The sequence below is a fragment of the Salmo trutta genome, chromosome 17, assembly GCF_901001165.1.
Source record: "Salmo trutta chromosome 17, fSalTru1.1, whole genome shotgun sequence".
In the NCBI taxonomy this organism is placed as follows: domain Eukaryota; kingdom Metazoa; phylum Chordata; class Actinopteri; order Salmoniformes; family Salmonidae; genus Salmo; species Salmo trutta.
This window is the reverse complement of record NC_042973.1, coordinates 57,465,324-57,537,412: the sequence shown is the minus strand read 5'-3', so window position 1 is coordinate 57,537,412 and position 72,089 is coordinate 57,465,324. Positions and strand designations below refer to the sequence as shown.

General features: G+C 40.7%; 1 protein-coding gene and 1 non-coding gene across 2 annotated transcripts; one reads left to right on the top strand and one right to left on the bottom strand.

Moving 5' to 3' along the window:
• The first annotated feature begins 18,980 nt into the window (after positions 1-18,980).
• trnaa-ugc (transfer RNA alanine (anticodon UGC)) lies at positions 18,981-19,055 on the top strand. The gene has a single exon. It is a non-coding gene; the product is annotated as a tRNA-Ala (tRNA).
• A 25,458-nt stretch (positions 19,056-44,513) lies between these two features.
• On the bottom strand, positions 44,514-63,477 carry LOC115151391 (zinc finger protein 135-like; the record flags this gene model as incomplete). The annotated part of the gene is made up of 2 exons (XM_029695298.1): positions 44,514-45,155; positions 62,866-63,477. Coding segments are annotated over 2 exons (1,254 nt in total), but the record flags the coding sequence as incomplete, so codon positions are not given.
• Positions 63,478-72,089: the final 8,612 nt, after the last annotated feature.

The window sequence follows — 72,089 nt, the reverse complement described above, 5'->3', positions numbered from 1 at the left end:
AATCAGAATTAGCTAAGTAACATAGATAATTAAGAAGTCTTATCTGCAGAATATGCTGATATGAACTATTGACCTCTTGGTATTAGAATGTCTCCTTTCTGACTCTGGTGTTGGCAGCTGCACTTCCTCCCTCAAACGGGCCTCAGTCACCTTGGGTCCAGAGAGGGGAGAAGTCAGGCTTATCGATCACATGTCCCTGTTGCTAGGCAGAATATCAGACATGTCTGTGTTAAGGACAACTTGGTTTCTGATTGTCTCAAGGGTGGGCAGTCAATAAGATTTGTGTTTTGCGTTTAGTCAGTGCGTTGCCATGGATCACAATTTATTTTGACTGCATGTTTTTCCGTATTGGAGATTAGTTTTGTTTGGACTCGTTCCAAGGAGACGAGAGTTCTAGAAGCTAGTGAGTTTTAGGAAGACGAGAGTTCTAGAAGCTAGTGAGTTTTAGGAAGACGAGAGTTCTAGAAGCTAGTGAGTTTTAGGAAGACGAGTGTTCTAGAAGCTAGTGAGTTTTAGGAAGGATTCTATGGAAAGAAAAAGGACAAAAGATACTATTGTATATTATTATTATTTAGAAGTACGTGTTTTTTCTTGTTTTTAATTGTTGACAGCCAGTAGACACCATGTTTATATTGGTGAAGGTGAATCATTGTAGTTGATTATAATGTGAAATGGAAGTTGTTTTCTGTTGGTGGTGAGCAAACTTGTCCAACTAAAATATAGGATATATTTGTTGTCTTAAAGGGGGAAGGTGTTACAGGCTTTGGTTTTTCCATTTATGTTTTGAGGTTGGACGTTAGCACGTCTAGCTCGTTAGCACGTCTAGCTCGTTAGCACGTCTAGCTCGTTAGCACGTCTTGCTCGTTAGCACGTCTAGCTCGTTAGCACGGCTCGTTAGCACGTCTAGCTCGTTAGCACGTTGGACGCACTGATTGGTGTCACCTCGTTAGTCAATGTGTTACACCTGTGCTGGCTTGTCCATCTCGTTATGGTTGATTATTGCATCCAATTGTTAATATTCTAATCAATGGATTTTCCTCGGAATGTTCCGTAGTCTTTCAGTTGTTAATCTTCTGTTTGTTGTGTAGTTAATATTTCTGTTTATTTTAATTGTTTATTCCTGTGAAGCCATTGTGTTGCATCCATGTCTGAAAAGTGCTGTATAAATAAAGCTTGATTTGAACATATTGCAAAACAAAGGAACCCAATGACTGACAGTCAACAGACTTAATTTTAATTTTATTTAACTAGGAAGTCAGTTAAGAACAAATTTTTATTCACAATGACGGCCTACCAGGGAACAGTGGGTTAACTTCCTTGTTCAGGGGCAGAACAACAGATTTTTACCATGTCAGCTCTAACCACTAGGCTACATGCCGCCCTGATTAGGTTCAGTATGAAAACCTGGGTTAATCCTGATTAGGCTCAGTATGAACACCTGGGTTAATGCTGATTAGGTTCAGTATGAACACCTGGGTTAATCCTGATTAGGTTCAGTATGAACACCTGAGTTAATCCTGATTAGGTTCAGTATGAACACATGCTGTTGGTCTAGTGGTGCTCATTAAAACCCGGAATAGAAAACACCAATACTGGTGGGAATCTGGAGACGAAACAATGGCAAAAATAATTTGTTCAAAAAAACTTTAGTGTGAATGAAAAAACGCTCCAAAACAAATGTTGTTAAACCATCCAGTTATTGAAGGTAAAACCACACTGCTGCTACTGAGCAGTAGAACAAAAGGGTTGGGCTGCAATTTGCAGTGAATTCAATGGAAATGTAACCACAAGAAGAGTACAACAACTAGAGGTGAGATATCTGCATTATTATCAGGATTACAAGAAGAAACAACAACTACAGGTGAGATATCTGCATTATTATCAGTATTTCACATATTCATATTTTTGTGGCATCACTTCTATTATTAAATGATGTTTGCCTTTTATAGACTCTGTGGAAGAACCTTAAACTGGCTTTAAAAAGAGAGAAAGCAGAGATCAGAAGAGAGAGATTTACTACTGGTGGACCACCAAAACAACACAACACTGATGAATTGAGTGACTTCCTGTCAGGAATAATAGAGCAGCAGCAACCTCTGGATGGTATACCAGACGATGACCAACCTCTGGATGGTATACCAGACGATGACCAACCTCTGGATGGTATACCAGACGATGACCAACCTCTGGATGGTATACCAGACGATGACCAACCTCTGGATGGTATACCAGACGATGACCAACCTCTGGATGGTATACCAGACGATGACCAACCTCTGGATGGTATACCAGACGATGACCAACCTCTGGATGGTATACCAGACGATGATCAACCTCTGGATGGTATACCAGACGATGACAAACCTCTGGATGGTATACCAGACGATGACAAACCTCTGGATGGTATACCGGACGATGACCGACCTCTGGATGGTATACCGGACGATGACCGACCTCTGGATGGTATACCGGACGATGACCGACCTCTGGATGGTATACCGGACGATGACCATCCTCTGGATGGTATACTGGACGATGACCATTTGGACAGTTCAGATGAAGAACTGAGCACTAATGGTACATAAACCAAAGACAGTAAATTGGTTACTTCCTTTGGTAAAAATATTCCACTGTCTGAGTCAATCTTTATTCTTCTTCATTCTAAGGACCATATGAGTTTATTTGTGCTTCTAACGTGTTCTTTTTCCAGAGGAAAGGAATGTGAACAGGTTGGATAAGCCAGTACACAGTGAGGGTGGAATGTGAACAGGTTGGAAGAGCCAGTATACAGTGAGGGTGTAATGTGAACAGGTTGGAAGAGCCAGTACACAGTGAGGGTGGAATGTGAACAGGTTGGAAGAGCCAGTACACAGTGAGGGTGGAATGTGAACAGGTTGGAAGAGCCAGTACACAGTGAGGGTGGAATGTGAACAGGTTGGAAGAGCCAGTACACAGTGAGGGTGTATTGTGAACAGGTTGGAAGAGCCAGTATACAGTGAGGGTGTAATGTGAACAGGTTGGAAGAGCCAGTACACAGTGAGGGTGGAATGTGAACAGGTTGGAAGAGCCAGTACACAGTGAGTGTGTTCCCTCCACATCTGCTATAACATCCCTGAGAGAAGATTCTGCCACCACCTTTCAGCAGAGAACAAAGAAGATGACCAGGCATGAAACGTTAACCAGAGAATTTCATGAGCATAAAATGAAATATCTGAAGGAAGAACATGAGATGAGAATTGTCCAGGTTGAATTGGATATGAAGTTGGAAGAGAGAGGTATGATCCTAAAAAGAGACAGTAATGAGACAATAGTGATGACCAGCCATGGTGAACAATATGATATGTAAAACAATACATGTTTTGGCATTTGGATATTCATGAGTGAGAGTGTTTTAATCACCACAAACTACATTTTAAACCAGCCTTGGTTTAGTCACTCATTGTAACAGCCGTCGGGAGAGAGAGTAGACCAAGGTGCAGCGGAGTTAGTGTTCATCATTGAATTTAATAACAGAAAGAACACTATACGAAACAACACAAGAAAACCGACAGCCAAACAGTCCTGTCAGGTGCAAAACACTAACAGAAACAATTACCCACAAAACCCCAACGGAAAAACAGGCACTTATGTGTGACTCCCAATCAGCAACAACACTCTACAGCTGTGCCTGATTGGAAGCCACACGGCCAAAATCAATGAAACAAACCAACATAGAAAAATGCACATAGAACATCCACCCAATGTAACACCCTGGCCTAACCAAAATAAAGAACAAAAACCCCTCTCTATGGCCAGGGCGTTACACTCATTTCATTTTGCTGCACACTATTTGAATTTTGTACAGAACAAACATTATCAAAGCAAAAATAAGCCATAATGAACACATCTGCCTCAGCCACGGACACATCTACCTCAGACACATCTACCTCAGCCACGGACACATCTACCTCAGCCACGGACACCTCTACCTCAGCCACGGACACATCTACCTCAGCCACGGACACATCTGCTTGATGCTAATCTTCCATGGGAGGAGTTGTGCAGCACAGCTGTAGCAATGATCACCTTGCAGCATCTTCTTGGCTTACAACGAAGTGTATTGCGAAAACACGGGTCTATTTTTCCATACTCCAAACATACTCTAGACCATCCCTCTCGTGTGGATATGAGCTCTGTTGTATCTTTGCTGCTCAGCTGTTGTGGGATTTATGTCTGGAGTGAATAAAAAGTTACTCTGACCAGATTACTATGTAGTAACTATTAGTAGACCATATTACTATGTAGTAACTATTAGACCATATTACTATGTAGTAACTATTAGTAGACCATATTACTATGTAGTAACTATTAGTAGACCATATTACTATGTAGTAACTATTAGTAGACCATGTTACTATGTAGTAACTATTAGTAGACCATGTTACTATGTAGTAACTATTAGTAGACCATGTTACTATGTAGTAACTAGTAGTAGACCATGTTACTATGTAGTAACTATTAGTAGACCATATTACTATGTAGTAACTATTAGTAGACCATGTTACTATGTAGTAACTATTAGTATACCATATTACTATGTAGTAACTATTAGTAGACCAGATTACTATGTAGTAACTATTAGTAGACCATGTTACTATGTAGTAACTATTAGTAGACCATGTTACTATGTAGTAACTATTAGTAGACCATATTACTATGTAGTAACTATTAGTAGACCATATTACTATGTAGTAACTATTAGTAGACCATGTTACTATGTAGTAACTATTAGTAGACCATGTTACTATGTAGTAACTATTAGTAGACCATATTACTATGTAGTAACTATTAGTAGACCATATTACTATGTAGTAACTATTAGTAGACCATGTTACTATGTAGTAACTATTAGTAGACCATATTACTATGTAGTAACTATTAGTAGACCATGTTAGTATGTAGTAACTATTAGTAGACCATATTACTATGTAGTAACTATTAGTAGACCATATTACTATGTAGTAACTATTAGTAGACCATGTTACTATGTAGTAACTATTAGTGGACCATGTTACTATGTAGTAACTATTAGTAGACCATGTTACTATGTAGTAACTATTAGTAGACCATGTTACTATGTAGTAACTATTAGTAGACCATGTTACTATGTAGTAACTATTAGTAGACCATATTACTATGTAGTAACTATTAGTAGACCATGTTACTATGTAGTAACTATTAGTAGACCATATTACTATGTAGTAACTATTAGTAGACCATATTACTATGTAGTAACTATTAGTAGACCATGTTACTATGTAGTAACTATTAGTGGACCATGTTACTATGTAGTAACTATTAGTAGACCATGTTACTATGTAGTAACTATTAGTAGACCATGTTACTATGTAGTAACTATTAGTAGACCATGTTACTATGTAGTAACTATTAGTAGACCATATTACTATGTAGTAACTATTAGTAGACCATGTTACTATGTAGTAACTATTAGTAGACCATATTACTATGTAGTAACTATTAGTAGACCATATTACTATGTAGTAACTATTAGACCATATTACTATGTAGTAACTATTAGTAGACCATATTACTATGTAGTAACTATTAGTAGACCATGTTACTATGTAGTAACTATTAGTAGACCATATTACTATGTAGTAACTATTAGTAGACCATATTATTATGTAGTAACTATTAGTAGACCATATTACTATGTAGTAACTATTAGTAGACCATGTTAGTATGTAGTAACTATTAGTAGACCATATTACTATGTAGTAACTATTAGTAGACCATATTACTATGTAGTAACTATTAGTAGACCATATTACTATGTAGGAACTATTAGTAGACCATGTTACTGTGTAGTAACTATTAGTAGACCATATTACTATGTGGTAACTATTAGTAGACCATGTTACTATGTAGTAACTATTAGTAGACCATATTACTATGTAGTAACTATTAGTAGACCATGTTTTTCACCCTAATATCCACTGTCACCAGGTAGTTGTCCACTATGTTGTCCTCTCTGAAACTGAGACCAATGAAGAGTTGAGGGAAATCCTTCCATCCTGAGATGCACCTTTCCAACAGGCAACAATGTTTGAGAACTCTAAATTAGGATTAGCATCCACCCTGAACATTGATGGAGAACCAGTTGTTATGGTTACGGTACTCCTCAGCATCAGGAGTTGATGGTAAACCAGTTGTTATGGTTACGGTACTCCTCAGCATCAGGAGTTGATGGTAAACCAGTTGTTATGGTTACGGTACTCCTCAGCATCAGGAGTTGATGGTAAACCAGTTGTTATGGTTACGGTACTCCTCAGCATCAGGAGTTGATGGTAAACCAGTTGTTATGGTTACGGTACTCCTCAGCATCAGGAGTTGATGTAAAACCAGTTGTTATGGTTACGGTACTCCTCAGCATCAGGAGTTGATGGTAAACCAGTTGTTATGGATACGGTATTCCGCAGCATCAGGAGTTGATGGTAAATCAGTTGTTATGGTTACGGTACTCCTCAGCATCAGGAGTTGATGGTAAACCAGTTGTTATGGTTACGGTACTCCTCAGCATCAGGAGTTGATGTAAAACCAGTTGTTATGGTTACGGTACTCCTCAGCATCAGGAGTTGATGGTAAACCAGTTGTTAAGGTTACGGTACTCCTCAGCATCAGGAGTTGATGGGAACAAGACATCCATCTAACCAGCCAATCACTCCTGGGAACTGCCCATATTCAGATATTCATATTGCACTTTATAGTTGGCTTGGCCAGCAGCATCAGGAAACTAGATGTAAAGACTCCTCCTGCAGACTTTATAGTTGGCTTGACCAGCAGCATCAGGAAACTAGATGTAAAGACTCCTCCTGCAGACTTTATAGTTGGCTTGGCCAGCAGCATCAGGAAACTAGATGTAAAGACTCCTCCTGCAGACTTTATAGTTGGCTTGGCCAGCAGCATCAGGAAACTAGATGTAAAGACTCCTCCTGCAGACTTTATAGTTGGCTTGGCCAGCAGCATCAGGAAACTAGATGTAAAGACTCCTCCTGCAGACTTTATAGTTGGCTTGACCAGCAGCATCAGGAAACTAGATGTAAAGACTCCTCCTGCAGACTTTATAGTTGGCTTGACCAGCAGCATCAGGAAACTAGATGTAAAGACTCCTCCTGCAGACTTTATAGTTGGCTTGACCAGCAGCATCAGGAAACTAGATGTAAAGACTCCTGCAGACTTTGTCAACTATTAAACACACAGTTGCTTCACTGGCACTGACACAAATCACCAGTTTCACAATGAAATATTCCAGATGCCAAAAACCTCAGTGATCAGAACTTGGAGAGAATTGGGTGAAGGCCTTCCTCTTTGAGCCAGAGAGGAAAGTCTAGGCTCAAGCAGAGATATTATCTCCAATGCATTTTCTTTGTACATAAGAAAGCGGTCTCAAGGTAATGTAATGTCATGTAATGGATTCCTCCTATCCACAAGTACTAGTCTGGCCTCTGTAGTGCATGTTGGTCTTCAATTAGACATTCCACATAGTCCAGGCTCCCTCACAAACAGCACTAAGCAGAAGTTAAACCTGCCTCTTTGAAAGATTCATTTAATCTTCCATTTAGTCCTGGAGTAGCTCTAATCCTCCCTCTTGCAATCGGCTTTGATTAGTCCAGAACAGGCTAAATCTACCACTATTTTAACATAACTCAAAGTGACTTGCACAGACTTAAGACAGCTCAAACAAGCATTTTAGTCTGGGACTAAGCTTAAGCCTTGTCTGTGAAACCGGCCCTGAGTGTTTTATATAATATGACTAAATGTGTTTATTTCTGTGTTGCAGTCAAGACATGGAACAGCAAGGCCACAGAACATGACATAAGCAGAGCTGTGGGAGACCACCTCAAGCCCCTGGTAGAGCCGGGGGTGGTGTTTACCACTCCACCACGCCTTCAGCAGGCTGGAAAAGTGGGATTGATACTGTTTTTCATATTAAGAGGGACCAAGAAATGTGTTGCTTTTACACATATTTGTTCATTGGTTTGGAAAAAGTCTTGATTGGTCAGTCATTGGATTCATTTGTTTTACAATATGTTTAAATCAAATCAAGCTTTATTTATACAGCACATTTCAGACATGGATGCAACACAATGGTTTCACAGGGGGAAAAAACTATGAAAACAAACAGAAATATTTAGTACACAACAAACAGAGGATAAAAAACAAGATTAACAACTGAAAGACTAATGAGCACCCTAAAGAAATGCCATTGATTAAAATATTAACAATTGGATGCAACATCCAACCCAAAATATAAACTTGTTTTACTATATTGTTTGTTGTTACGTTCCCCAGCAAGAAAAATCTAAAATGTTGCTCAAACAGAAGAGGAACTAACAAAGAGTCACTGACAACAACCACAACTAAACAGGTGGGGTTTTAGGAGGGGCTCTGAAAGACACTATGGGGGTGTCCACTGAAAGTTGACTAGTAACAACAACTGGGACCTAAAAGACACCCACCATGAGACCCACTAAATCTGCCCAAGAAGAGGCAAACAAAATAAAAACCCACAACAAACTTAAAGACAGGAAGCAAACCAAAAAGGTGGAGCAACTAAAGGTGTTGACTCTCCACATGTATCAAGACAACTGGAGCACTGGGCCAGACACTCTTAAATAGAACCTGGACCAGCTCAGGTGAAACACCTTCCCACTAACGAGATGGACAAGCCAGCACAGGTGTAACACATACTGACTAACGAGGTGACACCAATCAGTGCGTCCTACGTGCTAACGAGCTAGACGTGCTAACGAGCTAGACGTGCTGACGGGCTAGACGTGCTAACGAGCTAGACGTGCTAACGAGCTAGACGGGCTAACGAGCTAGACGGGCTAACGAGCTAGACGTGCTAACGAGCTAACGAGCTAGACGTGCTAGACGTGCTAACGAGCTAGACGGGCTAACGAGCTAGACGTGCTAACGAGCTAGACGTGCTAACGAGCAACTTCAAAACATAAATGGGGAAACCAAAGCCTGTAACACCTTCCCCCTTAAGACAACAAATATATCCTATATTTTTGTTGGACAAGTTTGCTCACCACCAACAGAAAACAACTTGCTGTCAACAATTAAAAACAAGAAAAAACACGTATTTCTAAATAATAATATACAATTATATCATTTTTCTCCTTTTTCTTACTATAGAATCCTAAATCCCACTAGCTTCTAGATCTCTCGTCCCCTTGGAACAAGCCCAAACAAAAATCAAATCAAATTGTATTAGTGATGTCTGATTTCAAGAGCAAACTCCTGCAATATCTCGATAGGCATGTTGTTGGATCGGAAAACACATATTTTTGACTGCCCACATCTGAGACAATCAGAAACCAGGTTGTCCTTGGCAATAATTAACTTAATGGTGAGGCATGAAATAATAAAACACGTATCTTTTGTCAGGCTGAATGTTTGAAATATGAGGTGATTTGAGTCATGCTTCTTCAGTAGTGGAATAAAGACAATTAGCATTTGAATGTTGTAAAGAAATACTGGAGTGATGTAGGATTGTTAATAAAATTGATTATAGACAAATTGATTATTGGCCGTCGGGCATAGTATTCTTTTCAATGACATTTTGCTAGGTGGGATAGCCCCAATGTCAAAACACAGTTTTGAGACGGTTTGTGATGTATTGAAAACCTAAACATAAAATGTGCTATATACACAAACATCTGCCACAATAATCATATTACTTGTATTTTTTAAAACAAGCACCTTATAAACTGCACAAGCACCAGAAACGCTGTTGTTTTGACAAGTAGCAATAAATCACTGATATCGATTAGGGGGGAAATCAGGTTGTACGTGATGTTGAAACTAACACATCTAAAAAAACACATGGAAATGGGAGATATCGTTTACCTCTCTGGTTAGAGGACAACCTGCAGAAGACAGTCAGCTACAATTTGGAGTGATGCATTTAAATGTAGGGGTCGCTAAACAAAGGAACACAACACTTATTTGTCATCACTCATCGATATCATGTTGAAATCAATTGTGCAAGAGGAGGGAGATGAGGTTGCACGTCCTGTTAAAACTAACAGCTCAAAAACCACCCGGAATCTGGGAATAATGTGTACATCACTGGTTAAAGGACAATTTGTAGAAAACAGCTAGCTACATTTTGAAGTGTTGCATTTTGATTCAAGTGGGTCACCAACATGGTAAGTGTAACACAACTCTTTTTTTTGTTAGTCACTTTTTGTTAAATCACAAAAATAGTACTCTTCCATTTCAGAGCCTGGATTTTTCCCTTGAGGCTAATATCCATAAAATGTTGAAATCAGTAGAACAGGGGACAAACGTTTAGGGTTCTACATTGTGACATTATTAAAATACTCCTACTACAATGTTAAAACATTCCACATTGTGACATTAATATCATGAAACAACTCCATGTATTTTCTGATATTTGATCAGAGATCTTTTATCAGATTATCTCTGGTCACAACTAAGAGGTTTCTCTCCTGTGTGTGTTCTCTTGTGTACAGTCAGACTGCTAGATTGACTAAAACTCTTCCCACATTGAACACAGCTATAAGGTTTCTCTCCTGTGTGTGTTCTCCGGTGTAGAGTCAGATTGCTAGATGAAACATGACTCTTCCCACATTGACCACAGCTATAAGGTTTCTTTCCTGTGTGTGTTCTCTGGTGTAGAGTCAGATTGCTCGATGTAGTAAATCTCTTCCCACATTGATCACAGCTATAAGGTTTCTCTCCTGTGTGTGTTCTCTGGTGCACTGTCAGATCTCCAGATTGACCAAAACTCTTCCCACATTGATCACAGCTATAAGGTTTCTCTCCCGTGTGTGTTCTCTGGTGTAATGTCAGATGGGCAGATCGAACAAAACTCTTCCCACAAAAATCACAGATATAAGATTTCTCTCCTGTGTGTGTTCTCTGGTGCACTGTCAGAGCTCCAGATTGACCAAAACTCTTCCCACATTGAACACAGCTATAAGGTTTCTCTCCTGTGTGTGTTCTCTGGTGTTGAGTCAGATGGCCAGATGTGGTAAAACTCTTCCCACATTGATGACAGCTATAAGGTTTCTCTCCTGTGTGGATTCTCTGATGAATTTTAATGCCTGATGGGGAGGTGAATCTCTTCCCACAGTCAGAGCAGCAGTGAGTTCTCTTCCCTGTGCATCTCTGCTGGTGTTTATTGAGGTGTTCTGATCTGGAGAGACTCTTCTCTTCCTCGTCAGCATCATGATGTTGTTGAGGCTTCCCAGAGGATCCACGACTGTCCCGTATCTCTCCTGTGTGAAAAACAAAGTCAGACAGATGGTTAAAGGCCCACAACAGCAGAATCCACTGTAAAAGGATGATGCCAACAGCGTAGCCATGATGTTGTACAACAATTGACGTCTGTAATGAATGTTAAAATTATTTGACAACTGTCTTAAAATGAGCAAGAATAGTCATATTTAGTCTTGTTTTCACATTAGTAGTAACATCGATGATTGTAGGCTATAAATAAATTATTAAAGTTGTTGAAACTCTAAGCAGTGTGCCAGACGACTTTCGCTCTCCAATAAAGGCCCCTTTCTGTGTTTGCTAAAATTGCGGCACGAGGGCAATGCGCACACAATTTGATTGCAGAAACTCCTCCCTGCTAATGAGGAAACGCTAGTTATGGATGTAGTATATCTGGTAATGAGGAAACCACTAGTTATGGATGCAGTATATCTGGTAATGAGGAAACCACTAGTTATGGATGTAGTATATCTGGTAATGAGGAAACCACTAGTTATGGATGTAGTATATCTGGTAATGAGAAAACCACTAGTTATGGATGTAGTATATCTGCATGGAGCAAAAATGGTGAGCAAAGATTTTGGTTTTTCACAAGGTATTCTGAATATTACAAAGCAAGATCAGGAGTGCTACTCAAGGAAACATGAAGCTCTGTTGTCTATTCACTAATTCACCACAGTGGGGAAACTTACAGGCTGCCAGCAAAAACAGCCTCCATTTCCAGGTTGCTTATGAGTATATTTCACACTACTTTGGATTATAATTGTTAGGCTCATTTGAATGTCCTGCTTAATATAATATGTGTTGTCGCAAATCAACTGCTTTATACTTTTAAAAAAACACTTCAACCAGTAAAATGCTCCTTGACTAGCTTTGCTACCAGTCTGTCAATGAGCGTTTGTAAAATAAATGTACCCAAATTGGCCCATAACGTCACCTAACAATAACATAGACCTACTGTAGGACCCATAACTTCACCTAACAACAACATAGACCTACTGTAGGACCCATAACTTCACCTAACAATAACATAGACCTAGGACTATAAATCATTAAATATTTCAGGTGAAACATGGAAACTAAAATGTCTTTGTCATGACATTTCATAACCTGATCACCAGATAATTTTGTGAATAATCCCACTAGGCTACTCTGTAATGGGTTGTCATTCTAAATGTCCTGAATAAAGGAAAATATCTCTGTGTGTTGTACAATAGACTATCCATCAAGGAACAGTTCTCTACACATTATGAGCTAAGTATCTCTGTGTCCAAACAGACTAACGAGACCCTACTGTAAATCAAGCAGACAATAACACATTATAAACATCAATTTGTTAGGGATGTTGGATCCAACGTGGAGCACAGCATAACTGTCTTTACCAGAGTAATGAATGAAGAAGCACTTTGGTTGTTGTTGCATGTCGTGATGTTTGTCATGTGACTGTCATTCAGAAAATGATTTCCTGGATCAGCTGATGATAGTTGAACATGTGACTGTAACTAAACAGCTACAGTATTAAGAATTATGTGTAATTATTGAAGAACTGTGTTAATGATAGTATCCATTTGGGTGTCGTCAATAAAGTTAAGGTGACTCTCGGTTAGAACCATTGGATTTGCAAACTCTGAAATGATTTAGGATTTCTGTGCCCATGAAAACTGTTTTCCCAGTGTAACATAAGGAGACACTAAATGTTACGTAGGTAGAGAGCATTTCAAAGATCTGAATACAGAAAACCGTCCTAACATGACAATAACCCAAACCACAAGGCCAAATCTACACTGGAGGAGCTTACCAAGATGACATTGAATGTTCCTGAGTGACCTAGTTACAGTTTGGACTTAAATCATCTTGAAAGTCTATGGCAAGACTTGAAAATGGTTTGTGTCCCTGTTTTATAAGATAGTATTCACTGTATTTACTGGTGTTAACCAGATCAATGTCCCTGTTTTATAAGATAGTACTCACTGTATTTACTGGTGTTAATCAGATCAATGTCCCTGTTTTATTAGATAGTACTCACTGTATTTACTGGTGTTAATCAGATCAATGTCCCTGTTTTATTAGATAGTACTCACTGTATTTACGGGTGTTAATCAGATCAATGTCCCTGTTTTATTAGATAGTACTCACTGTATTTACTGGTGTTAATCAGATCAATGTCCCTGTTTTATAAGATAGTACTCACTGTATTTACTGGTGTTAATCAGATCTCCAGTCTTCTCTTCTTCGTCCTCCTCCAATGTGACAGTTTCCTCCTCTCCTTCCTCTTTCACTCCAAAAACTGCATCCTCCTCTTTCTCTTCCTCCTCTTCTTTTACTGTAACATCCTCCTCCTCTTTCACTCTGAACGCGTCTTCCTCTTCTTTCACTGAAACGTCTTTCTCTTCTTCTTTCACGGTAACAGCTTCACCCTCTACTTCTTGTTTTACTGAGACATCCTCCTCTTCCTTCTCCTCTTTCACGACAATGTTCAGCCCCAGAGCTTCTTTCTCCGTCCAGCAGACCTCCTCTTCTTTAACAGGAGGGGAGTAGTTTAGGGAGCTCATGTTCGGGGATGTTAGCTAGCTAGCTATCATTAGCGACTAGACTAGTGCTAACTTAACCAGCCAGAGAGTTGACTTACAACGTAAATATGAAATTAAATGGGGTAGCTAGTTGTTTCCACATAAGTATGTTTAAATCACAGTGGCAATTAAATCACGAAATTGTCCAAACAGCTTGAATGTTCCGACTTTGTTGGCTAGCGAGCTACCGAGGTGGCTGCAGTTGTTGAAGAAGCGTTCCGTCCACTAGATTATACGTCACACTAGAAACATCGCCTGAAAGACACATATCGCCATCTGCTGTCTGGATGGAGGAAACGCAGTTGAGGAGGGAAAACTTTTTTTCTTCTTCATTGAATTATAATATTATAAAGCAGTTTAGGGAAACGTTTTTTTTCCTCTCTATTAAATATTAATATTATATCAACACGTATAAAGAGCAACAAGTGTTGTTTGATTAGTTCAGTTTTTTATGAGAATTTAAAACAAACTCTACATCTACTCCACATCTGTATTTCTGATTCAGTCAAATAACTAGATATCAAAATAAGCACCTTAAGTTATTGATACCCTTGATAAAGAGTAGCAAAAATTACTGTATAAAATGAATAATTAAACTTTACCCACTGCCAGGATATTTTAGCCCAAAACCTGGTTACCTCTCTGCTAGGAGGCTGGAACTTGGCCATAAGTGGATCTTCCAGCAAGACACATCAACATCCACGAAGAAATTGGGCACAAACTCAACAATTTTCTATGGCCATCTCAGTCTTAGGACTTGAACTCCATTGAAAACCTGTGGTTTGAATTGAACGGGGCAGTCCACAAGCGCAGACAAAGTCAATCAAGGTTCTGGAGAGATTCTGTTTGGAGGAATGGTCTAAGATCCCACCCAATGTGTTCTCTAATCTCATAAAATATTTCAGTGTCGTTATCCTCCCAAAGGGAGAGTGCCGGAGAATTGAAAACATGGGTGGCAATAATTCAGACGCCTACCATTTGAGATTTACATGTTAAACTAAATCTCTTTCTCTGAGTAATTGTATTAGTATAAAGTAATATAATCTCCCTTTTTTTGTTGGTGTAACAATACATCATGTAGATGTATATAATGAACAGACTAGGTCTATACTGCTGCTACATGGTGTAACAATACATCATGTAGATGTATATAATGAACAGACTAGGTCTATACTGCTCCTACATGGTGTAACAATACATCATGTAGATGTATATAATGAACAGACTAGGTCTATACTGCTCCTACATGGTGTAACAATACATCATGTAGATGTATATAATGAACAGACTAGGTCTATACTGCTGCTACATGGTGTAACAATACATCATGTAGATGTATATAATGAACAGACTAGGTCTATACTGCTCCTACATGGTGTAACAATACATCATGTAGATGTATATAATGAACAGACTAGGTCTATACTGCTCCTACATGGTGTAACAATACATCATGTAGATGTATATAATGAACAGACTAGGTCTATACTGCTCCTACATGGTGTAACAAAAGTTTGGGGTCACTTAGAAATGTCCTTGTTTTTGAAAGCAAATCACATTTTTTGTCCATTAAAATAACATCAAATTGATCAGAAACAGTGTCGACATTGTTAATGTTGTAAATGACTATTGTAGCTGGAAACGGCTGATCTTTAATGGAATATCTACATAGGCGTACAGAGGCCCATTATCAGGAACCATCACTCCTGTGTTCCAATGGCACGTTGTGCTAGCTAATCCAAGTTTATCATTTTAAAAGGCTAATTGATCATTAGAAAAACCCTTTTGCAATTATGTTAGCACAGCTGAAAACTGTTGTGCTGATTTAACAAAAGCTTTTGTAAACACTATGCAGGCCTTCTTGTTCTTTAACAAAGCTTTTGTAAACAGTGTTGTTGCATTACAATCAGGCAGTAGACCAACAATAATCATCACCCTCTTGACCAATCTTCCCTCCCCTTAACATTGGGTTTGATTCAGACCCTGCCAGTGGACATTGGGTTTGATTCAGACCCTGCCAGTGTACCAGGTGGACATTGGGTTTGATTCAGACCCTGCCAGTGGACATTGGGTTTGATTCAGACCCTGCCAGTGTACCAGGTGGACATTGGGTTTGATTCAGACCCTGCCAGTGTACCAGGTGGACATTGGGTTTGATTCAGACCCTGTCAGTGTACCAGGTGGACATTGGGTTTGATTCAGACCCTGCCAGCATGGCCAGAAATGTATTCCAAGGTTAGTAACTTATAACCACAGAACCACCACAGAACCACCCCAGAACTTTCATGCGTGACTAAAAACACCTAAGTATTAGATTTACTGCCATGGTCTAGTATGTCACTGCATCAGACACCATTCACAATGCTGGCTGGGGTACGAGTAAAACATGACATATTATTTCCTAACCATTCACAATGCTGGCTGAGGTACGAGTAAAACATGACATATTATTTCCTAACCGTTCACAATGCTGGCTGAGGTACGAGTAAAACATGACATATTATTTCCTAACCGTTCACAATGCTGGCTGAGGTACGAGTAAAACATGACATATTATTTCCTAACCATTCACAATGCTGGCTGAGGTATGAGTAAAACATGACATATTATTTCCTAACCATTCACAATGCTGGCTAAGGTACGAGTAAAACATGACATATTATTTCCTAACCTTTCACAATGCTGGCTGAGGTACGAGTAAAACATGACATATTATTTCCTAACCATTCACAATGCTGGCTGAGGTACGAGTAAAACATGACATAATATTTCCTAACCATTCACAATGCTGGCTGAGGTACGATTAAAACATGACATATTATTTCCTAACCATTCACAATGCTGGCTGAGGTACGAGTAAAACATGACATATTATTCCCTAACCATTTACAATGCTGGCTGAGGTACGAGTAAAACATGACATATTATTTCCTAACCATTCACAATGCTGGCTGAGGTACGAGTAAAACATAACATGTTATTTCCTAACCATTCACAATGCTGGCTGAGGTACGAGTAAAACATGACATATTATTTCCTAACCATTCACAATGCTGGCTGAGGTACGAGTAAAACATGACATATTATTTCCTAACCATTCACAATGCTGGCTGAGGTACGAGTAAAACATGAAATATTATTTCCTAATTGTAAAAAATTCCCCAATCTTTTAAAAAAGATCTGAAATGTCAAGGCTTTAGTTCAGTGGGCTTTTCCATTGTTGAGGAAAGCAGGGGAAGTGTTGTGAGTAACAGAACTGCCTACAGTGTGGGGGAAGGGACGCTGCTCACTGATTGGCTGTAGTGACAAGGGTCCCTCCAAAAATCTATCACTATTCCAACTAAAATTCTCCCCCAAATCTACCACTAATAGGCCAAGCCTCCACAGACCCTGTCTTGTATTGACAAACAGAACAAATCATTTGACATTCAAATATGTCATTTTAAATAGCTAAATTCAATCCAGCTGGGCCTTTTAACACAGACAGTTATGCCTTTGTACAGATCTAGGATCAGTTCTCCTCCACAATGCATATTCAGTACCGGTCAATTGTTTGGACACACCTACAAATTCAATGTTTTTTCTTTATTTTAACTGTTGTCTAAGTTGGTCTTCCCTGTGGCTCAGTTGGTAGAGCATGGTGTGTGCAACGCCAGGGTTGTGGGTTAGATTCCCACGGGGGGCCAGTACAAAAAAAAAAAAATGCATGAAATGTATGCATTCACTACTGTAAGTCGCTCTGGACAAGAGCTTCTGCTAAATAACTCAAATGTAAATGTAAAAAATTTACAATAATAGTGAAGACAACACAACTATGAAGTAACTCATATGGAATCATGTAGTAACTAAAAAAGTGTTAAACAAATCAAAATATATTTTATATTTGAAATTCTTCAAAGTAGCCACCCTTTGCCTTGATGACAGCTTTGCACACTCTTTGCATTTTCTCAACCAGCTTCACCTGGAATGCTTTTCCAACAGTCTTGAAGGAGTTCCCACATATGCTGAGCAATTGTTGGCTGCATTTCCTTCACTCTGCGGTCCGATTCATCCCAAACCATCTCATAGGCATAGTTGTTGTCTTCACAGTTAACTCTAATGAACGTATCTTCTGCAGCAGAGGTAACTCTGGGTGTTCCTTTCCTGTGGCAATCCTCATGAGAGCCAGCTTCATCATAGCGATGGATGGTTTTTGTGACTGCACTTGAAGATTCATTCAAAGTTCCTGAAAGTTTCCGTATTGACTGACCTTCATGTGTTAAAGTAATGACGGACTGTCATTTCTTTATGCTTGTTTGAGCTGTTCTTGCCATAATATAGACAAATATGGCTATCTTCTGTATACCACCCCTACCTTGTCACAACACAACTGATTGGCTCAAATGCATTAAGAAAGAAAGAAATTCCACAAATGAACATTGAACAAGGCACACCTGTAAATTGAAATGCATTCCAGGTGACTACCTCATGGTAGATGATAGGAGATGGTCAAAAGATAAAAGTTTTTTTAATTTTTTTAAGTCAAAATCAAACATAATAAAAAGTACATTTGAATGACACTAAGTGGCAGTGTTTTTACAACTAATGCCGGTGTGCCTGAGGCTGATGCCGTGCATGTGTTGGAACATGCATATTCCCACACTCTCATTCAAACAAACACATACAAGAACACACACATACATGTAATAGTGCCAGACATGCACAAAAACATATACAGTTGGAATTGCTGTTATGATTTCAGTTGTCCTTGATGTCCTTTGTTTAAATGTACTTTAAAAAAATGTGCATTGTTGTTTGCTGTTTTCTTCTGTCTTTTCCTTTTTTCTCTTTAGTTAATTCTCTTGGTTGTTGGTGTATTGGGAGGTTCTTGGGGGTGGGGAATGGAATCAATTGTATTTTTTATATTTTTTCTTCCGGGGAGGGACTGTGGGAGGGGTCTCGAATGGTTGAGGGACAGCTATTGGGGAGCTGTGGGGGGATCTTGGAAGGTTCGGGTTTCACAAGATTGTGATCATGAAAAAGGAAACTATGACATATATTTTATATCACTATCATGCACACGCACCCTCACACATAAGGATGGCTCTGTTGTGGAAAGCCTCCCTGTGGCTCAGTTGGTAGAGCATGGTGTTTGCAACGCCAGGGTTGTGGGTTCGATTCCCACGGGGGGCCAGTACGAGAAAAAAAAATGTATGAAATGAATTGAAATGTATGCATTCATTACTGTAAGTCGCTCTGGATAAGAGCGTCTGCTAAATGACTAAAATGTAAAAAAATTTAAATGAAAGACTGATACATGTTGGATAGTGTGTTGATGCCGTATTGTTTGTCCTTCATGTTCTAATACTTTAATGTTACCCGTTCGTTGTGTTTTTTTGTAATAAATATATATATATATATATATATTTTAATCAGTCGGGGTCTAAACTTACTGTTGAGAGTTAGAATAGAAGAATAGACAAGGTGTCATTTAGAAATGTGGCTGTTCATCAGCAGTTTTTCTCTTGAAAGAAATAAAGAGGTGGGGAAAAGTACATTCTACACAAATGACCTTCATTATATCAAAGAACAAATGTGTGTCTGAGGGGAAATTAACTTTCATACAGCCACAAGGGGTGAGAAGTTATACCAATATCAGTGGACAATTTGCACTGCTGCTGAAAAACATCCCCACAGCATGATGCTGCCACCACCATGCTTCACCGTAGGGATAGTGCCAATTTTCCTCCAGACGTGACACTTGGCATTCAGGCCAAAGAGTTCAATCTTGGTTTCATCAGACCAGAGAATCTTGTTTCTCATGGTCTGAGAGTCCTTTAGGTGCCTTTTGGCAAACTCCAAGTGGGCTGTCATGTGCCTTTTACTGAGGCGTGGCTTCCGTCTGGCCTATCTACCATAAAGGCCTGATTGGTGGAGTGCTGCAGAGATGATGGTCCTTCTGGAAGGTTCTTCCATCTCCACAGAGGAACTCTGGAGCTCTGTCAGAGTGACTATCGGGTTCTTGGTCACCTCCCTGACCAAGGCCTTTCTCCCCCGATTGCTCAGTTTGGCCGGGTGGCCAGCTCTTGGAAGAGTCTTGGTGGTTCCAAACTTTTTCCATTTGAGAATGATGGAGGCCACTGTGTTCTTGGGGACCTCCAATGCTGCAGACATTTTTGGAACCCCTTCCCAGATCTGTGCCTCAAAACAATCCTGTCTCAGCGCTCTACGGACAATTCCTTTGACCTCATGGCTTGGTTTTTGCTCTGACATGCACGGTGAACTGTGGGACCTTATAAATAGAGAGGTGTGTGCCTTTCTAAATCATGTCCAATCAATTGAATTTACTACAGGTGGACTCCAATCAAGTTGTAGAAACATCTCAAGGATGATTAATGAAATCAGGATGCATCTGAGCTCAATTTCGAGTCTCATAGCAAAGGGTCTGAATACTTAAGTAAATACATTTGTAAAAATGTCTAAAAACCTGTTTTGGGATTGTTATTGTATGTATATTGTTGGCAGAGTTTTCTATCATTTTTTTAACCTTTATTTAACTAGGCAAGTCAGTTAAGAACAACTTCTTATTTTCAATGATGGCCTAGGAACAGTGGGTTAACTGTCTTGTTCTGGGGCAGAACGACAGATTTGTACCTTGTCAGCTCAGGGATTCGAAATTGCAACCTTTCGGTTACTAGTCCAACGCTCTAACCACTAGGCTACCCTGCCGCCTCATTGGCAGTTTTGTACACAGTCATGTGATACGTGACATAGAAAAGTCCAATCTTAGGAGAGTACATGGGAGGCACTATACTGTGTATCTGCAGGTGTCTATCTGGTCAAAACCACTGATACAGGTGCCCCGTCCACCCTCTGGTGGGATGGATCATGTCTACAGAGAAACCTAGATTCAAATACTTAGATTTGTGTGTATTGGGTATATGTTGTGAAATTGTTAGATATTACTTGTCAGATATTACTGCACTGTCGGAGCTAAAAACACAAGCATTTCACTACACCCACATTAATATCTGCTAAACATGTGTATGATAAAATGTGATTTGATTTTGATTTGAAATAAACGTCCTATTTATCAAAGGTGCTTTTGGCTGGGGTCAAAATGACTCCAAAGGATTTGAATTTGTTAAAAGTCCATATTGATACAGAAACACTAAACCATGATTTAGATTTATTAAGAACCAGGTGATTGACAAAGTCATAAAAAATTGGAAGAATTGAAAAAACACATTTTGGCTATGATAAAAGATATGCTTCTGAGGTCAAAATGATCCATGTCAGAAGTATGGTTCAATGCAAATATGTTGTGGGTGTAAAGTTTATTTAAAATTCTCACTCATTAAACACGAATCAATCAACACATGCTTATCTTTGAACGACTTAATGTAATATTAAACATTTATGAAATAAATGAAAAATAAACGTTTGGTTCCTCCACTGCGTTGCCCTCCAGTCAGCAGATGGCGATGTGCGTCTTTTAGGTTCAGGCGATGCTGCCAGTGTGACGTATAATCTAGTGGACGGACGCTCCTTCAACAACAACAGCTAGTCAGACACCTCGGTAGCTTTCTAGCAAACATAGCTACAACATTCACGCTCTTTACACTGGTTTGGTGTATATTAGTCGCTGTGTATTAAACACACTTCTGTCGTATGTACTTGTTGGACCATTTAATTATATATTTACGTTGTTTGTCAGCTAGCTGGTTTGCTAAGTTAGCTTAGAACTAGGCTAGTCGCTAATGCTAGCTAGCTAACATACCGACCATGAGTTCACTAAGCTGCTCTCCTCCTGATAAAGAAGAGGAGGTCTGCTGGACGGAGAAAGAAACTCTTGTGAAAGAGGAGGAGGAAGAGAAGGATGTTACAATACAAAAACAAGTAGAGGGTGAGGCTGTTACCGTGAAAGAAGAAGAGAAAGACGTTTCAGTGAAAGAAGAGGAAGATGCGTTCAGAGTGAAAGAGGAGGAGGATGTTACAGTAAAAGAAGAGGAGGAAGAGAAAGAGGAGGATGCAGTTTTTGGAGTGAAAGAGGAGGAGGGGGAGATGACTGTCACATTGGAGGAAGAAGAGGAGGTTGGAGATCTGTTTAACACCAGTAAGTACCGTCTCTGCAGTCGTTGAACCAATATGCAGTAAAGGGTTCTACACTTTAATGTTGTTCTGTAGGAATGGCTGAAGCTTCACTGTAACGTGTAGAACATCAAGAGTGGACCATCAACAAAACGTTAACAATTGATCAAATGCATCCAATGACAATGCCTGAAATACTGTAGTCCTCAATAACTCCTATTAGATTAGCCCAATATGTTCTCTTAAAGGGGCAATCAGCAGTTGTTACATCCATTTTGGGACTTATACATTAATGATATGTACCCATCTGTTTCTTGAATAAATCACTTATAAATGCCTCATGAGCTTAGTTCAACTGTCGTACCCCATCAGAACCCAAAATATAAGCTTTTTTTACTCCAATGTTTGTCAGTAAATAATAACAAACACTGTATATCCTCAAAACATGGTTAAAACTATAATGTTGATATCATGGATGGTTACATTTCTCCAGCCCCATCCCTCAGCTTTTTACCGAAACGAGAAGGGAGTACGCTTTGTTATTGTTTCTACTGCTGATTGCTGCCCCCGTTACTCCTCAAGGTCCAAGGACTGTATGTTATTTTCAGAGGTAGACTGGCTCTGGCAGCTAAAATAGTCAACTATTCCACCTAAATGTGAATCGATTCTCAATTGCGATACGTTTCTAGAAGCATAAATTGCTGTACTTTCATATCAATTCAGAATAATTTCACACGATATTTAAATATCACATCAAAATAATTTCACATAATACTTTCCGGACTAGTCTCCCAGTCCCTGCTGCTGAAAAACATCCCCACAGCATGATGCTGCCAGCACCATGCTTCACCGTAGGGATAGTGCCAGGTTTCCGCTAGACGTGACTCTTGGCAGTCAGGCCAATGAGTTCAATCTTGGTTTCATCAAGCCAGAGACTCTTGTTTCTCATGGTCTTAGAGTCTTAAGGTGCCTTTTGTCAAACTCCAAGTAGGCTGTCATATGCTTTATACTGAGGAGTGGCTTCTGTCTGGCCACTGTACCATAAAGGTCTGATTGGTGGAGTACTGCAGAGATGGTTGTCCTTCTGGAAGGTTCTCCCATCTCCACAGAGGAACTTTGGAGCTCTGTCAGAGTGACCATCAGGTTCTCCCCCAATTGCTCAGTTTGGCCGGGTGACCAGCTCTAGGAAGAGTATTCCATTTATGAATGATGGAGGCCACTGTGTTCTTGGGGACCTTCAATGCTGCAGAATTATTTTTGGTACCCATCTCCAGATCTGTGCCTCGACACAATCCTGTCTCGGAGCTCTACGGACAATTCCTTCGACCTCATGGCTTGGTTTTTTTGGGACCTTATATAGACAGGTGTGTGCCTTTCCAAATCATATCCAATCAATTGAATTTACCACAGGTGGACTCCGAACAAGTTGTAGATGCATCTCAAGGATGATTAATGGAAACAAGATGCACCTGAAAGCAATTTTGAGTCTCATAGCAAAGGGTCTGAATACTTAAGTTAATAAGGTATTTCTGTTTTTTACCTGTTTTCACTTTGTCATTATGGGCTATTGATGACACCCCTCTGAAACAAGATAGCCTAACCATCAGAAAAAAACCTCTTCCTTAGCCTTCTCCTCCCGCTGCTGCTGGCCTTCGTATATTCTGATGTTATGCTCCTAAAGTGTCTGGTGATGCGTTGTGTAGACCTCACTACCCTCTGGAGAGCCTTTCGGTTATGGGCGGAGCAGCTGCCATACCAGACGGTGATACAGCCCAACAGGATGCTCTCGATTGTGCATCTGTAAAAGTTTGTGAGTGTTTTTGGTGAAAAGCCGACCATTATACTGGATAATCGCAGCTAGCTAGCTGCTACCGAGTGGCCCAGCTCCGAAGCTAGCCTTGAGCCAGGCCCATCTCCCGGCCTGCTCAGTGGACCCTATGATCACTCAGCTACACAGCTGATGCCTCCCAGATTCTTCACTGAGACGACAAGAAGCCACTACATCACCGGATTCCTACCGTAAGCTCTGGACCTTTGCACCAGATTGGCTATAGTCCTGAAGCTAGCACCAGTTAGCCTCGAGCCAGGTGTATCTCCCGGCTACCAAACAAAATTACTCCAGCTACAATACCTCTTGCCAATTGGCCTTGACCCTTTGTCGACATGGAGCACCGCCAATCCATCACGACTGGACTGTTCATTAATCACAGTACTCCATTTTGTTTATCTGTCGGCCCCAGCCTCGAACTCAGGACCTGTGTGTAGTTAACCGACCCTATCTGCCCATTCATCGCCATTTTACCTGTTGTTGTTGTCTTAGCTGATTAACTGTTGTCTTACCCGTTGTTGTCTTAGCTAGCTCTCCTAATCAACACCTGTGATTGCTATATGCCTCGCTTTATGTCTCTCTAATGTCAATATGCCTTGTATACTGTTGTTTAGGGTAGTTATCCTTCTTTTATTTTACTGCGGAGCCCCTAGTCCCACTCAACATGCCTCAGAGAACTCTTTTGTCCCACCTCCCACACATGCGGTGACCTCACCTAGCATAACTGGTGCCTCCAGAGATGCAACCTCTCTTATCGTCACTCAACGCCTAGGTTTACCTCCACTGTACCCACACCCTACCATACCCCTGTCTGTACATTATGCCTTGAATCTTTCCTACCACGCCCAGAAATCTGCTCTTTTTATTCTCTGTTCCCAATGCACTAGACGACCAGTTCTGATAGCCTTTAGCCGTACCCTCATCCTACTCCTATGTTCCTTGGGTGATGTAGAGGTTAACCCAGGCCATGTGTGTCCCCAGGCACTCTCATTTGTTGACTTCTGTAACCGTAAAAGCCTTGGTTTCATGCATGTTAACATCAGAAGCCTCCTCCCTAAGTTTGTTTTACTCACTGCTTTAGCAACCTTGATGTCCTTGCCGTGTCTGAATCCTGGATTTGGAAGGCCACCAAAATATCTGAAATATCCATCCCGAACGACAACATTTTCCGTCAAGATAGAACTGCCAAAGGGGGAGGAGTTGCAATCTACTGCAGAGATGGCCTGCATAGTTCTGTCATACTTTCCAGGTCCATGCCCAAACAGTTCGAGCTTCTAATTTAAAAAAATCATCTCTCCAGAAATGTCTCTCACTGTTGCCGCCTGTTACAGACCCCCCTCAGCGCCCAGCTGTGCCCATGACACCATATCTGAATCGATTGCCCCCCCCATCTATCTTCAGAGTTCGTTCTGTTAGGTGACCTAAACTGGGATATGCTTAACACCCCGGCCATCCTACAATCCAAGCTAGATGCCCTCAATCTCACACAAATGATCAAGGAACCCACCAGGTACAACCCTAAATCTGTAAACATGGGCACCCTCATAGATATTATCCTGACCAACTTGCCCTCCAAATACACCTCTGCTATTTTCAATCAGGATCTCAGCGATCACTGCTTCATTGTCTGCATCCATTACCGGTCCGCGATCAAACGACCACCCCTCATCACTGTCAAACACTCCCTAAAACACTTCTGCAAGCAGGCCTTTCTAATCGATTTGGCCCGGGTATCCTGGAAGGATATTGACCTCATCCCGTCAGTAGAGGATGCCAGGTTGTTCTTTAAAGTGATTTCCTCACCACCTTAAATAAGCATGTCCCTTTCAAAAAATGTAGAACTAAGAACAGATATAGCCCTTGGTTCGCTCCAGACCTGACTGCCCTCGACCAGCACAAAAACATCCTGTGGCGTACTGCACTAGCATCGAATAGTCCCCGCGATATGCAACTTTTCAGAGAAGTCAGGAACCAATACACATAGTCAGTTAGGAAAGCAAAGGCTAGCCTTTTCAAACAGAGATTTGCTTCCTGTAGCTCTAACTCCAAAAGGTTTTGGGACACTGTAAAGTCCATGGAGAATAAGAACACCTCCTCCCAGCTGCCCACTGCACTGAGGCTAGGAAACACTGTCACCACCGATAAATCCACGATAATCGAGAATTTCAATACGCATTTCTCTACGGCTGGCCATGCTTTCCTCCTGGCTACCCCAACCCCGGCCAACAGCACTGCACCCCCCACAGCTACTTGCCCAACCCTACCCCGCTTCTCTTTCACCCAAGTCCAGATAGCTGATGTTCTGAAAGAGCTGCAAAACCTGGACCCGTACAAATCAGTTGGGCTAGACAATCTGGACCCTCTCTTTCTAAAATTATCTGCCGCCTTTTTTGCAACCCCTATTACCAGTCTGTTCAACCTCTCTTTCGTATCGTCCGAGATTCCTAAAGATTGGAAAGCTTCCGCAGTCATCCCCCTCTTCAAAGGGGGTGACACTCTAGAACCAAACTGTTCCAGACCTATATCCATCCTGTCCTTCCTTTCTAAAGATTTCAAAAGCTAAGTTAACAAACAGACCACTGACCATTTCGAATCCCACCGTACCTTCTTCACTGTGCAATCCGGTTTCCGAGCTGGTCACGGGTGCACCTCATCCACGCTCAAGGTACTAAACGATATCATAACCGCCATTGATAAAAGACAGTACTGTGCAGCCGTCTTCATCGACCTGGCCTGTTGTCCGGACCTCTGGCAGTCTCTTTGGGAGTACCACAGGGTTCAATTCTCGGGCCGACTCTTTTCTCTGTATATATCAACGATGTCGCTCTTGCTGCGGGTGATTCCTTGATTCATCTCTACGCAGATGACACCATTATGTATACATCTGGCCCTTCTTTGGACACTGTGTTAACAAACCTCCAAATGAGCTTCAATGCCATACAACACTACTTCTGTAGCCTCCAACTGCTCTTAACTCAGCTCACTGGTCACCATAGCAACACCCACCCATAGCACGCGCTCCAGCAGGTATATCTCACTGGTCATCCCCAAAGCCAACACCTCTTTGGCCACCTTTCCTTCCAGTTCTCTGCTGCCAATGACTGGAACGAATTGCAAAAATCGCTGAAGTTGGAGACTTATATCTCCCTCACTAACTTTAAGCATCAGCTATCTGAGCAGCTTACCGCTCGATGCAGCTGTACACAGCCCATCTGTAAATAGCCCATCCAACTACCTACCTCATCCCCATTTTTTTTATTTTATTTTTTGCTCTTTTGCACACCAGTATTTCTACTTGCACATCATCATCTGCACATCCATCACTCCAGTGTTAATTTCCAAATTTGTAATTACTTCGCTACTATGGCCTATTTATTGCCTTACCTCCGTTCTCCATTTGCACACACTGTATATAGATTTATCTATTGTGTTATTGACTTCGTTTGTTTATCCCACGTGTAACTCTGGTGTTGTTTTTTTGTCGCACTGCTTTGCTTTATCTTGGCCAGGTCGCAGTTGTAAATGAGAACTTGTTCTCAACTGGCCTACCAGGTTAAATAAAGGTGAAAAACAAAATGTAATTAAAAATACATTTAAAAAAATCATAACTTTATTAACAACACCCAAATGGATACTGTCATTAACGCGGTTCTTAACTTCTTGGGGCTATGTGGGACGTTAGCGTGCCACCTGTGGCGCACCCTATCAACAGCAGGTGCATTTCAAGAGCGGCAAATTTGAAACCAAATTAATGTCAAAATTCAAATTTATCAAACATACAACTAACTTACACCCTTTGAAAGATAAACATTTCCTTAATCTAACCACGTTGTCCGATTTCAAAAAGGTTTTACTGGGAAAGCATAAAGTTAGGTTATGTTAGGAGAGTACATTGACAATAGCTGTGTGTAATGTATTGTCGATTCAAAGACAGGCGTCACCAAAACCATAAAATCAGCTAAAATTATGCACTAACCTTTTACAATCTCCATCAGATGACACTCCTAGGACATTATGTTAGACAATGCATGCATTTTTAGTTCTATCAAGTTCAGATTTATATCTAAAAACAGCGTTTTACTATGGCGTTGATGTTCAGGAAATCGTTTCCCTCCAATAACCGGCAGTCAAGTCATGACAACAAAATAATGAATTAATATTAGAAAACATTGGTAAAATATTATATTGTCATTCAAAGAATTATAGATTTACATCTCTTGAACGCAATCGACTTGCCAGATTTAAAATTAACCTTACTGGGAAATCACACTTTGCAATAATCTGAGCACTGCGCCCAGAAAAATACGCATTGCGATACAGACTAACCGCCATGTTGGAGAGATCGAAAATACTATGTAAATAATCCATTACCTTTGATTCTCTTCATCAGATGTCACTTCCAAGGAATCCCAGGTCCATAACGAATGTAGTTTTGTTCAAAAAAGCTCATCATTTATGTCCAAAAAGCTCCGTGTTGTTAGCACATGATCTAAGCCAGCCGGACTTCACGAACGGAAAAAAATATATTTACGTTCGTTCAAACATGTCAAACGTTGTATAGCTTAAATCATTAGTGCCTTTTTTAACCAGAACATGAATAAAATTCAAGGCAGACGATTGGGATCTCTTTTAAAACGTTTCGGAACGAGAGTACCCACCATCAACTCGCACGCCAGGGGTCTAATCGGCCATCACCGTTCCAAGTCTCTTATTCGGTCAGATCTCACAGTATAAGACTCAAAACACTTTGTAAAGGCTGGTGACATCTAGTGGAAGCCATAGGAAGTGCCAAAACATTCCTCAGCCCCTTTGTTTTTCAATGGCATAGGCTTAAAGTCAATTCAACACATCAGGTATCCACTTCCTGTCAGAATCTGTCTCAGGGTTTTGCCTGCCAAATGAGTTCTGTTATACTCACAGACACCATTCAAACAGTTTTAGAAACTTTAGGGTGTTTTCTATCCATATATAATAAATATATGCATATTCTAGTTACTGGGTAGGATTAGTAACCAGATTAAATTGGGTACATTTTTTTATCCAGCCGTGAAAATACTGCCCCCTATACCCTAACAGGTTAATACTGTAGCAAACATTATATTAAGCATGACATTCAAGCGAGCCTGACAATTATAATCCAAAGTAGTGTGAAATGCACTCATAATCTTCCCTGTGGCTCAGTTGGTAGAGCATGGTGTTTTTGTAACGCCAGCATGGTGTGTGCAACGCCAGGGTTGTGGGTTCAATTCCCACGGGGGGGCCAGTACAATTTTTTTTTTTTTAATTAAGAAAATGCATGAAATGAAATGTATACATTCACTACTGTAAGTCGCTCTGGATAAGAGCGTCTGCTAAATGTCTAAAATGTAAATATATTCTTCCTGGAAATGGAGGTTACTTCCCTGAATTTTCCCCCATTCACATCAGAATACATTGTGAAAAACTAAAGTCTTTGCTCACCATTTTTGCTCAAATCAGATGTAGTACATCCATAACTATCGGTTTCCTCATTAGCAGGGAGGAGTTTCTACAACCAAATTGCATGTGCATCGCCCTCGTGCCGCAATTTTAGGAAACACAGAAAGGGCCCTATATTGGAGACCAAAAGTCGTCTGGCACAGTGCTTAGAGTTTCAACAACATGAATAACTTATTTCTAGCCTACAATCATTGATGTTACTACTAAAATATGACTGTTCTTGCTCATTTTAAGACAATTGTCAACTAATTTTTACGTTCATGACAGATGTCAATTGTTGTACAACATCATGGCAACGCTGTTGGCATCACCTTTTACAGTGGATTTCCACTGTTCTGGGCCTTTAACCATGTCTGACTTTGTTGTTCACACAGGAGAGAGACGGGACAATTGTGAATCCTCTGGGGAGCCTCAACAATGTCATGATTCTGACGAGGCAGAGAAGAGTCTCTCCAGATCAGAACACCTCAAGAAACACCTGCAGAGATCCACAGGGAAGAGAACTCACTGCTGCTCTGACTGTGGGAAGAGATTCACCTTTTCATCAGGCATTAAAATTCATCAGAGAATCCACACAGGAGAGAAACCTTATAGCTGTGATCAATGTGGGAAGAGTTTTACAACATCTGGCTCTCTGACTATACACCAGAGAACACACACAGGAGATAAATCTTATAGCTGTGGTCAATGTGGGAAGACTTTTACTCAGTCAACCAACCTGATATCACACGAGAGAACACACACAGGAGAGAAACCTTTTAGCTGCGGTCAATGTGGGAAGAGTTTTGGTCATTCTGGGGATCTGACAGTGCACCAGAGAACACACACAGGAGAGAAATCATATAGCTGTGGTCAATGTGGGAAGAGTTTTGGTCAATCTGGCCATCTGACATTACACCAGAGAACACACACAGGAGAGAAACCTTATAGCTGTAATCAATGTGTGAAGAGTTTTACTCATTCAAACAGCCTGGTACAACACCAGAGAACACACACAGGAGAGAAATCTCTTAGCTGTGACCAGAGATAATCTGATCAAATTTTAGAAAATACACGAAGGAGTTGTTTCATGAATCAATGTCATAATGTAGAATGTTTTAACATTGTAGTAGGAGTATTTTAATGAATGTCAGAATGTAGAACCCTAAACGTTTGTCCCCTGTTCTATTGATTTCAGCATGATATGGATATTAGCCTCAGGGGGAAAATCCAGGCTCTGAAATGAAAGAGTTACTATTTATGTGATTTAACAAAAAGTGACTAACAAAAAAAGAATTGTGTTACACTTACCATGTTGGTGACCCTCTTGAATCACAATGTAACACTTCAAAATGTAGCTAGCTGTTTTCTACAAATTGCCCTCTAACCAGGGATGTACACATTATTCCCAGATTCCGTGTGGTTTTTGAGCTGTTAGTTTTAACAGGATGTGCAACCTCATCTCCCTCCTCTCTCCCTCCTCTCGCACAAATGATTTTATCATGATATTGTTGAGTTATGACAAATAAGTGTTCCTTTGTTCAGCGACCCCTTCATTTAAATGCATCACTCCAAAATGTAGCTGACTGTCTTCTGCAGGTTGTCCTCTAACCAGTGAGGTAAAATATATCTCCCATTTCCATGTGTTTTTTTAGTTGTGTTAGTTTCAACAGCACGTACAACCTGATTTTCCCCCCTAATCGATTTCAGTGATTTATTGCTACTTGTCAAAACAACAGCGTTTCTGGTGCTTGTGCAATTTATAAGGTGCTTGTTTTAAAAAAATAGAAGTAATATGATTATTGTGGCAGATGTTTGTGTATATAGCATATGTTATGTTTAGGTTTTCAATTTTTCCCAAACTGTTTCTGCATATTGGTTATTGATTTGGACACTTTTAAAACTGTGTTTTGACATTGGGGCTATTTCATATTTACATTTCATGTAACATTTAGTAATGATATTTATTTATGCAACCAACTGACAATTTTTTGGTATAATTATATTGACATTGTTGCCCTGCTTTTATAATATCAGGGTTCATTCTCAGATGTGCCAACCCAAATGTACTAGAGCATGACATTGGGGACTGGGCCCTGATCCAACAACATGCCTATCTAGTGAACCCTGAAAAGAGAGAGAAGCTCCGCAGTGAGGTGGAAAGTTACTACGGATATTGCAGGAGTTTCCTCTTGAAATCAGACATGTCCGTGGTAAGGACAACTTAGTTGCTGATTGGCTCAAAAAGATTTGTCAAAAAGATTTGTGTTTTGCGTTTAGCCAGTGCGTTGCCATGGATCACAATTTATTTTGACTGCACGTTTTTCTGTATTGGTGATGAGTTTAGTTTGGGCTCGTTCCAAGGGGACGAGAGTTCTAGAAGCTAGTGAGTTTTAGGAAGACGAGAGTTCTAGAAGCTAGTGAGTTTTAGGATTCTATAGAAAGTGAACCAAGGTGGGGGATTCTATAGAAAGAAAAAGGTGAAAAAATACTATTGTATATTATTATTATTTAAAAGTACGTGTTTTTTCTTGTTTTTAATTGTTGACAGCCAGTAGACATGTTTATATTGGTGAAGGTGAAGCATTGTAGTTGATTTATAATGTGAAATGGAAGTTGTTTTCTGTTGGTGGTGAGCAAACTTGTCCAACGAAAATATAGGATATATTTGTTGTCTTAAAGGGGAAGGTGTTACAGGCTTTGGTTTTTCCATTTATGTTTTGAGGTTGGACTTTAGCACGTCTAGCTTGTTAGCACTGATTGGTGTCACCTCGTTAGTCAGTATGTGTTACACCTGTGCTGGCTTGTCCATCTCGTTATGGTTGAATATTGCATCCAATTGTTAATATTTTAATCAATGGATTTTCCTTGGAATGTTCTGTAGTCTTTCAGTTGTGTAGTAAATATCCGTTTATTTTCATTGTTTTTTCCTGTGAAGCCATTGCGTTGCATCCATGTCTGAAAAGTGCTGTATAAATAAAGCTTGATTTGATTTGAGAATATTGCAAAACAAAGGAACCCAATGATTGACAATCAACAGACTTCATTATTTTTAAATAAATGCGGTACTATGCTAAGAACAATAAGCTAAGCTAAGCTATACAGTTAGCATCATCTAAAATCGATAATAACATTGTAAATATCCCCTTACCTTTGATTATCTCCATCAGAAGGCACTGCCAGGTATCCCAGGTCCAGAACAAATGTGGTTTCTTTTGACAAAGTTCATAATTTATGTCCAAATAACACCAAATAGTTAGCGTTCAGTAGGCTCCCACAAAACGTGGTGGGGGGTGTAAAGTCACGCCGAAAAGCTAAAAAAAACCTAGTAAATAATCTATTTACGTTTGTTCAAACATGTCAAACGTTGTTTAGCATTAATCTTTTGGTCCATTTTTAACGTGAAACATCAGTAAACATAAGTAATATTTTCACACAACCTATCAAGTGTCTAGATAAACGATTATGACAAACACACTCTTCTCAGATTTATGCGCAGGCGCAAAAAATGAAGTGATGACGTGTCAACTTCCCTGCATTCTAATTCGGTCTGTATTCATCACAGATGCTTCAAACAACTTTATAAAGATCGTTGACATCTAGTGGAAGCCGTAGGAGTTGCGAACTGAATCCTTTCTCACTATGGTATCTATAAAACAATGACACTAAATAGTACAGTCACAAAATTCAAAAACATTTTTTATCTATTTTTCACAGGTTTTTGCCTGCAATATGAGTTTTGTTATACTTACAGACACCATTCAAACTGTTTTAGAAAATTCAGAGTGTTTTCTATCCAAACCTGAACAATAATATGCATGTTCTAGCTTCTGAGTTGGTGTAGGAGGCAGTTAAAAATGGGCGCATATTTTTTTCAAAATTCTAAATACTGCCCCCTAGCCCAAACAGAACAAATTCTTATTTACAATGATTGCCTACCAGGGAACAGTGGGTTAACTGCCTTGTTCAGGGGCAGAACAACACATACTGCTTAAAAAAAAAGGGACGTCCTAGATCTGAATGAATGAAATAATCTTATCAAATACTTTTTTCTTTACATAGTTGAATGTGCTGACAACAAAATCACACACAAATAATCAATGGAAATCCAATTTATCAACCCATGGAGGTCTGGATTTGGAGTCACACTCAAAATTAAAGTGGAAAACCACACTACAGGCTGATCCAACTTTGATGTAATGTCCTTAAAACAAGTCAAAATGAGGCTCAGTAGTGTGTGTGGCCTCCACGTGCCTGTATGACCTCCCTACAACGCCTTGGCATACTCCTGATGAGGTGGCGGATGGTCTCCTGAGGGATCTCCTCCCAGACCTGGACTAAAGCATCTGCCAACTCCTGGACAGTCTGTGGTGCAACGTGGCATTGGTGGATGGAGCGAGACATGATGTCCCAGATGTGCTCAATTGGATTCAGGTCTGGGGAACGGGCGGGCCAGTGCATAGCATCAATGCCTTCCTCTTGCAGGAACTGCTGACACACTCCAGCCACATGAGGTCTAGCATTGTCTTGCATTAGGAGGAACCCAGGGCCAACCGAACTAGCATATGGTCTCACAAGGGGTCTGAGGATCTCATCTCGGTACCTAATGGCAGTTAGGCTACCTCTGGCGAGCACATGGAGTGCTGTGCGGCCCCCCAAAGAAATGCCACCCCACACCATGACTGACCCACCGCCAAACCGGTCATGCTGGAGGATGTTGCAGGCAGCAGAACGTTCTCCACGGCGTCTCCAGACTCTGTCACGTCTGTCACGTGCTCAGTTTGAACCTGCTTTCATCTGTGAAGAGCACAGGGTGCCAGTGGCGAATTTGCCAATCATGGTGTTCTCTGGCAAATGCCAAACGTCCTGCACGGTGTTGGGCTGTAAGCACATGGAGTCTGTTTCTGACCGTTTGAGCAGACACATGCACATGTGGCCTGCTGGAGGTCCTTTTGCAGGGCTCTGGCAGTGCTCCTCCTGCTCCTCCTTGCACAAAGGCGGAGGTAGCGGTCTTGCTGCTGGGTTGTTGCCCTCCTACGGCCTCCTCCACGTCTCCTGATGTACTGGCCTGTCTCCTGGTAGCGCCTCCATGCTCTGGACACTACGCTGACAGACACAGCAAACCTTCTTGCCACAGCTCGCATTGATGTGCCATCCTGGATGAGCTGCACTACCTGAGCCACTTGTGTGGGTTGTAGACTCCATCTCATGCTACCACTAGGGTGAAAGCACCGCCAGCATTCAAAAGTGACCAAAACATCAGCCAGGAAGCATAGGAACTGAGAAGTGGTCTGTGGTCCCCACCTGCAGAACCACTCCTTTATTGGGGGTGTCTTGCTAATTGCCTATAATTTCCACCTATTGTCTATTCCATTTGCACAACAGCATGTGAAATGTATTGTCAATCAGTGTTGCTTCCTAAGTGGACTGTTTGATTTCACAGAAGTGTGATTGACTTGGAGTTACATTGTGTTGTTTAAGTGTTCCCTTTATTTATTTTGAGCAGTGTATTTTTACCTTGTCAGCTCTAACCACTAGGCTACCTGCCGCCCTCTTGCATAACCAATGAGCACATATCTTAGTATGAAAAACAGTATCAATTCAGTATATCTTCCACTATGTCAAAACAGTATCACTTTTCAACCAACCCAGTGCATTTGTTGAAACTGAAAAGTTTTGAAGTCAACAATACGTCAAGGATTCAACAACTGAAAACTGAAACAAACAATTGGATCAAACAGATCAATCCCACTGGACATTAGGTTTCATTCAGACCCTGCAGGGCTTAGATTCAGCCAGGACTAGTTAAACTAGGATATTTAAGTAGCTTTCGTGATAGTGTCTTAAATTTGGCTTAGTTAGTCGGAGACTGGAGTCAGGTAAGTAAGCCTAAATGAGAACACCTGGGTTAATCCTGATTAGGTTCAGTATGAACACCTGGGTTAATCCTGATTAGGTTCAGTATGAACACCTGGGTTAATCCTGATTAGGTTCAGTATGAACACCTGGGTTAATCCTGATTAGGTTCAGTATGAACACCTGGGTTAATCCTGATTAGGTTCAGTATGAACACCTGTGTTAATCCTGATTAGGTTCAGTATGAACACCTGGGTTAATCCTGATTAGGTTCAGTATAAACACCTGGGTTAATCCTGATTAGGTTCAGTCTGAGCACCTGGGTTAATCCTGATTAGGTTCAGTATGAACACCTGGGTTAATCCTGATTAGGTTCAGTCTGAGCACCTGGGTTAATCCTGATTAGGTTCAGTATGAACACCTGGGTTAATCCTGATTAGGTTCAGTATGAACACCTGGGTTAATCCTGATTAGGTTCAGTCTGAGCACCTGGGTTAATCCTGATTAGGTTCAGTATGAACACCTGGGTTAATCCTGATTAGGTTCAGTCTGAGCACCTGGGTTAATCCTGATTAGGTTCAGTATGAACACCTGGGTTAATCCTGATTAGGTTCAGTATCAACACCTGGGTTAATCCTGATTAGGTTCAGTATGAACACCTAGGTTAATCCTGATTAGGTTCAGCATGAACACCTGGGTTAAGCCTGATTAGGTTCAGTATGAACACCTGGGTTAATCCTGATTAGGTTCAGTATGAACACCTGGGTTAATCCTGATTAGGTTCAGTATGAACACCTGGGTTAATCCTGATTAGGTTCAGTATGAACACCTGGGTTAATCCTGATTAGGTTCAGTATGAACACCTGGGTTAATCCTGATTAGGTTCAGTATGAACACATGCTGTTGGTCTAGTGGTGCTCATTAAAACCCGGAATAGAAAACACCAATACTGGTGTGAATCTGGAGATGAAACAATGGCAGAGGCTAAAATAATTAGTTCAAAAAAACTTTAGTGTGAATGAAAAAAAGCTCCAAAACAAATGTTTTTAAACCATCCAGTTATTCAAGGTAAAAACCACACTGCTGCTACTGAGCAGTAGAACAAGAGGGTTGGGCTGCAATTTGCAGTGAATTCAATGGAAATGTAACCACAAGAAGAGTACAACAACTAGAGGTGAGATATCTGAATTATTATCAGGATTACAAGAAGAAACAACAACTAGAGGTGAGATATCTGAATTATTATCAGGATTACAAGAAGAAACAACAACTAGAGGTGAGATATCTGCATTATTATCAGGATTACAAGAAGAAACAACAACTAGAGGTGAGATATCTGCATTATTATCAGGATTACAAGAAGAAACAACAACTAGAGGTGAGATATCTGCATTATTATCAGGATTACAAGAAGAAACAACAACTAGAGGTGAGATATCTGCATTATTATCAGGATTACAAGATGAAATAACAACTAGAGGTGAGATATCTGCATTATTATCAGGATTACAAGAAGAAACAACAACTAGAGGTGAGATATCTGCATTATTATCAGTATTTCACATTTCTCATATTCATATTTTTGTGACATGATTTCTATTATAAAATGATATCTGCCTTTTATAGACTCTGTGGAAGAACCTTAAACTGGCTTTAAAAAGAGAGAAAGCAGAGATCAGAAGAGAGAGATTTACTACTGGTGGTGGACCACCAAAACAACACAACACTGATGAATTGAGTGACTTCCTGTCTGGAATAATAGAGCAGCAGCAAACTCTGGATGGTATACCAGATGATGACCAACCTCTGGATGGTATACCAGATGATGACCAACCTCTGGATGGTATACCAGATGACGACCAACCTCTGGATGGTATACCAGACGACGACCAACCTCTGGATGGTATACCAGACGACGACCAACCTCTGAATGGTATACCAGACGATGACCAACCTCTGGATGGTATACCAGATGACGACCAACCTCTAGATGGTATACCAGACGACGACCAACCTCTGGATGGTATACCAGACGATGACCAACCTCTGGATGGTATACCAGACGATGACCATTCTCTGGATGGTATACCAGATGATGACCAACCTCTGGATGGTATACCAGATGATGACCAACCTCTGGATGGTATACCAGACGATGAACAACCTCTGGATGGTATACCAGATGATGACCAACCTCTGGATGGTATACCAGATGATGACCAACCTCTGGATGGTGTACCAGATGATGACCAACCTCTGGATGGTATATCAGACGATGACCTACCTCTGGATGGTATACCAGACGATGATCAACCTCTGGATGGTATACCAGACGATGACCAACCTCTGGATGGTGTACCAGATGATGACCAACCTCTGGATGGTATATCAGACGATGACCTGCCTCTGGATGGTATACCAGACGATGAGCATTTGGACAGTTCAGATGAAGAACTGAGCACAAAAGGTACATATACCAAAGACAGTAAATTGGTTACTTCCTTTGGTAAATATATTCCACTGTCTGAGTCAATCTTTATTCTTCTTCATTATAAGGACCACATGAGTTTATTTGTGCTTCTAACCGTGTTCTTTTTCCAGAGGAAAGGAATGTGAACAGGTTGGAAGAGCCAGTACACAGTGAGGGTGTAATGTGAACAGGTTGGAAGAGCCAGTACACAGCGAGGGTGTAATGTGAACAGGTTGGAAGAGCCAGTACACAGTGAGGGTGGAATGTGAACAGGTTGGAAGAGCCAGTACACAGTGAGGGTGGAATGTGAACAGGTTGGAAGAGCCAGTACACAGTGAGGGTGGAATGTGAACAGGTTGGAAGAGCCAGTACACAGTGAGGGTGGAATGTGAACAGGTTGGAAGAGCCAGTACACAGTGAGGGAGGAATGTGAACAGGTTGGAAGAGCCAGTACACAGTGAGGGTGTAATGTGAACAGGTTGGAAGAGCCAGTACACAGTGAGGGTGGAATGTGAACAGGTTGGAAGAGCCAGTACACAGTGAGGGTGGAATGTGAACAGGTTGGAAGAGCCAGTACACAGTGAGGGTGGAATGTGAACAGGTTGGAAGAGCCAGTACACAGTGAGGGTGTAATGTGAACAGGTTGGAAGAGCCAGTACACAGTGAGGGTGTAATGTGAACAGGTTGGAAGAGCCAGTACACAGTGAGGGTGTAATGTGAACAGGTTGGAAGAGCCAGTACACAGTGAGGGTGGAATGTGAACAGGTTGGAAGAGCCAGTACACAGTGAGGGTGGAATGTGAACAGGTTGGAAGAGCCAGTACACAGTGAGGGTGGAATGTGAACAGGTTGGAAGAGCCAGTACACAGTGAGGGTGGAATGTGAACAGGTTGGAAGAGCCAGTACACAGTGAGGGTGTAATGTGAACAGGTTGGAAGAGCCAGTACACAGTGAGGGTGGAATGTGAACAGGTTGGAAGAGCCAGTACACAGTGAGGGTGGAATGTGAACAGGTTGGAAGAGCCAGTACACAGTGAGGGTGTAATGTGAACAGGTTGGAAGAGCCAGTACACAGTGAGGGTGGAATGTGAACAGGTTGGAAGAGCCAGTACACAGTGAGGGTGTGATGTGAACAGGTTAGAAGAGCCAGTACACAGTGAGGGTGGAATGTGAACATCTCCGACCATGCGGTCACTAAACTACTCTCCTCCTGCTAAAGAAGAGAACATCACAGTAAAACAAGAAGTAGAGGGTGAAGCCGTTACTGTGAAAGAAGAAAAAGACTCGTTCAGAGTGAAAGAGGAGGAGGATGTTACAGTAAAAGAAGAGGAGGATGCAGTTTATGGAGTGAAAGAGGATGAGGAGGAGATGACTGTCACATCGAAAAAGGAGGAAACTGGATATCTGGACCCGGTTTCCCAAACGCATCTTAAGGAATCCAATGGTTCTAACGGTGAACTTAGCCATAAGATGGTTTTGAGAAACCGTTCCCTGATTAACACTAGTAAGTACTGTCTTAAATACAGAGGCACAAACTCTGCAGTTGTTGAACTGATGTGTGGTGTTAAAGGGGAAATATGCAATAGCTACATCCATATTGTGACTTTTATATTAGTTATTTATAGCCATTGATTCTTGAAGAATATAACACATGCCTCATGAGCTTAGGTCAACTGTTGTACCCCATCAGAACCCCAAATAAGCTTTTTTTTTACTCCAATGTTTAGAAATGTAAACCAACACTGTATAGCCTCAACATGGTTAAAACTATATTGTTGATATCATGGATGGTCAGTCCTTGCATCCATAGGTCTGTCTATGAATTTGAAAGTAGTTACATTTCTCCAACCCCATAGTCATCTTATAACCAAAACAGTGGTGGAATGACAGCTTTGTTGTTGTATGAACTGCAGATTGCTGGGTTGCTGATCATGGGAGGATCAGGACAGTCATGGGAACATCTGCTTGATGCTGATCATGGGAGGATCAGGACAGTCATGGGAACATCTGCTTGATGCTGATCATGGGAGGATCAGGACAGTCATGGGAACATCTGCTTGATGCTGATCATGGGAGGATCAGGACAGTCATGGGAACATCTGCTTGATGCTGATCATGGGAGGATCAGGACAGTCATGGGAACATCTGCTTGATGCTGATCATGGGAAGATCAGGAAAGTCATGGGTACATCTGCTTGATGCTGATCATGGGAGGATCAGGACAGCCATGGGAACATCTGCTTGATGCTGATCATGGGAAGATCAGGACAGTCATGGGAACATCTGCTTGATGCTGATCATGGGAGGATCATGACAGTCATGCTGCTTCAGGTAGTTGTGCAGCACAGCTGTAGCAATGATCACCTTGCAGCAACTTCTTGGCTTGAAACCAAGTGTATTGCGAAAACACTGGAATCGATTTTTCCATTCTCCAAACATACGCTGGACCATCCCTCTCGTGTGGATATGAGGTCTGTTGTATCTTTGCTGCTCAGCTGTTGTGGGATTTATGTCTGGAGTGAATAAAAAGTTACTCTAGTAGTCCACTATGTTGTCCTCTCTGAAACTGAGACCAATGAAGAGTTGAGGGAAATCCTTCATTGGTGAGTTGCACCTTTCCAACAGGCAACAATGTTTGAGAACTCTAAATGAGGATTAGCATCCACCCTGAACATTGATGGAGAACCAGTTGTTATGGTTACGATACTCCTCAGCATCAGGAGTTGATGGGAAACCAGTTGTTATGGTTACGGTACCCCTCAGCATCAGGAGTTGATGGTAAACCAGTTGTTATGGTTACGGTACTCCTCAGCATCAGGAGTTGATGGTAAACCAGTTGTTATGGTTACGGTACCCCTCAGCATCAGGAGTTGATGGTAAACCAGTTGTTATGGTTACGGTACTCCTCAGCATCAGGAGTTGATGGTAAACCAGTTGTTATGGTTACGGTACTCCTCAGCATCAGGAGTTGATGGTAAACCAGTTGTTATGGTTACGGTACTCCTCAGCATCAGGAGTTGATGGTAAACCAGTTGTTATGGTTAAGGTACTCCTCAGCATCAGGAGTTGATGGACACTTGATGGGAACATGACATCCATCTAACCAGCCAATCACTCCTGGGAACTGCCCATATTCAGAGAACTACCCTTTATAGTTGGCTTGACCAGCAGCATCAGGAAACTAGATATAAAGACTCCTCCTGCAGACTTTATAGTTGGCTTGACCAGCAGCATCAGGAAACTAGATGTAAAGAGTCCTCCTGCAGACTTTATAGTTGGCTTGGCCAGCAGCATCAGGAAACTAGATGTAAAGACTCCTCCTGCAGACTTTATAGTTGGCTTGGCCAGCAGCATCAGGAAACTAGATGTAAAGAGTCCTCCTGCAGACTTTATAGTTGGCTTGACCAGCAGCATCAGGAAACTAGATGTAAAGACTCCTCCTGCAGACATTGTGAACTATTAAACACACAGTTGCTTCACTGGCACCGACACAAATCACCAGTTTCACAATGAAAGATTCCAGATGCCAAAAACCTCAGTGATCAGAACTTGGAGAGAATTGGGTGAAGGCCTTCCTCTTTGAGACAGAGGAAAGTCTAGGCTCAAGGAGAGATATTATCTCCAATGCATTTTCTTTGTACATACGAAAGCAGTCTCAAAGTAATGTAATGGATTACTCCTATCCACAAGTACTGGTCTGGCTGGCCTCTGTAGTGCATGTTGGTCTTCATAGTCCAGGCTCCCTCACAAACAGCACTAAGCAGAAGTTAAACCTGCCTCTTTGAAAGATTCATTTAATCTTCCATTTAGTCCTGGAGTAGCTCTAATCCTCCCTCTTGCAATCGGCTTTGATTAGTCCAGAACAGCTAAATCTACGACTATTGTAAGATAACTCAAAGCGACATGCACAGACTTAAGACAGCTCAAACAAGCATTTTAGTCTGGGACTAAGCTTAAGCCTTGTCTGTGAAACCAGCCCTGAGTGTTTTATATAATATTACTAAATGTGTTTATTTCTGTGTTGCAGTCAAGAAATGGAACAGCAAGGCCACAGAACATGACATAAGCAGAGCTGTGGGAGACCACCTCAAGCCCCTGGTAGAGCCGGGGGTGGTGTTTACCACTCCACCACGCCTTCAGCAGACTGGAAAAGTGGGATTGATACGGTTTTTCATACTAAAAGGGACCAAGAAATGTGTTGCTTTTACACATATTTGTTCATTGGTTTGGTCATTGGATTCATTTGTTTTACAATATGTTTAAATCAAATCAAGCTTTATTTATACAGCACATTTCAGACATGGATGCAACGCAATGGTTTCACAGGGGAAAAAAACTATGAAAACAGAAATATTTAGTACACAACAAACAGAGGATAAAAAACAAGATTAACAACTGAAAGACTAATGAGCACCCTAAAGAAATGCCATTGATTAAAATATTAACAATTGGATGCAGCATCCAACCCAAAATATAACTTGTTTTACTACATTGTTTGTTGTTACGTTCCCCTACAAGAAAAATCTAAAATGTTGCTCAAACAGAAGAGGAACTAACAAAGAGTCACTGACAACAACCACAACTAAACAGGTGGGGTTTTAGGAGGGGCTCTGAAAGACACTATGGGGGTGTCCACTGGAAGTTGACTAGTAACAACAACTGGGACCTAAAAGACACCCACCATGAGACCCACTAAATCTGCCCAAAAAGAGGCAAACAAAAGAAAAACCCACACCAAACTTAAAGACAGGAAGCAAACCAAAAAGGTGGAGCAACTAAAGGTGTTGACTCTCCACATGTATCAAGACAACTGGAGCACTGGGCCAGACACTCTTAAATAGAACCTGGACCAGCTCAGGTGAAACACCTTCCCACTAACGAGATGGACAAGCCAGCACAGGTGTAACACATACTGACTAACGAGGTGACACCAATATGTACCCAAGGCACATTTCAGTTGAATGCGTTCAGTTGTACAGTCAATCAATGAAATGTATTTATGAAGCCCTTCTTACATCAGCTGATGTCACAGAGTGCTGTACAGAAACCCAGCCTAAAACCCCAAAGAGCAAGCAATGCAGGGGTAGAAGCACGGTGGCTAGGAAAAACTCCCATGAAAGACCAGAACCTAGGAAGAAACCTAGAGAGGAACCAGGCTCTGAGGGGTGGCCAGTCCTCTTCTGGCTGTGCCGGGTGGAGATTATAACAACATGGCCAAGATGTTCAAATGTTCATAGGTGATCAGCAGGGTCAAATAATAATAATCACAGTGGTTGTAGAGGGTGCAACAGGTCAGCACCTCAGGAGTAAATGTCAGTTGGCTTTTCATAGCCGATCATTCAGATCTCTACAACTTCCATTTCACTTAATGCTTCACAATGCTTCTACAATGCTTCACCTTCTACAATATAAACATGGTGTCTACTGGCTGTCAACAATTAAAAACACGTATTTCTAAATAATAATTGCATAATTTTTAAGATCCATTTTCTTTCCATAGAATCCTAAAACCCACTAGCTTCTAGAACTCTCGTCTTCCTAAAACTCACTAGCTTCTAGAACTCTAGTCTTCCTAAAACTCACTAGCTTCTAGAACTCTCGCCCCCTTGGAACGAGCCCAAACAAAACTAATCTCCAATACGGAAAAACGTGCAGTCAAAATAAATTGTGATCCATGCTTTAAGCACTGGTTAAATGCACAACACAAGTCTTTTTGACTGCCCACCCTTGAGACAATCAGCAACCAAGTTGTCCTTATCATGGACATGTCTGATTTCAAGAGGAAACTCCTGCAATATCCGTAGTAACTTTCCACCTCACTGCAGAGCTTCTCTCTCTTTTCAGGGTTCACTAGATAGGAATGTTGTTGGATCGGGGCCCAGTCCCCAATGTCATGCTCTAGTACATTTGGGTTGGCACATGTGAGAATGAACCCTGATATTCTAAAAGCAGGGCAACAATGTCAATATAATTGTACCCAAAAAATGGTCAGTTGGTTGCATGAATAAATACCACTACTAAATGTTACATGAAATGTAAAAATGAAATGTTTGGTTGCATAGTGTTATTTTCCATGGCTTTTCAATTACTTGTTGCTAGGTGGGATATCCCCAATGTCAAAACACAGTTTTAACGTGTCCAAATCAATAACCAATATGCAGAAACAGTTTGTGATGAATTGAAAACCTAAACATAAAATGTGCTATATACACAAACATCTGCCACAATAATCATATTACTTGTATTTTTTAAAACAAGCTCCTTATAAACTGCACAAGCACCAGAAACACTGTTGTTTTGACAAGTAGCAATAAATCACTGATATCGATTAGGGGGGAAATCAGGTTGTACGTGCTGTTGAAACTAACACAACTAAAAAAACATATGGAAATGGGAGATATCTTTTACCTCACTGGTTAGAGGACAACCAGCAGAAGATAGTCAGCTACATTTTGGAGTGATGCATTTAAATGTAGGGGTCGCTAAACAAAGGAACTTATTTGTCATCACTCATCGATATCATGTTGAAATCAATTATGCAAGAGGAGGGACACGAGGTTGCACGTCCTGTTAAAACGAACAGCTCAAAAACCACATGGAATCTGGGAATAATGTGTACATCACTGGTCAGAGGACAATTTGTAGAAAACAGTCAGCTACATTTTGGAGTGATGCATTTTGATTCAGGTGGGTTACCAACGTGGTAAGTGTAACACAACTCTTTTTTGTCAGTCACTTTTTGTTAAATCTCATAAATAGTAACTCTTTCAATTCAGAGCCTGGATTTTCCCCCTGAGGCTAATATCCATATCATGTTGAAATCAATAGAACAGGGGACAAACGTTTAGGGTTCTACATTGTGACATCATTAAAATACTGCTACTACAATGTTAAAACATTCTACATTGTGACAATATTTCATTGATATCATGAAACAACTCCTTCATGTATTTTCTGATGTTTCATCAGAGATCTTTTATCAGAGTATCTCTTGTCACATTGATCACAGCTATGAGGTTTCTCCCCGGTGTGTGTTCTCCGGTGTGATATCAGGTTTGTTGATCGGGTAAAACTCATCCCACATTGGGTACAGCTAAAAGGTTTCTCTCCTGTGTGTGTTCTATAGTGTACCTTCAGCTGGCTGGATATATAAAAACTCTTTCCACATTGATTACAGCTAAAAGGTTTCTCTCCTGTGTGTGTTCTATGGTGTACCTTCAGCTGGCAAGATGAAATAAAACTCTTCCCACATTGATTACAGCTGAAAGGTTTGTCTCCTGTGTGTGTTCTATGGTGTACGTTCAGACTGCTAGAACGAACAAAACTCTTCCCACATTGAGTACAGCTATATGGTTTCTCTCGTTTCTCTCCTGTGTGTGTTCTCTGATGTGATATTAGGCTTCTTGACTGGGTAAAACTCTTTCCACATTGATGACAGCTATAAGGTTTCTCTCCTGTGTGTGTTTTCTGGTGTCTCTTCAGACAGCTTGAAAGAAAAAAACTCTTCCCACATTGAGTACAGCCAAAAGGTATCTCTTCAGTGTGAATTCTTTGATGTACTTTAAGTTTTACTGAGGAGTTTAATCTTTTCCCACAGTCAGAGCAGCAGTGAGATTTCTTCCCTGTGGGTCTCTGCAGGTGTTTCTTGAGGAGTTCTGATCTGGAGAGACTCTTCTCTGCCTCGTCAGCATCATGATGTTGCTGAGGCTCCCCAGAGGATCCACGATAGTCCCGTCTCTCTCCTGTGTGAACAACAAAGTCATACAGATGGTTAAATGCCCACAACAGCAGAAATCCACTGTTTATTTGAGGTAAAAAGGGATGACCAGAGTACCCATGAAGTTGTACAACATTTGACAAGACTATCTTAAGACAGTCAAGACCTAAGCAGTGTGCCAGATGACTTTTGGCCTCCAATATAGGCCCCTTTCTGTGTTTGCTAAAATTGCAGCGATGCACACGCAATTTGGTTGTAGAAACTCCTCCCTGCTAATGAGGAAACCACTAGTTATGGATGTAGTATATCTGGTAATGAGGAAACCAATAGTTATGGATGTAGTATATCTGGTAATGAGGAAACCACTAGTTATGGATGTAGTATATCTGGTAATGAGGAAACCACTAGTTATGGATGTAGTATATCTGCCTGGAGCAAAAATGGTGAGCGAAGATTTTCGTTTTTCACAATGTATTCTGAATATTACAGCGCACTATCAGGACAAGATCAGGAGTGCTACTCAAGGAAACTCACATTAAGCTCTGTGTCTATTCACTAATTCACCACCGTGGGGGAAAACTCAGGGGAGTTCTCATAGGCTGAATGCATTTACAGGTTGCTTATGAGTGCAATTCACACTATTTTGGATTATAATTGTAAGGCTCGATTGAATGTCCTGCTTAATAAAATGTTTGTTTTATTGTTGCAAATCAACTGCTTTATACTTAAAAAAACATTTCTACCAGTAAAATGTTATTTGGCTAGCTTTGCCATCAGCCTGACAATGAGGGTTTGTACACTAAGTGTTTAACAAATTGGCCCATAACTTCACCTAATAATAACATAGACCTACTGTAGGACCCATAACTTCACCTAACAACAACATAGACCTACTGTAGGATGCATAACTTCACCTAACAGCACGTTGGTTGTTGTTGCATGTTGATGTTTGTAATTTGACTGCATAGAAATGCATGCAAACCAGTGGTTGTATCTCTCTAGGTCATGCCAGTAGGTTACAGTAGGTTGTATCTCTCTAGGTCATGCCAGTAGGCTACAGTAGGTTGTAACTCTCTAGGTCATGCCAGTAGGTTACAGTAGGTTGTATCTCTCTAGGTCGTGCCAGTAGGTTACAGTAGGTTGTATCTCTCTAGTTCATGCCAGTAGGTTACAGTAGGTTGTATCTCTCTAGGTCATGCCAGTAGGTTACAGTAGGTTGTATCTCTCTAGGTCATGCCAGTAGGTTACAGCAGGTTGTAACTCTCTAGGTCATGCCAGTAGGCTACAGTAGGTTGTAACTCTCTAGGTCATGCCAGTAGGTTACAGTAGGTTGTAACTCTCTAGGTCATGCCAGTAGGTTACAGTAGGTTGTAACTCTCTAGGACATGCCAGTAGGTTACAGTAGATTGTATCTCTCTAGGTCGTGCCAGTAGGTTACAGTAGGTTGTATCTCTCTAGGTCGTGCCAGTAGGCTACAGTAGGTTGTATCTCTCTAGGTCATGCCAGTAGGTTACAGTAGGTTGTAACTCTCTAGGACATGCCAGTAGGTTACAGTAGGTTGTATCTCTCTAGGTCATGCCAGTAGGTCAGTAGGTTGTAACTCTCTAGGTCATGCCAGTAGTCTACAGTAGGTTGTATCTCTCTAGGTCATGCCAGTAGGTTACAGTAGGTTGTAACTCTCTAGGACATGCCAGTAGGTTACAGTAGATTGTATCTCTCTAGGTCGTGCCAGTAGGTTACATCTCTCTAGGTCATGCCAGTAGGTTACAGTAGGTTGTATCTCTCTAGGTCATGCCAGTAGGTTGTATCTCTCTAGGTCATGCCAGTAGGTCAGTAGGTTGTAACTCTCTAGGTCATGCCAGTAGGTTACAGTAGGTTGTATCTCTCTAGGTCATGCCAGTAGGTTAAAGTAGGTTGTAACTCTCTAGGTCATGCCAGTAGGTTACAGTAGGTTTTATCTCTCTAGGTCATGCCAGTAGGCTACAGTAGGTTGTATCTCTCTAGGTCATGCCAGTAGGTTACAGTAGGTTGTAACTCTCTAGGACATGCCAGTAGGTTACAGTAGATTGTATCTCTCTAGGTCGTGCCAGTAGGTTACAGTAGGTTGTATCTCTCTAGGTCATGCCAGTAGGTTACAGTAGGTTGTATCTCTCTAGGTCATGCCAGTAGGTTACAGTAGGTTGTAACTCTCTAGGACATGCCAGTAGGTTACAGTAGGTTGTATCTCTGTAGGACATGCAGGTAGGCTACAGTAGGTTGTATCTCTGTAGGACATGCCAGTAGGTTACAGTAGGTTGTAACTCTCTAGGTCATGCCAGTAGGTTACAGTAGGTTGTATCTCTCTAGGTCATGCCAGTAGTCTACAGTAGGTTGTAACTCTCTAGGTCATGCCAGTAGGTTACAGTAGGTTGTAACTCTCTAGGTCATGCCAGTAGGCTACAGTAGGTTGTAACTCTAGGTCATGCCAGTAGCTACAGTAGGTTGTAACTCTCTAGGTCATGCCAGTAGGTTACAGTAGGTTGTAACTCTAGGACATGCCAGTAGGTTACAGTAGGTTGTAACTCTCTAGGTCATGCCAGTAGGTTACAGTAGGTTGTAACTCTCTAGGTCATGCCAGTAGGTTACAGTAGGTTGTATCTCTCTAGGTCATGCCAGTAGGTTACAGTAGGTTGTATCTCTCTAGGTCATGCCAGTAGGTTACAGTAGGTTGTATCTCTCTAGGTCATGCCAGTAGGTTACAGTAGGTTGTATCTCTCTAGGTCATGCCAGTAGGTTACAGTAGGTTGTAACTCTCTAGGTCATGCCAGTAGGTTACAGTAGGTTGTATCTCTCTAGGTCATGCCACTAGGTTACAGTAGGTTGTATCTCTCTAGGTCATGCCAGTAGGCTACAGTAGGTTGTATCTCTGTAGGTCATGCCAGTAGGTTACAGTAGGTTGTATCTCTCTAGGTCATGCCAGTAGGTTACAGTAGGTTGTATCTCTGTAGGTCATGCCAGTAGGCTACAGTAGGTTGTATCTCTCTAGGTCATGCCAGCAGGTTACAGTAGGTTGTATCTCTCTAGGTCATGCCAGTAGGTTACAGTAGGTTGTAACTCTCTAGGTCATGCCAGTAGGTTACAGTAGGTTGTAACTCTCTAGGTCATGCCAGTAGGTTACAGTATGTTGTATCTCTCTAGGTCATGCCAGTAGGTTACAGTAGGTTGTATCTCTCTAGGTCATGCCAGTAGGTTACAGTTGGTTGTATCCAAGTGGAAACAATTATCAACCCAATGTGGAAAGTGTTGAATTTGGTCAACAACAAAATGAATGGCTTATTTGCTACGTGAGGTTTACTTGATCCAACAGAAGTTTCGTAATGATTAAGTTGTTATATGGACACGTGACATACCGACAACTTTGATAAAAACACTATAGGAGTTGTCTCCAGATCGCTATGCATATTCATGCTAGTAGCTTAGCATCTCTCTCCATTGAATACAGGCGGTTGACGTCAACAACCCTCATAGAATATAAACAATAGATTACAATAATAAGATGTATCCACCAATCCAAAGACAGGATAGGCGGGAGATAGACAACCCACAGTGCAGCTTTGTGGACAACGACTCCCCTTGTTAGGACGGAGAGACATCTTGTCAGTATATCCATAATCTTTGGTGTAGCCAACCCAACTCTCACATGGCTCTATTGGGGGTCACGGTGTGTAGTAAAACATCACTACATTAAAATCACTACATGCCGTGGCCCCCCAGTCTGCGGTCAGCAGATAGACCCTTCTCAAATATATATGTTAAGTCACTTTTTGGAAACGGAACGGAGAAAACAAGGGGTAGTTTGTTCTCTACGTCGTCTGATTCTAGACATATCAGTCATCATCCCAGGACCCTCAGTTGAAGAGGTATTGACGAGCCAACTCCGAATATCCAAAGTTAAAAACTAATTGAAGGTGGTACTTACTGGTGTTACTCAGATCTCCTGTCTCCTCCTCTTCATCTTCCAATGTGACAGTAATCTCTCCTTCCTTCTTCACTCCAAAAACAGCATCATCCTCTTCTTCCTCTTGTTTAACTGAAACGTCTTCCTCTTCTTCTTTCACTGTAACAGCCTCACCCTCTACTTCTTGTTTTACTGTAACATCCTCCTCTTCCTTCTCCTCTTTCACGACAATGTTCAGTCCCAGAGCTTCTTTCTCCGTCCAGCAGACCTCCTCTTCTTTAACAGGAGGGGAGTAGTTTAGGGAGCTCATGTTCGGGGATGTTAGCTAGCTAGCTATCATTAGCGACTAGGCTAATGCTAACTTAACCAGCCAGCTACTATAGCTGACTAATAAAAAATAACGTAATATTAAATTAAATAGGTTAACAAGTCGATACGATAGAAGTGTGTCTAAAACACAGTAGGTAATATAGACAGAAAGCGTATAAATAGTTTGAATGTTTCGGCCATGTTGGCTAGCAAGCTACCGAGGTGGTTGACGAGCTGTTTATGAAGAACCGTCCACTAGATTATACGTCACGCTGCAGCATCGCCTGAAAGACGCACATCGCCGTCTGCTGACTGGAGGGAAACGCAGTTGAGGATCACATTTTAATTACAGACAAAGATTATTTTACATGGATTTAATTAACTTTTTTAAATGTAGTTTATAGCGCATTCGGAAAGTATTCAGACCCTTTACTTTTTCTACATTTTGTTACGCTTTATTCTAAAATGGATTTAGGAGAAAATGTTCCTCATCAATCTACACACGATACCCCATAATGACATCACGATACCCCATAATGACAAAGCGATACCCCATAATGACATCACGATACCCCATAATGACAAAGCGATACCCCATAATGACAAAGCGATACCCCATAATGACAAAGCGATACCCCATAATGACATCACGATACCCCATAATGACATCACGATACCCCATAATGACATCACGATACCCCATAATGACATCACGATACCCCATAATGACATCACGATACCCCATAATGACAAAGCGATACCCCATAATGACAAAGCAAAAAGCAGGTTTTTAGAAATGATCAGAAATGTATTACAAATAAAAAACAGAAATACCTTATTTACATAAGTATTCAGACCCTTTGCTATGAGACATATTACGGACATATTCAATCTCTGCCTATCCCAGTCTACTGTCCCCACATGCTTCAAGATGTCCACCATTGTTCCTGTACCCAATATATATATATATTTATTATTTAACCTTTATTTAACTAGGCAAGTCAGTTAAGAACAAATTATTTATTTACAATGACGGCCTACCCTGGCCAAACCCGGACGACACAGGGCCAATTGTGCGCTGCCCTATGGGACTCCCAAGCACGGCCGGATTTGATTCAGCCTGGATTCGAACCAGGGACTGTAGTGATGAATCTTGCACTGAGATGCAGTGCCTTAAACCATTGCACCACTCGGGAGCCCGGAAAGCAAAGGTAACTGAACTAAATGACTATCGCCCCGTTGCACTCACTTCCGTCATCATGAAGTGCTTTGAGAGACTAGTCAAGGATCATATCACCTCTACCTTCCCTGATACCCTAGAACCACTTCAATTTGCTTACCGCCTCAATAGATCCACAGACGATGCAATCACACTGCCCTATCCCATCTGGACAAGGAGAATACCTATGTAAGAATGCTGTTCATTGACTATAGCTCAACATTCAACACCATAGTAAGTCTCCAAGCTCTTCATTAAGCTTGAGACCCTGGGTCTGAACCCTACCATGTGTAACTGGGTCCTGGACTTCCTGACGGGCCTCCCCCAGGTGGTGAAGGTAGGAGAAAACACCTCCACTTCCCTGATACCCACAAGGAAGGGTACTCAGCCCCTCCTGTACTTCCTGTTCACCATGACTGCATGGCCACACACGCCTCAATCATCAAGTTTGCAGACGACACAACAGTAGTAGGCCTGATTACCAGCAATGATGAGAGCCTACAGGGAGGAAGTGAGGGCCCTGGGAGTGTGGTGCCAGGAAAATAATCTCTCGCCAAACGTCAACAAAACAAAGGAGATGATCGTGGACTTCAGGAAACGGCAGAGGGGGCACCCCCCATCCACATCGATGGGACCGCAGTGGAGAAGGTGGAAAACTTCAGGTTCCTCGGCGTTACTACTACTTACTGACAAACTGAAATGGTCCACCTAACACAGACAACGTGGTGTAGAAAGCGCAACAGTGACTCTTCAACCTCAGGAGGATGAAGAAAGAAATTTGGCTAGGCACCTAAAACCCTCACAAACTTTTAAAGGTGTACAATTGAAAGCATCCTGTCGGGCTGTATCCCCACCTGGTACGGCAACTGCTCCGCCCATAACCGTAAGGCTCTCCCGAGGGTAGTGAGGTCTGCACAACGCATCACCGGGGGGGAAACTACCTGCCCTCCAGGACACCTAAACCACCCCACCCTTCACAGGAAGGCCAAAAAGATCATCAAGGACAACAACCACCCAAGCCACTGCCAGTTCACCCCGCTATCATCCAGAAGGCGAGGTCAGTACAGGTGCATCAAAGCTGGGACCGAGAGACTGAAAAACAGCTTCTGTCTCAAGGCCAACAGACTGTTAAACAGCCATCACTAACATTGAGTGGGTGCTGCCAACATACTGAATCAAATCTCTAGCCACTTTAATAATAAAAAATTGGATGTGATAAATGTATCACTAGTCACTTTAAACAATGGCACTTTATATAATGTTACATATCCTACATTACTCATCTCATATGTATATACTGTACTCTATACCATCTACTGCATCTTGCCTATGCCGTTCGGCCATCGCTCATCCATATATGTACAGGGTATCCTGGAATGTTGACCTCATCCCATCAGTAGATGATGCCTGGCTATTCTTTAAAAGTGCCTTCCTCACCATCTTAAATAAGCATGCCCCACTCAAAAAATGTAGAACTAGGAATAGATATAGTCCTTGGTTCACTCCAGACCTGTCTGCCCTTGACCAGCACAAAAACATCCTGTGGCGTTCTGCATTAGCATCGAATAACCCCTGTGATATGCAACTTTTCAGGGAAGTTAGGAACAAATATACACAGGCAGTTAGAAAAGCTAAGGCTAACTTTTTCAAACAGAAATTTGCATCCTGTAGTACTAACTCAAAAAAGTTCTGGGACACTAAAAAGTCCATGAAGAATAAAAGCACCTCCTCCCAGCTGCCCACTGCTCTGAGGCTAGGAAACACTGTTACCACCAATAAATCCACTATAATTGAGAATTTCAATAAGCATTTCTCTACGGTTTGACACATTGAACTCTATGGCTGCATTTCTCTACGGCTGGCCATGCTTTCCACCTGGCTACCCCTACCCCGGTCAACTGCCCGGCACCCTCCACAGCAACCCGCCAAAGCCCCCACCATTTCTCCTTCACCCAAATCCAGATAGCTGATGTTCTGAAAGAGCTGCAAAATCTGGATCCATACAAATCAGCCGGGCTAGACAATCTGGACCCTCTCTTTTCTAAAATTATCTGCCGAAATTGTTGCAACCCCTATTACTAGCCTGTTCAACCTCTCTTTCTGAGATTCCAAAAGATTGGAAAGCTGCCGCGGTCATCCCCCTCTTCAAAGGGGGTGCCACACTAGACCCAAACTGCTACAGACCTATATCTATCCTAACCTGTCTTTCTAAGGTCTTCGAAAGCCAAGTTAACAAAACAGATTACCGACCATTTCGAATCCCACCGTACCTTCTCCGCTATGCAATCTGGTTTCAGAGCTGGTCATGGGTGAACCTCAGCCACGCTCACGGTCCTAAACGACATCATAACCGCCATCGATAAGAGACAATACTGTGCAGCCGTATTCATCGACCTGGCCAAGGCTTTCGACTCTGTCAATCACCACATTCTTATTGGCAGACTCGACAGCCTTGGTTTCTCAAATGACTGCCTCGCCTGGTTTACCAACTACTTCTCTGATAGAGTTCAGTGTGTCAAATCGGAGGGCCTGTTGTCTGGACCTCTGGCAGTCTCTATGGGTCACAGGGTTCAATTCTCGGGCCGACTCTCTTCTCTGTATACATCAATGATGTTGCTCTTGCTGCTGGTGATTCTCTGATCCACCTCTACGCAGACGATACCATTCTGTATACTTCTGGCCCCTCTTTGGACACTGTGTTAACTAACCTCCAGATGAGCTTCAATGCCATACAACTCTCCTTCCGTGGCCTCCAACTGCTCTTAAACGCAGGTAAAACTAAATGCATGCCATTCAATCGATCACTGCCTGCACCTGCTCGCCCGTCCAGCATCACTACTCTGGACGGCTCTGACTTAGAATACGTGGACAACTACAAATACCTGGGTGTCTGGTTAGACTGTAAACTCTCCTTCCTGACTCACATTAAGCATCTCCAATCCAAAATTAAATCTAGAATCGGCGTCCTATATCGCAACAAAGCATCCTTCACTCATGCTGCCAAACACACCCTCGTAAAACTGACCATCCTACCGATGCTCGACTTCGGTGATGTCATCTATAAAATAGCCTCCAACACTCTACTCAACAAACTGGATGCTGTCTATCACAGTGCCATCCGTTTGGTCACCAAAGCCCCGTACACTACCCACCATTGCGACCTGTACGCTCTCGTTGGTTGGCCCTCGCTTCATACTCGTCGCCAAACCCACTGGCTACAGTTTATCTACAAGTCTCTGCTAGGTAAAGCCCCGCCTTTTCTCAGCTCACTGGTCACCATAGCAGCACCCACTCATAGCACGTGCTCCAGCAGGTATATCTCACTGGTCACCCCCAAAGCCAATTCCTCCTTTGGTCGTCTTTCCTTCCAGTTCTCTGCTGCCATTGACTGGAACGAACTGCAAAAATCTCTGAAGCTGGAGACTCATATCTCCCTCACTCGCTTTAAGCACCAGCTGTCAGAGCAGCTCACAGATCACTGCACCTGTACATAGCCCATCTGTAAACAGCCCATCTATCTACCTACCTCATCCCCATACTGTATTTATTTATTTATCTTGCTCCTTTGCACCCCAGTATCTCTCCTTGCACATTCATCTTCTGCACATCTACCATTCCAGTGTTTAATTGCTATATTGTAATTACTTCGCCACCATGGCCTATTTATTGCCTTAACTTACCTCATTTGCACTCACTGTATATAGACTTTTTGTTTTCTTTTGTTCTACTGTATTATTGACTGTATGTTTTGTTTATTCTATGTGTAACTCTGTGTTGTTGTATGTGTCGAATGCTATGCTTTATCTTGGCCAGGTCGCAGTTGCAAATGAAAACTTGTTCTCAACTAGCCTACCTGGTTAAATAAAGGTGAAATGTAAAAACGTCACAAATAGTACGGTTAGTATGAGTATTCTAACACAGCTAATGACTTATCAACAGCTCTAACAATTTGACCCCCACAGGAAATCTACACTGGCAGTTATAGAAAGACCCATTTACTATATAACCATTGATTCTTGAAGAATATAACTTATAAATGCCTCAAATGTTTCAACTTTATTACCTCACCAGAAACCAAAACATAAGCTTGAAGAACACCACTGTTTGTAAACAAGCACTGTATAGCCTTAATCTTGTTTAAAACAATCATTTTGACCTTATGGGTGGCCAGTCTTTGTATTTATAGTGTAGTCCATTCAGGGGGTAGTCCTGAGCTGAACTCAAACCTGGGTCCAGCCAACACCTTGTAACTGTTACGCCAAGATGTCTGAACTTCTTGACGAGGTCCCTAGGTTTTGGGTTACGGTTGCTACAATAGCTTTCTCTATGAATTTGAGAGTGGTTACATTTCTCCAGCCCCCATCCCTCAGCTGTTTACCAAACCAAGTCTCAGGGCTGACAATTTTTTGCTATTTAAATCCTAGGTTACCCCTATAAAATAGCCACACATCTATCAACCAATCTGCAGTTCATACAATAACAAATCTGTCATTCCACCACTGTTTTGGTAGTAAGATGATGGGGTTGGAGAAATGTAACTACTCTCAAATTCATAGACAGACCTATGGATGCAAGGACTGACCATCCATGATATCACATTATAGTTTTAACCATGTTGAGGCTATACAGTCTTGATTTACATTGTTTCTAAACATTGGAGTAAAAAAAGCTTATTTGGGGTTCTGATGGGGTATAACAGTTGAACTAAGCTCATGAAGCATGTGTTATATTCTTCAAGAATCAATGGCTATAAATAAATAATTTAAAAAGTCTAAATATAGATGTAGCTATTGCATATTTCCCCTTTAACACCAAACATCAGTTCAACAACTGCAGAGTTTGTGCCTCTGTTTTTAAGACAGTACTTACTAGTGTTAATCAGGGAACGGTTTCTCAAACGCATCTTATGGCTAAGTTCACCGTTAGAACCATTGGATGCCTTAAGATGCGTTTGGGAAACCGGGCCCAGATATCCTGTTTCCTCCTCTTCATCCTCGTCTTCTTCCAATGTAACAGTCATCTCCCCCTCTTCCTCTTTCACTCCAAAAACTGCATCCTCCTCTTTCTCTTCCTCTTTCCTTCTTCTTTCACTGTAACATCCTCCTCCTCTTTCATTCTGAACGCGTCTTCCTCTTTAACTGAAACGTCTTTCTCTTCTTCTTTCACGGTAACAGCCTCACCCTCTACTTGTTTTTGTATTGTGACATCCTCTTCCTCCTCCTCTTTCACGACAACGTTCAGCCACAGTCCCTCTTTCTCCGTCCAGCAGACCTCCTCTTCTTTAGCAGGAGGAGAGTAGCTTAGTGAACTCATGGTCGGAGATGTTAGCTAGCTAGGCTAATGCTAACTTAACCAGCCCGCTAGCTGAATAATAACAACAACACCGTAAATATGAAATTAAATCGGATAACTAACTAGACGACAGAAGTGGGTTTAAAACACAGTGGCTAATATACACTAACGCGTCTAAATAGCTTTATTGGTTCGGCTATTTTGTCTAGCAAGCTACCGTGGTGTCCGACTAACTGTTGCTGCTGTTGAAAGAAGCGTTCCGTCCACTACATAATACGTCACACCAACAGCATTACCTTAAATTCCCAGACCGCCATCTGCTGACTGGAGTGGGTAACGCAGTTGAGTAAAACTTCTATTTAAAATGTGCAGACAAGTTCAATGTTGGAAGCATGAGTTTTTGGTCCCGGGGATAGAAATGTATAAAGTTGACATTACATCATAAAATCCACCTTTTACATCGTACATTAGCAATTTATGTTTTAGTAACTATTGTTGTTGGTTTGGTGTCAAATAAGCCTCTCTTTATATGTTATTTGCCGAATCTGTTTTCCATGTGGGTTTTATGCTAAAGCTCCCTATTTCAAGTTGGTAGCTAACTGGAAAATCGAATCAAATCAAAAATCTAATTTTATTGGTCACGTACACATGGTTAGCAGATGTTAATGCGAGTGTAGCGAAATGCTTGTGCTTCTAGTTCTGACAGTGCAGTAATATCTAACAAGTAATCTAACAATTCCCCAACAACTACCTAATACACACACATCTAAAGGGGTGAATGAGAATATGTACATAGAAGTATATGGATGAGCGATGGCCGAGCGGCAGTGGCGGACTGGCCGTAGGGAGCACCGGGACATTTCCCGGTGGCCTGAGGGTCGTTTTGGCCTGCCGTGAATAGTCAACTTGACTAGCGATAATATAGCAAATAGGAATGAGTTGACGGAGAATCCACGTATCAGGCGCAACTCTCACTCTCTCGCTGCAGTGTCCCCGCGCAAAAATGACATCAGGTCTCTCCACGACGCACATAACAACCGTCTACCTGCTTCTCTACCGATAACATTTTAGACAAGTCGCACGGCGAAATGGACGGTCAGAAAATGAAAGATGGAGCAGAGAGGGAGAGAATAAAAAAGAGAAAGGCCCTTGCCACAGACGCAGCTAAATGCTGCAAAATAAGCGACATATTCGCCAGTAAGGGACCAGGTCAGTCAAAAACACACACACTGTACACACACACGACACCCAGCATGGCTAACTAAAACACACACTGATACACACACGATACCCAGCATGGCTAGCTAAAACACACACTGATACACACACGATACCCAGCATGGCTAGCTAAAACACACACACTGATACACACACACACACACGACACCCAGCATGGCTAGCTAAAACACACACACTGATACACACACACGACACCCAGCATGGCTAGCTAAAACACACACACTGATACACACACGACACTCAGCATGGCTAGCTAAAACACACACACTGATACACACACACACACACACACACACACACACGACACCCAGCATGGCTAGTTAAAACACACACACCGATACACACGACACTCAGCATGGCTAGCTAAAACACACACACTGATACACACACACGACACCCAGCATGGCTAGCTAAAACACACACACTGATACACTACACCCAGCATGGCTAGCTAAAACACACACACTGATACACTACACCCAGCATGGCTAGCTAAAACACACACACTGATACACACACACGACACCCAGCATGGCTAGCTAAAACACACACACTGATACACACACACGACACCCAGCATGGCTAGCTAAGTAGCCTAGCTAATAATAGTGACACAACGGCCGGTAGACTAAACAGTTTGCACGTCTTACGTCTTCGTGGAGGAATTATATCATTGCAATGAGTGCAACATAGCGATCAGAATATGACATTGAAGGCAATATGTTTCAACTAGTAGTAAATCTAGACTATGGACTTGCCAGGACTCGGTCATGACTCATGCCACATGAGCTGGGGAAAGTGCACATACACTGTACAGCGAAACAGGCTACAGTAATGTAACCATAATACATCCATGAACGGAACACAGTAGCCTGTGTGACACAGCACAGGAAATGACAAAGATCATTAACGCCATTAGTACCATCATTACAAGTTACATTAATATAAGGCTCTGGGAAAAATGAACAAACCTGTTCCACTCTGCTGTCCCCTGTTGATTTCCAGTTTTTAAGTATTTAAGATCATTAACGCCATTAGTACCATCATTACAAGTTACATTAATATAAGGCTCTGGGAAAAATGAACAAACCTGTTCCACTCTGCTGTCCCTGTTGATTTCCAGTTTTTAAGTATTTAAGACGAGAACAGTATCATCCAACCATCGGATAACTTGTTTCATGCTCATCAAAGGTGAGGGTGAATTTCAGATGTTCACTGCTTGTATTGATGAAGGAGTGGAATTGATGAAGTTCCTCTGCTGTCCCCTGGAATAGATGGAACACGTCATCAATGAAGCCTTTTTCAGAGCCTGATGAGCTGCTAGAATGGATTGTTAGGGCTGACAATCACATTCTTCTCTAACAACCCCACATACAGATTGGCATAATAAGAGGCAATTTTTAAACTGCAATGACCATAATGCACTGCGTGCCTACTTGTCTTGTCTGTGTTTCTTTTACACCTGCTATCTAAAAGAGACAGAATAATGCACAATGGTCAATGCTATCTGGGATCCTTGGGACATCCCTACCCTAAACCCTAACCTTAACCCTACCTTAACCATTTAAAATGTCAACTTCAACGGGCTAGGGACGTCCCAAGGATGTATCTCTACCTGAAAATACATGATCTAAGTGATTGATAGTTGGTATTCAGCCGTCATAAAGCCTTATTTACTTTAATAAACTACTAAAATAGTGATTTTGTCAGACAGCATAGACAGCAGCTATACACTTTATTGAGTGACTGATCCATTCATCCTTCCATCCCTCCTCAGCCTTCCTCTCCTCTGAAGACCCAGTGAGGGTGGAGCTCAGTCAGAGAGCTGTTGAGGGACTGGTTAGGAAGAACACTTCTACAGCCAGAGAGGTGAGAGGTCACACATGGTTTAGATGGTAAATATTTATGTCCCCTTAGTGGTTCATCACGTCAGCAAAAGGGAATATGTTCCATCTATGTTTATTTACATTAGTGCAAATTGTCCACTGATATTGGTGTAATATCTCACCCCTTTTGGCTGTATGAAAGTTAATTTCCCCTCAGACACACACATTTGTTCTTTGATATTATGAAGGTCATTTGTGTCAAATGTACCTTTCCCCACTCCTTCACGCCATCTCTTTACATTGCTGATGCATATTCAGTGGCCTGGCTGCATCCAGACGATGTCAAAGGCCCATCCTGGTAGATCTGAACCTAATGAAGTTTGGAGTGATCAGATGACAGAAGTCACATTTAGGTGCCAGGTGTAAATGAGGCCATAGATGCTCCATATCCATTACTTTGAGTGTTTTATATAATATGACTAAATGTGTTTCTGTGTTGCAGGGACAGTCAAGAAATGGAACAGCAAGGCCACAGAACATGACATAATCAGAGCTGTGGGAGACCACCTCAAGCCCCTGGTAGAGCCGGGGGTGGTGTTTACCACTCCACCACGCCTTCAGCAGGCTGGAAAAGTGGGATTGATACTGTTTATCATACTAAGATGGACATGGTCAGTCATCGGGTTCATTTGTTTTACATTATGTTCAAATCAAGCTTTATTTATACAGCACATTTCAGACATGGATGCAACGCAATGGCTTCACAGGGAAAAGAAACAATGAAAATAAACTGAAATATTTAGTACATTTACATTTTAATCATTTAGCAGACGCTCTTATCCAGAGCGACTTGAATGCATGCATTTTTTTTTTTGTACTGGCCTCCCGTGGGAATACGAACCCACAACCCTGGTGTTGCACACCAACTGAGCCACAGGGAAGACTTTAGTACACAACAAACATAAGAGGATAAAAAAACAGAAGACTAACAACTGAAAGACTAATGAACATTCTAAGGAAATGCCATTGATTAAAATATTAATTGGATGCAATATCCAACCCAAAATACCAGCTTGTTTTACTACATTGTTTGTTGTTACGTTCCCCAGCAAGAAAAATCTCAAATGTTGCTCAAATAGAAGAGGGAACTAACAAAGAGTCACTGACAACAACCACAACTAAACAGGTGGGGTTTTAGGAGGGGCTCTGAAAGACACTATGGGGGTGTCCACTGAAAGTTGACTAGTAACAACAACTGGGACCTAAAAGACACCCACCATGAGACCCACTAAATCTGCCCAAGAAGAGGAAAACAAAAGAAAAACCCACACCAAACTTAAAGACAGGAAGCAAACCAAAAAGGTGGCGCAACTAAAGGTGTTGACTCTCCACATGTATCAAGACAACTGGAGCACTGGGCCAGACACTCTTAAATAGAACCTGGACCAGCTCAGGTGAAACACCTTCCCACTAACGAGATGGACAAGCCAGCACAGGTGTAACACATACTGACTAACGAGGTGACACCAATCAGTGCGTCCTACGTGCTAACGAGCTACACGTGCTGACGGGCTAGACGTGCTAACGAGCTAGACGTGCTGACGGGCTAGACGTGCTGACGGGCTAGACGTGCTAACGAGCTAGACGTGCTGACGGGCTAGACGTGCTAACGGGCTAGACGTGCTGACGGGCTAGACGTGCTGACGGGCTAGACGTGCTGACGAGCTAGACGTGCTAACGAGCTAGACGTGCTAACGAGCTAGACGTGCTAACGAGCTAGACGTGCTAAAGTCCAACCTCAAAACATAAATGGAAAAACCAAAGCCTTTAACACCTTCCCCCTTATGACAACAAATATATCCTATATTTTTGTTGGACAAGTTTGCTCACCACCAACAGAAAACAACTTCCATTTCACATTATAATCAACTACAACGCTTCACCTTCTTCAATACTAACATGGTGTCTACTGGCTGTCAACAATTAAAAACAACAAAAAACACGTACTTCTAAATAATAATATACAATCATATAATTTTTCTCCTTTTTCTTCTATAGAATCCTAAAACTCACTAGCTTCTAGAACTCTCGTCTTCCTAAAACTCACTAGCTTCTAGAACTCTCCTCTTTCTAAATCCCACTAGCTTCTAGAACTCTTGTCTTCCTAAAACTCACTAGCTTCTAGAACTCTCGTCTTCCTAAAACTCACTAGCTTCTAGAACTCTCGTCTTCCTAAAACTAACTAGCTTCTAGAACTCTCGTCTTCCTAAAACTCACTAGCTTCTAGAACTCTCGTCTTCCTAAAACTCACTAGCTTCTAGAACTCTCGTCCCGTTGGAACAAGCCCAAACAAAAATCAAATCAAATTGTATTAGTCATGTCTGATTTCAAGAGCAAACTCCTGCAATATCTCGATAGGCATGTTGTTGGATCGGGCCCAGTCCCCAATGTCATGCTCTAGTACATTTGGGTTGGCACATCTGAGAATGAACCCTGATATTCTAAAAGCAGGGCAACAATGTCAATATAATTGTACCCAAAAATTGTCAGTTGGTTGCATAAATAATTATGATTACTAAATGTTACATGAATTGTAAATATTAAATATCAAACCAAATGTACACCCCTTTGTTAATATGTATTGGCAATAATTAACTTAAGGGTGAGGCATGAAATAATAAAACGTATCTCTTGTCAGGCTGGATGTTTGAAATATGAGGTGATTTGAGTCATGCTTCTTCAGTAGTGGAATAAAGACAATTAGCACTTGAATGTTGTAAAGAAATACTGGAGTGATGTAGGATTGTTAATAAAATTGATTATAGACCAATTTATTATACTGCGTCCATGTGTATAGGATGCAAGTACGTTGACATTAAGTTATTTTCAAGTCATTGAAAAAACCACCAGAAAAGACATCTTTTCAACTTTCACTTTCAACTACAACCGAACATATATTGGACATCTGGCATAGTCTTATTTTCAACGTCTTTTGAATTACATTTTGCTAAATGGGAATAGCGCAATGTCTAAACAGTTACCGTTGTAAGGTGTCCAAATCAATAACCAATATTTAGAAACAGTTTGGGATATACTGAAAACCTAAACATTTTGAAGTGTTGCATTTTGATTCCAGTGGGTCACCAACGTGGTAAGTGTAATACATTTTTTTTGTCACTTTTTATTAAATCTCATAAATATTAACTCTTCCATTTCAGAGCCTGGATTTTCCCCCCCGAGGCTAATATCCATATCATGTTGAAATCAATAGAACAGGGGACAAACGTTTAGGGTTCTACATTGTGACATCATTAAAATACTCCTACTACAATGTTAAAACATTCTACATTGTGACATCATTAAAATACTCCTACTACAATGTTAAAACATTCTACATTGTGACGTTAAATCATTGATATCATGAAACAACTCCTTCATGTATGTATTTTCTGATGTTTAATCAGATATCTTTTATCAGAGTATTTCTTCCCACATTGATTACAGCAATAAGATTTATCTCCAGTGTGTGTTCTCTGGTGTTTAGTTAGACAGCTAGATGTAGTAAAACTCTTCTCACATTGATCACAGCTAAAAGGTTTCTCTCCAGTGTGTATTCTCTGGTGTGATTTCAGGGTTTGTAGCCCAATAAAACTCTTCCCACAGTGATCACAGCCATAAGATTTCTCTCCTGTGTGTGTTCTCTGGTGTATAGTTAGACAGCTAGATGTAGTAAAACTCTTCCCACAGTGATCACAGCTATAAGGTTTCTCTCCTGTGTGTGTCCGCTGGTGTACTATCAGGTTGCTTAGCTGAGTAAAACTCTTCCCACATTGATCACAGCCATAAGGTTTCTCTCCTGTGTGTATTCTCTGGTGTATAGTTAGACAACTAGATGTAGTAAAACCCTTCCCACATTGATCACAGCTAAAAGGTTTCTCTCCTATGTGTACCCGCTGGTGTCCTATCAGGGTGCTTAGCTGAGAAAAACTCGTCCCACATTGATCACAGCCAAAAGGTTTCTCTCCAGAGTGTATTCTCTGGTGTGATTTCAGGGTTTGTAGCAGAATAAATCTCTTCCCACATTGATCACAGCCGTAAGGATTCTCTCCTGTGTGTGTTCTCTGGTGTATAGTTAGATAGCTAGATGTAGTAAAACTCTTCCCACATTGATCACAGCTAAAGGATTTCTCTCCTGTGTGTGTTCTCTGGTGCATAGTTAGATTGCTAGATGTAGTAAAACTCTTCCAACATTGATCACAGCTATAAGGTTTCTCTCCTGTGTGTGTTCTCTGGTGTGATTTCAGGGTTTGTAGCAGAGTAAAACTCTTCCCACATTGATCACAGCCGTATGATTTCTCTCCTGTGTGAATTCTTTGATGTATTTTAAGGTTTGATGAAGAGTTGAATCTTTTCCCACAGTCAGAGCAGCAGTGAGATTTCTTCCCTGTGGGTCTCTGCTGGTGTTTCTTGAGGAGTTCTGATCTGGAGAGACTCTTCTCTGCCTCGTCAGCATCATGATGTTGTTGAGGCTCCACAGAGGATCCACGATAGTCACGTCTCTCTCCTGTGTGAACAACAAAGTCAGACAGATGGTTAAAGGCCCACAACAGCAGAAATCCACTGTTTATTTGAGGTAAAAGGTGATGTCCAGATCATACCCATGAAGTTGTACAACAATTGACGTCTTTAATTTGAAAATTAAGACAGTCAAGAAATATCAGGGACACCAGGCCTGGTTTTCATAGCTGTTTTTGAAAAGGCTATGGATAAAGTACGACTGGAGTTTATATATAAATGCCTAGAATATTTCAATTTTGGAGAATCTCTTGTAAAATGGGTTAAAGTTATGTATAGTAACCCTAGGTGTAAAGTAGTAAATAATGGCTACATCTCAGAAAGTTTTAAACTATCTAGAGGAGTAAAACAAGGTTGTCCACTATCGGCATATTTATTTATTATTGCCATTGAAATGTTAGCTGTTAAGATTAGATCAAACAATAATATTAAGGGATTAGAAATCCGTGGCTTAAAAACCAAGGTGTCATTGTACGCCAATGATTCATGTTCTTTTAAAACCACAATTAGAGTCTCTCTACGGCTTCATAGAGGATCTAGATACTTTTGCTATCCTCTCTGGATTAAAACCAAATTATGATAAGTGATATGATACTACGTATTGGATCACAAAAAAATTCAAATTTTACATTACCATGTAGTCACTCCAATAAATTTTTATAGAAAGTTAGCAAAAACAGATAAGATCTTGCTACCATGGAAAGGAAAATACCTGTCTATTTGTGGAAAAATCACCCTGATTAACTCTTTAATCATATCACAGTTTACCCATTTGCTTATGGTTTTGCCTACACCTAGTGACCTGCTTTTTAAATTATATGAACAAAAAAGATTCCATTTTATTTGGAATGGCAAGCCAGATAAAATTAATAGGGCCTATTTATATAACGAATATGCATTCGGAGGGCAGAAATTATTAAATATTGAAGCATTAGACCTCACTAAAGGCATCAGTCATACCAAAGTTATATTTAAATCCAAACTGGTTTTCTAGTAAATTGGTACAAATGTCTCATCCTATGTTCAAGAAGGGCCATATTCCCTTTATTCAGATTACACCTGCCCACTTTCGGTTGTTTGAAAAGGAAATAATCTACAAAATATCTTTATTTTTTTAAACAAGCCTTAGAAAGTTGGTTGCAATTTCAGTTTAATCCACCTGAAACAAATAATACAACAAATAATACAACAAATATTGTGGTTAAATTCAAATACAATAATTTATTTTAAAAAACTGTATTTTTCAAAGACATTTAAATTTTTTTTATAATTTTAGTGAATGATATTATAAATAGGACTGGTGGAGTGATGTCACACGTGCAGCTAACACAGACATATGGAAATGTCTGCTCTACCCAAAATTACAACGAATTAATTGCAGCATAACCACAAAAATGGAAGAGGCAAGTAGAAGAGGAAAAAAGTAAGGAACTTGTATGTCGGCCCTGTTTTAAAGAACATAAATGGTTAAAGAAAAGTGTGATAAATAAAAACATAAACCAATTTCATTTAACCTCTCTCGGGAAATCGAACCACGTTGTCCGATTTCCAAAAGACTTTACAGCGAAAGCAAAACATTAGATTATATTAGGAGAGTACGTCGACACAATAACCACACAGCCATTTTCTAAGCAACTAGCATGCATCACAAATACCCAAAACACAGCTAAATGAAGCACTAACCTTTGACGATCTTCCTCAGATGACACTCCTAGGACATTATGTTATACAATGCATGCATTTTTTTGTTCGATAAAGTTCATATTTATATATAAAACAGCATTTTACATTGGCGCGTGACATTCAGAAAATATTTTGCCTCCAAAACTGCCGGTGAATCAGCACTACGATTTACAGATATACTATTCAAAAACCTTGATAAAATATTAAACTGTTATTCAAAGAATTATAGATAAACATCTCCTGAATCGAACCACGTTGTCCGATTTCAAAAAGGCTTTACAGGGAAAGCAAAACATTACATTATGTTAGGATACCCCCACAGCAACAGAGTAACAAAACAGCCATTTTCTTAGCGTTTTCAAAGCAACGGTAGCCATCCAAAAGCAGAAAACCAGCTAAAATGAAGCACTAACCTTTGACAATCTTCATCAGATGACACTCCTAGGACATCATGTTACACAAAACATGCATTTTTTGTTCTATCAAGTTCATATTTATATCCAAAAACAGCATTTTACAGTGGCGCGTGAAGTTCAGAAAATATTTAGCCTCCAAAACTGCCGGTGAATCAGCGCTACAATTGACAAAAATACTATTCAAAAACCTTCATAAAATATTAAACTGTCATTCAAAGAATTATAGATTAACATCTCCTGAATGCAACCGCATTGCCAGATTTCAAATAACTTTACTGGGAAATAACACTTTGCAATAATCTGAGTACTGTGCTCAGAAAAATACACTAGGCGATACAGATAGCCGCCATGTTGGAGTCAACTAAATTAATAAATAGTATTAGAAATATTCACTTACCTTTGATGATCTTCATCAGAAGGCACTTCCAGGAATCCCAGGTACTCAACAAATGTTGTTTTGTTCGATAAAATCCATAATTTATATGCAAATAGCTCCTTGTTGTTCGCGCGTTCAGTTCAGCTACTCAAAATGTCGGAAGCACGGCGAAAATGTGACAATGAAAGTTTAAAAAAAATGTATTTACGTTTGTTCAAACATGTCAAACATATTACCGGACGGTTCCTGTGTCTTGAAAAAGGTTTTGGAACGGAACATCCTCTCTCGTGAACGCGCCCCAATGAAGTGATGTCATTCTCTGGGTGACAAACTTCCCAGGCTTCTCATTCGGTCTCTGTTCATCGTAGACGCTTCAAACAACTTTCTAAAGACTGTTGACATCTAGTGGAAGCCATAGGAAGTGCAAAATGACTCACCGTGTGTTTGATTGGCAATGACTTGAAAGGACTACAAGCACCAGAATTCTCACTTCCTGGTTAGATTCTTCTCAGGTTTTTGCCTGCCATATGAGTTCTGTTATACTCACAGACATCATTCAAACAGTTTTAGAAACTTCAGAGTGTTTTCTATCCAAATCTACTAATAATATTTATATTCCAGTTCCTGGGCCCGAGTAGTAGGCCGTTTAATTTGGGTACGTTTTTCATCCGGCCGTGAAAATATTGCCCCCTACCCAAGAGAGGTTAAGGACCAAAAAACTGATAGCTGTGCCATATAAATTGCAAAATAGTTGGGAAGAGATTTTCGATGTGCCCATTCCATGGCACATGGTTTATGAATTGATACGCAAAACAACGCCGGATTCAAAACTTTGAATTTTTCAATTTAAATTACTATACAAAATTCTTGCAACTAATAGAATGTTATATATATGGGGGATACAATCTTCCCAGCTCTGCAGATTCTGCTGTGAGGAGGCAGAGTCATTAGATCATTTATTTTAGTATTGTCCATATGTAGCTCGTTTTTGATCACAGGTCCAGGAATGGCTGAAAAATTGCAACATTTGCCTAGAACTAACGCTGCAGATAGCAGTACTGGGTGATTTGAAAAGCCATAGTCAATCAATCAATAATATAATAATTATTTTAGCAAAAAAATGTATTTGTAATTTACAATCTGTAGAAGCTATGTGAATAGAAAGGTTCAATTGTTTTGTGAAGCATCATAGCACAGTTGAAAAATATATGGCAAATAGAAATCCGAAATGGATGATGTTGATGGATAGATGGGAGGGGTTGAATGGAGCTGAAGGGTGGGACTAATAACAAGATAAACAATGTAAAACATACGGGGTCTGTAAAATGTATATAGGTTCAGAACCTTTGTGATATAGCACAGTTACAAATATAAATCAAACTGGATGGACATCAGAAATAGAGGAAGGACTAAAAACAAACAAAAAATAACTATTGTAAATTAGACTGTGTCTGTAAAATGTGTATAAGATGAATAAATTGAAGGTAAAAGCCGATGTGTTTCTTAGTTTACTCCAATTGGGCGATCGGTGGTAGGGTTTGCAGGGAATAAGAATAAAGGTATATTCTTTAAAAAAGTATCTATGTCTATATAGGTATGTGTATGTAAATATGTGTATATGTATGCATGCGTGTATGGATATATATACAGTGGGGCAAAAAAGTATTTAGTCAGCCACCAATTGTGCAAGTTCTCCCACTTAAAAAGATGAGAGAGGCCTGTAATTTTCATCATAGGTACACTTCAACTATGACAGACAAAATGAGAAAAAAAATTCCAGAAAATCACATTGTTGATTTTTTATGAATTTATATGCAAATTATAGCACACACAATTTGGATACAGAAACTCCTCCCTGCTAATGAGGAAACCACTAGTTATGGATGTAGTGTATCTGCTAATGAGGAAACCACCAGTTATGGATGTAGTATATCTGGTAATGAGGAAACCACTAGTTATGGATGTAGTGTATCTGGTAATGAGGAAACCACCAGTTATGGATGTAGTATATCTGGTAATGAGGAAACCACTAGTTATGGATGTAGTATATCTGGTAATGAGGAAACCACTAGTTATGGATGTAGTATATCTGGTAATGAGGAAACCACTAGTTATGGATGTAGTATATCTGGTAATGAGGAAACCACTAGTTATGGATGTAGTATATCTGGTAATGAAGAAACCACTAGTTATGGATGTAGTATATCTGGTAATGAGGAAACCACTAGTTATGGATGTAGTATATCTGGTAATGAGGAAACCACTAGTTATGGATGTATGTTATCAGCATGGAGCAAAAATGGTGAGAAAAGATTTTGGTTTTTCACAATGTATTCTGAATATTACAAAGAAAGATCAGGAGTGCTACTCAAGGAAACATTAAGCTCTGTTGTCTATTCACTAATTCACCACAGTGGGAAACTTACAGGCTGCCAGCAAAAACAGCCTCCATTTCCAGGTTGCTTATGAGTACATTTCACACTACTTTGGATTATAATTGTTAGGCTCATTTGAATGTCCTGCATAATATAATATGTGTTGTCGCAAATCAACTGCTTTATACTTTAAAAAAAACACTTCAACCAGTAAAATGCTCCTTGACTAGCTTTGCTACCAGTCTGTCAATGAGCGTTTGTAAAATAAATGTACCCAAATTGGCCCATAACGTCACCTAACAATAACATAGACCTAGGACTATAAATCATTAAATATTTCAGGTGAAACATGGAAACTAAAATGTCTTTGTCATGACATTTCATAACCTGATCACCAGATAATTTTGTGAATAATCCCACTAGGCTACTCTGTAATGTGTTGTCATTCTAAATGTCCTGAATAAAGGAAAATATCTCTGTGTGTTGTACAATAGCCTATCCACCAAGGAACAGTTCTCTACACATTATGAGCTAAGTATCTCTGTGTCCAGACAGACTAATGAGACCCTACTGTAAATCAAGCAGACAATAACACTTTATAAACATCAATTTGTTAGGGATGTTGGATCCAACGTGGAGCACAGCATAACTGTCTTTACCAGAGTAATGAATGAAGAAGCACTTTGGTTGTTGTTGCATGTCGTGATGTTTGTCATGTGACTGTCATTCAGAAAATGATTTCCTGGATCAGCTGATGATAGTTGAACATGTGACTGTAACTAAACAGCTACAGTATTAAGAATTATGTGTAATTATTGAAGAACTGTGTTAATGACAGTATCCATTTGGGAGTTGTCAATAAAGTTAAGGTGACTCTCAGTTAGAACCATTGGATTTAGCAAACTCTGAAATGATTTAGGATTTCTGTGCCCATGAAAACTATTTTCCCAGCGTAATATAAGGAGACACTAAATGTTACGTAGGTAGAGAGCATTTCAAAGATCTGAATACAGAAAACCGTCCTAACATGACAATAACCTAAACCACAAGGCCAAATCTACACTGGAGGAGCTTACCAAGATGACATTGAATGTTCCTGAGTGGCCTAGTTACAGTTTGGACTTAAATCGTCTTGAAAGTCAATGGCAAGACTTGAAAATGGTTTGTGTCCCTGTTTTATAAGATAGTACTCACTGTATTTACTGGTGTTAATCAGATCAATGTCCCTGTTTTATTAGATAGTACTCACTGTATTTACTGGTGTTAATCAGATCAATGTCCTTGTTTTATTAGATAGTACTCACTGTATTTACTGGTGTTAATCAGATCAATGTCCCTGTTTTATTAGATATTACTCACTGTATTTACTGGTGTTAATCAGATCAATGTCCCTGTTTTATTAGATAGTACTCACTGTATTTACTGGTGTTAATCAGTTCTCCAGTCTTCTCTTCTTCGTCCTCCTCTAATGTGACAGTAATCTCCCCCTCTTCATCCTTCGCTCCAAAAACGTCTTCAACTTCTTTCACTTCATCATCCACTCCAAAAACGGCATCTTCCTCCTCCTCTTTCACTCTGAAGGCGTCTTCCTCTTCTTTCTCTGTAACGTCTTTATCTTCTTCTTTCACTGTAACAGCCTCACCCTCTACTTCTTGTTTTACTGTAACATCCTCTTCTTCCTTCTCCTCTTTCACGACAACGTTCAGCCCCAGAGCTTCTTTCTCCGTCCAGCAGACCTCTTCTTTAGCAGGAGGAGAGTAGTTTAGTGAACTCATGGTCGGGGATAATAGCTAGTTAGCATTAGCGACTAGACTAGTGCTAACTTAACCAGCCAGCTAGTTGACTTACAACGTAAATATGAAATTAAATGGGGTAGCTAGTTGTTTCCACATAACTACGTTTAAAGCAAATACAACACGAATTTGTCCAAAGAACTTGAATGTTCCGACTTTGTTGGCTAGCGAGCTACCGAGGTGGCTGCAGTTGTTGAAGAAGCGTTCCGTCCACTAGATTATACGTCACACTAGAAACATCGCCTGAAAGACACATATCGCCATCTGCTGTCTGGAGGGAGGAAACGCAGTTGAGGAGGGAAAACTATTTTTATTCTTCATTGAATTATAATATTATAAAGCAGTTTATGGAAACGTTTTTTCCTCTCCATTAAATAACAATATTATATCAACACGTACAAAGAGCAACAAGTGTTGTTTGATTAGTTCAGATTTTTTATGAGAATTTAAAACGAACTTTACATCTACTCCACATCTGTATTTCTGATTCAGTCAAATAACTAGATATCAAAATAAGCACCTAGTTATTGGTACCCTTGATAAAGATGAGCAAAAATTACTCTATAAAATAAATAAATAAACTTTACCCTCTACCAGGATATTTTAGGCCAATACCTGGTTACCTCTCTGCTAGGAGGCTGAAACTTGGCCATAAGGGGATCTTCCAGCAAGACACATCAACATCCACAAAGAAATGGTTAATTGGGCACAAAATCAACATTTTCAATGGCAATCTCAGTCTTCGGACTTGAACTCCATTGAAAACGTGTGGTTTGAATTGAACAGGGCAGTCCATAAGACAGACTAAATTAAACAAGGACATGGAGAGAATCTGTATGGAGGAAGGGTCTAAGGTCCCACCCAATGTGTTCTCTAATCTCATAAAACATTTGATTGTCATTATCCTCCCAAGGGGAGAGTGCTGGAGTATTGAAAACATGGGTAGCAATAATTCAGACCCCTACCTTTTGAGAATTCCATGTTATTAAACTATATATTTTTCTCTGAGCAATTGTATTAGCATAAAATAATATAATTTCCCTTTATTTTTTATACAATATACCTCAGTATTTGAATTCTTTATTTTATAGAGTCGTTTTTGCTCATCTTTATCAAGGGTGTCAACAATTTTGTCCCCCACTGACCTCCATACTGCTGCTACATGGTGTAACAATACATCATGTAGATGTATACAATGAACAGACTAGGTCTATACTGCTCCTACATGGTGTAACAATACATCATGTAGATGTATATAATGAACAGACTAGGTCTATACTGCTTCTACATGGTGTAACAATACACCATGTAGATGTATATAATGAACAGACTAGGTCTGTACTGCTCCTACATGGTGTAACAATACATCATGTAGATGTATATAATGAACAGACTAGGTCTATACTGCTCCAACATGGTGTAACAATACATCATGTAGATGTATATAATGAACAGACTAGGTCTATTCTGCTCCTACATGGTGTAACAATACATCATGTAGATGTATATAATGAACAGACTAGGTCTATACTGCTCCTACATGGTGTAACAATACATAATGTAGATGTATATAATGAACAGACTACGTCTATACTGCTCCTACATTGTGTAACAAATGTTTGGGGTCACTTAGAAATGTCCTTGTATTTGAAAGAAAGTCACATTTTTGACCATTAAAATAACATGAAATTCATCAGAAATACAGTGTAAACATTGTTAATGTTGTAAATGACTATTGTAGCTGGAAACGGCTGATTATTAATGGAATAT